The sequence below is a fragment of the Ciconia boyciana genome, chromosome 3 (genome assembly GCF_034638445.1).
Source record: "Ciconia boyciana chromosome 3, ASM3463844v1, whole genome shotgun sequence".
Classification (NCBI taxonomy): Eukaryota; Metazoa; Chordata; class Aves; order Ciconiiformes; family Ciconiidae; genus Ciconia; species Ciconia boyciana.
The window spans coordinates 124,968,263-125,040,351 of record NC_132936.1 but is presented as its reverse complement, the minus strand read 5'-3'; the positions used below and the strand labels follow the sequence as shown (position 1 = coordinate 125,040,351).

General features: G+C 42.7%; 4 long non-coding RNA genes across 5 annotated transcripts; all 4 read right to left on the bottom strand.

The window, feature by feature from the left end:
* Window positions 1-17,151: 17,151 nt before the first annotated feature.
* On the bottom strand, window positions 17,152-24,166 carry LOC140650382 (uncharacterized). 2 transcript variants are annotated; one of them, XR_012041961.1, is made up of 3 exons: window positions 24,049-24,166; window positions 19,608-19,745; window positions 17,152-17,371 (listed from the first exon to the last, which is right to left on the bottom strand). It is a non-coding gene; the product is annotated as an uncharacterized lncRNA (long non-coding RNA). The 2 variants fall into 2 exon arrangements; XR_012041960.1 differs by lacking the exon at window positions 24,049-24,166 and adding an exon at window positions 23,401-23,529.
* A 206-nt stretch (window positions 24,167-24,372) lies between these two features.
* On the bottom strand, window positions 24,373-29,162 carry LOC140649933 (uncharacterized). Its single transcript, XR_012041801.1, has 3 exons — window positions 29,103-29,162; window positions 28,718-28,772; window positions 24,373-24,508 (listed from the first exon to the last, which is right to left on the bottom strand). It is a non-coding gene; the product is annotated as an uncharacterized lncRNA (long non-coding RNA).
* Window positions 29,163-32,823: 3,661 nt separating this feature from the next.
* On the bottom strand, window positions 32,824-42,746 carry LOC140649552 (uncharacterized). The gene is made up of 3 exons (XR_012041650.1): window positions 42,645-42,746; window positions 34,765-34,943; window positions 32,824-32,896 (listed from the first exon to the last, which is right to left on the bottom strand). It is a non-coding gene; the product is annotated as an uncharacterized lncRNA (long non-coding RNA).
* A 23,763-nt stretch (window positions 42,747-66,509) lies between these two features.
* LOC140650381 (uncharacterized) lies at window positions 66,510-69,318 on the bottom strand. Its single transcript, XR_012041959.1, has 3 exons — window positions 69,186-69,318; window positions 68,038-68,163; window positions 66,510-66,598 (listed from the first exon to the last, which is right to left on the bottom strand). It is a non-coding gene; the product is annotated as an uncharacterized lncRNA (long non-coding RNA).
* Between the last annotated feature and the right edge of the window lie 2,771 nt (window positions 69,319-72,089).

Genomic DNA, 72,089 nt, shown 5'->3' with positions numbered 1-72,089 from the left:
TGATTTTAATAGAGCCTAGGGCTGAAGCATGGAATCAGCATGTGTCCCATTAAAAGAAAAATACAGTTATAGAGACAATAAATAGCATGTCCAGATAAACACATTTATCTATGTGTTAGTTTTATTTATTGAGCTAAGTAGCCTATATACAGACACTGGGGGGTTTTTTTAGACACTTTTCCAAAGCTGAAGTCTATATGCTGGGATTGTTACTGTTTTTGGCAGCAGCAATGTGAACTTGGTAAAAGACCCTGGCATGGAAAACCACTGAGTTCTGACATATTCCATTTGCTCCTAACTCTTTGATTTTTACTCACAGAATCTGACATGTGTTGGGCATTGACCTTGCTCTTTTAAATAAGCTTATTTTAGAAGACCTTTGCAGAATGCTGTCTGTTTGGCCTCGATGTAAGCTGTTAGGGAAATGTAGTACAAACACAGAAGTTGTATGTTTTGAATGCCAGAGATGTTAAGCTGAAGAGCAGTTGGTAAGATCTATACTTCTGACTGCTTTCTGTGCTCTTAAGGAAGTGTCCTTAAAGAAGGGAAAATTATTTATCCTGCATTTGGATGAGGATTTTTATTTATTTATTTTTAGCAAGAAGTTCAGGACCAGACTTCTTTTTCAGTCTGAAATATCCTGATTGGGCTCTCCACGCTCAGTGGAGTGAAAGCAAACATTTTGCAAAGTAAGAGATTGTTTGGGATGCCCCAGGCCAGAAACTCAGAGAGAGTCAGTGTTATACTGTAGAGTCAGCCCCCCGTAAAGTCTCTGGGTACAGGTATGCAAACGTGGGAGTAACTTCTCCAAAGCTTGGCCTCTTGCTTATGGAACAACACACTTCACTGAGTGCATGTCAAGAAGAGCTGTAACCTTCAGTATGGAGATTTGCTTTCCATTTGTCGTAGGGGAGCAGCTTGTATGAAAGTTCACAGTGAAAGTGCTACAATCTGGCAAATGCCAGCATGTATCACTACACAATAAAACAAATCGCTGGGTCCCAAATTAGAGAGAGGGGATGAAAGTGCCTTTATGAGATGGGTAGGAAAAAATGTCCTTCAGTAAGCCTGTACCTGCTGAAGTCAACAGAAAGCTCCTATCAACTCCAGTAACAGCAAAAGCTGAAAGAAACTTGGAAGCACATTTGGGATATGTTTGATGTTCTCCTATTGCTGATAGACAAACTCCTGCACCCTTTACTTGGGCTTTGAGGTTTGGAGCCTGGAAATTCAATCAGCTGGAGAATGTGTCCCTGGAAAGGGTTGCTGAGTTTAGCCATATCTGAGTAAGTGGCAATAAAATTCTACATATAGGAAAACACATATCAAATTGCCAAAATAAATGTAAATTTGAATTCATAGCCGTATGAAGCTCTTCAGGACAAAACCTGGCTCCATATGCAGCAAGGAGATGCATCTGAGCTCTGCCAGAACATTAATAATCATCTTCTATGGCCTGTGGACGGCTCTGTGCACTGGCTTCCTCTCAAAGAGTTTGGCTCAGTTGGCTTCACAAACACAGGAAGGGCACGAAGACCTGTCTTTGTTGACACTGGGTTAAGAGGCTGTGAGCATTTGACGTGGAACATTTCCTTGGCTGAAGGAGTACATTTTTATACCTCTCTTTGCAAACTGGTCTCCCTGATTCAGTGGCGGCACTGGGAAGCCCTCCCGTTACTGTGACTAACTCATCTCCAGCATGAATACAGGGTTCGTAGTCCGACCCATAAAGTTTTTGGGGGAAATATGTGAATGTCACGCTATCATTGCCCGTGCTGGTGGCTGCTCTATGTAGGATCAGCTGGACCTGTGCCGTCAGTCAGCGGGAAGGATGGCAGGGCTGCTGCCATCTCCTGTAAAGTGGGCCTGCCCGAAATTTCCTTAACCGTCACTCACAAGCTCTTTTTCTTTCAGGGAAATGGCTTTTATTTGTTGTGAATTCTTCATACAGCAAAGCTTCTTATAAAAACTAAATAATGTAACATATTCTGGGTTCTGGGCAGATAAAAATTGAAAGGGCTGTGGTGTTTGCGGAAGTGGAATGATAGCGACAAGCACCACATGAAGTCCCCAAAGATGGTGTCAGGGGACTCGATCCCCCATAAAATGATGAAAGACTCTGATGTAATGGTGTTTTGTGAAACAATTTGAGCATAAATGCCACATTCTTTCCCACTGACTTCCATTGTACCAGGATTTTTTATTTTTTTAATATGTATTTTGAGCACACTGAGAACAAAAATTTCCATTGTGATAGTGCTGCAGGAAGATTTAAAGGTTCTGGTGGACTAAGAATTGAAATGCAAATCACACTTACACGCAACCTCCTGCTGAGGCCCAAATTTTTATAGATCGGGTTCTGCAGCCCTGATGAAGAATCAGTGATCTGCCTTTCCGGGGATTCACAAATTAGTTGCGGTCTAAGGTATCATTTCCTACGATATAATTGTAACTTACCAGATGAAAGTTTGTCACTGAAGACAGTTCCCTGATCTTCCATTATTTTTCCAGCTGCAGGGCCACTAAGGATCCTTTCACAGACAATGCAAACACACACATCACAGCTCCCCACTCTGCAACGTGCTCTTGCTGAATATAAACATACTGTATATATTGATCCTCTCCCCCTTGCTTTTTTTCTCCCCCAGTGTGCAGGTGGTAAAACACTGGCTGCCATGAACTTCACATTAAAAAAAAAGAAACAAGAAAAAGCCCTGGTTTGGAGGCTGCTAGAGCTGGTAGATAGCAAACTGCAAGCTTGTAACGTTGCGGCTGCTGAAATCGCTACAAGGATAATAGGGCATACATGCATTTGTGGATAATTCTGTTTGCTAATTGCTCATGAAATTTCAGGTAAGGAACATCCAATTCAATTTATTATAATAGGTAATGGCCTGGGTTTTGCTTTTCAGGGTGGGTTTTTTTATTATTATTTTTATTGCTGTCATTAGAAATACATGGCTCTTCATGTTTGGAAGAACACTTTACAAAAAGGCTGGGGCGGTGCTACGTGGCAGCACGGGAAGTTTTTAGCCATGGACGTGGCAGGTGGTAACAGTACATATCTCCCTGCCGTGCTATACCCCAGGCCAGGATGTGTTCCTGACTGTAAGAGGACAGGTCCCTCTGAACGCTTCTCCATGCCTTCGGCTCTCTGAAACACAGCGTGCCAGCGGGAAAGGCTGTGCCGGGGCAGATACTTCAGGTTACCGAATCCTGCTTGTTGGAGCTGGGCTTTCTTCATGTTGGCAGAGACACTTCCCCTCCCAAGGTGCCGTGCCTGCTCTCGCCATCCCTGAAGCGCAGCATCCGTGACCAGCCCAGAGCAGGTACCTATTGCCAGACATAGAAAAGCTAGAGGAGATGGATCCTGCTCTCTTCTTCTAGAAAGGGAGTGCAAACCCATTTTTATAGGGCACTGAATCTGTCTGAATGATAGCAACACTCAGTCCTTAACAGTTTTGAGGCAGTATCTTAAACATAAAGAGATAGCTTTGCTTCTCAATGCCCTGAACCACTGAAGCCTCCCAGGAACCATTCTGGTAACTCCTTTCCCTTCCGGCTGTTTAGAGGTTCTTGACTATGTAAAAATATGCTGAAAATTATCACCAACAGCGATCATAAGCTCAGAGCTGAGTCCTCCGATCTGCATCTGCTTGCCATCCTGCAGCTTTAACTAGTTCTACTACTTATTACTAATTAGCTACCAGCTAATACTAATAGCTACCACTGTTGCAGCATTTTAAAGTTACATATACATTAATGAGGATTAGCATTTGTTGACAGCCATGGTGGGAGTTGCCCGTCTATAGCATTTCAGGGGTCCCCATTGCTGTAATGTTTGCTTGTCTCCTTCGGTAATTATAAATGACACTGAGCAAGTTTTTCATAGGTCTCCTTTGGCTGTGCAGAGCTGAAAGACATATTGAGCTCTGAGAGAAGAGGCCAATAATAACATATTGCCCAATAACAGTCCCTTCTTCTCTCTGCGCCCCTCACACGGGAGTCACACAATGCAAAGGGACGGAGTCGGGGGCTCTGCTGCTGCACGGGAAGGTGGCCGCAGGGTTTCGCCGGGACGGTGGCTGAAGGCTGCCCTTGCTCAGGACAGACTCTCGATTCACCCTCCCAGCAGAGCACTGGCCAGGCTGCTCAAAACATCACTTTTCCATGCTTCATTGTCCTACGTGAAATGCTCTTTCACTACTTTTTTAATATGTGGAGAACAATTTAGTCATTTTAACTTAAAGTCAATTGCCTTCTTCGTTTGGGAATATGAAGGTAGTTAAAATGCTACAGAAATTCAGCACACCAGCAGTAAATAACTCTAGTGGGCCTTTCAGTGCCTATTTAAAAAAGGGTGCATAATCAGAATTAAAGCAGTGGGTTTAAAAAGCGGGGAGAAATATAGGCCCCTTGTAACTCTTGAAGGGAATATGAGTACATGGCTGGCGCTTCTTTAGGAATACCAATTGCCTGTTTGGAAAAAGAGGTACTGGGGAATGCCCCGGCCTCCCTGGTCAGCTTCCTGAATCCGCTCTGCAGAGAGAGGCACGTGTTATACATCCAGCCTGCGGGCTCTGGCTCAGCTTTGCACTGAAAAGGGAGCTTTTTCCATTTGCTACCGTGGAAAGGAAGCTGCTTTTGCCCTTACCCTGAAGAAGATGAGCTATAGGAATATACAAGGGGCTTTTTTTATAGTTAGGGGGCCAGAAGGGGAAGCAGTGGTCATAAGCAGAGGTTGGAAGTTGGCTTGTTAAGTAAATCTCAGGCTGTAGCTGGTTTTAATTTATTTTTTGTTTTATGTGCAGGGGACTAGGCCTTGCAGGCCTGGCTAATATCAAAGCCTGGGGTTTTGTAGATTTTTAATCAAGGTCCACTTTGGGGGGTTCTGCTTTTGGTGGTTGTGAATGTGTAGGGTTTTTTTGTTGTGTTTTTCTTTTTTTCTTGTTGCAGTGTCTGGATTTCTTTAGTTAAACTTTTCCATTCTTCAGACTTGAGCCAAGTGAGTGATTTCAAATTACCCAGCACTTTCCAGAGAGGGCTTTTTTGTTGTTTGGTTTTTTGGTTTGGGATTTATTTTTTTTTTAAGCGAACTTGCAGTCCAGTTTCTCTGAAAATCACAGATGGCATCTGCAATCCTACCCTGTTGCCTCTCACTAATTTGGCATTCTTAGCACAGTCTAAATAGTTTATTGTTCATCAAATCTGTATGAAAGGAATTTTATATAATTTTTTGTTTGTTTGTTTTGTCCCTCTGCTGGCAGGAAAAGTAAATCCCAAAGTATTTCAGCAGGTGCTATTAATATGCAAATAATGGAGAGTACACTAGGTCTAATAGACCTCCCAACTACATGGGAGGTGTCGCTGTTGGAGCAAATTAGCTTTCCGTAATTTGCATGCTTTTCATAGCCTCCTGGGATTATATTTTAGATCAGAGACAATAAAAGCATATGCTGTTAGTTTAAAATGTAACTACTTTTAGACTTTGAAACCATTTTAACCTAACTTCTTAGTGGTGTTAAACTGTTATTTGCAAAGAAACTTTTTACACAGCTTGTAATTTTCATGGCCTTTCTCTTCCACCATTAACTGTTCCATCTCTCTTTCCAGCATGAAAGTGAAGAAGGGAATCTTCCAGGTGGCTGCATCTTGAAAAAAAGGTATTTCTCACAAAAACAAGTCCAGATTGTCCTAGCTTGGTTCTGAGTCTGCATTCAGGTCCTGATGGGGTCTAGATTGAGCTTTTTATGTCAAACTTCTTCCCTCCCCTTTGGCATCTCCATGAGATGTAAATCCATCCAAAAAGAACACTGTGGCCCCTGCTGACCACTCACACAGGGAAGAAGCTGCTGGTAGCATCACAAAATCTTCTTTGCCAACCCACCAAAGCAAAGAGACAGTGAGCTGATGTGGCACTTGCCTAGCCTGCACTTAGAGATAGAGTGTATTGGAAAAGTCTGTTTAAAACAAATGGAGAAAAAAGCAAGGATTTCAGTGCAGGTTCAGTCTGTAGAGTCAAACATTATTGAACTGTACTGGCACATTATCAATGGCACTTTCCAAATTGATATTGACAGCAAAAATCATACTGTTGACATCTGTGGTTTGTGACAACTTGAATGATGGGGCATCAGCTGTTGTGCCTGAGAATTTGTGTCTTTATTTCAGGTGCTGCAGTGATTGCTTCCTATCCGAACATGCCGCACTCACTCGAAGGGACTGGCCAGGTAGGGTCCATACAGGGCAGCCACCCGAAATCTGTCCCTTATCCCCCATGCCTGGCTCTGCCCCTCTGTCCTTGGGTATTTGTTGAGCTGGTAGGAAATGGTTCTCCTGGCTCGCAGCACCATCCCAACCTTGGCTGCCCCAGTTCCTCCTGCTTTGAAGGACTGCAGCAAGAGGTTCGTTAGAGAAACAGCAGGCTTAGCTGATGCAGATATGCTTCAGCAGGAGACTGTAGTGGTGTCAGCTGAGGGAGTCTGTGAAAGGTAGAGAGGCAGTCATTTTATTTTGTCTTTCTGCCAGTTGTCCCAATGCCCGGAGTATGTGATTTGTGAGTTTCCTTTGGCACAGTTGCTTCATTGCTCATATATCTCTGTGCAGTGTTTCCAGGTCAGTTGGTCCGCGGGGTGGTGGCCATCTTTTATTTCAAGAGGGATAGAGTTCAGGGGTAGGATCAGATCTGTGGAGGAGATGGCAGCCAGGTGGACATCAAGTTAGAGTTGTCAAATTTATTTCTAGCATGGGAGAGGTGAGTGTTAGCAAGAGAGAGTAAGGCTGAAAGATGTCCTTTGAGACAAGGCCAGGAAAAATCTCTTGGGATGCAACTTTGGCCATACAGCAATGTGTGGTAAGACTCTTCTGAATTTTTGGGGCCACAACTTTGCCATCGATGTTTTTCTAAGTATATTTCATACACACAATATATGGAAATACTTCATTTCCCAATTTAAAAAAAAAAAAAAAAAAAAAAGGTGGGGCTTGACTGATGCTTGACTTAATAATATTGTGAGTTGTGATCTTAAAGAACTGTGTTCAGACGTGACCAATGCACTGAACCCTGTGAAAGGGAAATCCCTTCCCAGCGTGAACCCATTGGAGTTAGTGGAATTGCAGCCGATTGTCGTAAAGACAGAGAATTAAACTATCGAGTTCATTCCCACTCCCAGAGGTGGCCTCACCACTAAACTGTCCATGACACAAATTATTTTCATTGTCAACAATAAGACCCAGAGATGAAATGAGTGCTCTTTAAATGCCGCTCCTACCACACCAGGCTGGATTTGCTGTGGCGTGTGATGCTGCTATGTCCCACGTGCTGTCCCTGGTGCCCCATAGGTCTTTCTGCCAGGGCAATCGAGCCTAGTGTCTTCACTGCGCAAACCTGAAGAAGGTTAAGTTTTAAAATCACCATTCCTGAGGCTGTAAAGTAAAGCAATGTGAAGGAAAAAAAGTGCTGGAAATGACTTGTGATAATCTCACTGAAAATGCTGGATGCTTTTTTTTGTCTCATCTCACCCTAAATGTTTTCTAACATTAATACCAGTGACCTCTCACTTCTACTGCTTTTCTTTAATGGGATGTGGCTTGCCTATTACAAGCCTATGCATTGGAGCTGGAAGCAGTTGCTTTATTTAAAAAAAAAAAAAAGAAGAAAAAAAAAGAAAAAAGGGCTCTGATTACTCAGGTGTCGACACAAAAAAATGAGATGTTGTGCCAGATGGCTGCATTTGTGAAGCAGAGTGTAGTCAGAAGGAAAGTGGAAGGAGACAAGGCAACTGTACATCAGAAGTGTGAAAACATGATCAAAATACCTTCAGCCTTGTTTCACCAACACTGGATTAGGAGGCAACTGTGGTGAGATGCAAGCAAAGAAAAGCATGAGAGGATACTGTTTGGAAAACAAAAAATGTCTTTCAATAATGAACTGCTTGACTTCCTCCAGTAAAAGCTTGGAATTTTACAAAAATCAAGAGACTTTGTTATTAAATGGGAGGACTATGAACGAGTAAGCCTCAGAGCACTGTATCTAGTGTCACTGCAAAATGCGACGTGCGATAGAGTAAAATATTGATAGCAGGCTGTGTCACGGGCTTAGTTAGCATTATAGCAGGATATGCTGCTGCCAATCATCTGTAAGTAACCACTCTCTCCAGTGACACAGACAGTCAACAGCTTCGTGCCATGGCTGCAGATGTCCAGGAAGAGTTTTCCAGTAATGTGCGGGAGCGGCGTTATATCTTACACAGGCACATTCACGTAGTTTGCTCATTGCTTTGCCCATGCCCACACAAGTGATATCTGGGAGCCCACGTGTCGGTGGTCTGGATTAGTGTCTGCTCTCAGAGTTAAAAGCGGTGGACTTGTAATAACAACACTGGCTGTTTTGTACCTCAAACTGTTTGGACCCATTGCTCATCTCGTTGAGAAGCTTTAGTCAAGTTTTGATGCCGGGGCAAAGTACTTGCTGAGCCTGTAAAAGCTGAGAACTTGGCAGGCCCGCAGGCAGGTGCTTCTTTACCTTTTTATATACTGAAACAGATCCTGGGTACTTTCAGCTTTGCTTCCACACCGCAGCTGTTGGCTGTCACATGGGGAAAAGTTTTTAATAATTTGTTTGATCTGAGATCAGAAATCCAATTTTTTTTTTCCCCATGTTTAAGCTGGCTCTGCTCAAACTGCTTCATAGCTCCAGACTCAGTCCTTCTCTGCGGTCCCTCAGGAGAAAAGCAGAACGCTGACATGGGCACACAGGAGGTCAGTCTGAAAGCTTGGCCTCTGGTTCCCTCAGTTATATCTTGGTTTACAAACTTTGTGGCACTTGCGTTTCATCACAAGAACTGAAATCTTAGTTTTCCTAGATTGCAGTTTGATTAGAACATCGCAAGGGAATCTGTGTTAATTTTCACCAAAACCACACACAGCTTTCTCACCCCCAGCCCCCAAAATGACTTCAACTTTGTGCAGGTACTTTCTAGCAATGAACTTCATCCAAATATATTGAAGGTAGGTTATGTTAATAACAGTAGGTATAGAGAATGTGGCAGGAGCACGTATCTTCCTCTGATTCTTGTTCTGTTACTACTAAAGCTTGAATGTGAACGTCTCATTCTTTTATTTTTATAAAATCTGAATTTCTTTAATAACTTTGGATCAAAAGTTTATTCTCCACACCAAGATGATTTTTTTTTGTTACAAAGTGCATTGTCTTATTTGGGGAATATGTTCACAATTGAGAAAGAATTGCCTTTATTAACAAATCAAAAGCTTATGCTGTCAAAACTGAAATCCTTCTACCTTTTTATGTGCAAATTAAAGCTTCTGTCAAACCTTCAGCCATGATGCATTTAATTTGTGGAAATATAAAAATATCTGGCTTAATATTAAAATATTCTACCTGAGGAAGGAGATATTTTTCAGTGATGCGTTGCATTCAAGATTCTCACAAAATCAGATTTGAAAGAAATAAAGTGTTGTTTTAACAGAATTTATTTTTCCCTACTTTTGCCAAAGTTCAGTGCAGTACTTAAAAGTGTGCTTGAGTTATACAGGTGTTTGAATATCTTGTTGGATCACGGCCTTTGGAAGTGAACCAAGCTAAACGTAAGTGTATCCCGGGCATGGGAGCTACAGCCCCTGTATTTTTCCTTATAAAAGGGTCACGAGATTTTTATTTTTTTAATTTGTGGCGAAGGTACTGAGAAACTTTTGACTCTGGATTCAGTAAAGTTAGGGTAAAATATAAAAGGCAACTATTTGTTTCACGATGATAACTTGTGTTTTGCAAGGTCTTTGTAGAGAAGATAAAATTCTGATTATCTAAAGCTGGGCACCAGTTCTATATTTAGGCTTCCAAAATAAAGAGCCGTCTGTGTACCCAGCAGCGCCCGGGAGCTCAGCGTTTCTGGAAACCCGGTAATGCGGTCCTTGATTCAGCAGCGCCCTTCAGCACGTGCTTTATTTCAAGCATGTGAATGAGGCCATTGATGAACCCTGACATTTTGAACTGGGTGTTTTGTTAGATGCTTAAATATACCTAAATCCTATTTTAAACAGCCAGATTTAGAAAGTATTTGGAGAGAAAACGGCCCTGAACCTGGCTATCTCTGTGGCATGTGGTCAAGCCACGAGGCTGATAGTCACGACCTGCATTAGTACAGCGAGTTAATATATACGAAAAGTGAACTCCTTTCAGCTGAAAGCAGATTGGGTTTGATGTTAAGACAGTCCACTCTCACCCGAAGCGTATGTCTGCCGGTTTCTTTCCCCTTTTTAATGGGGATAACAGCAAGTTGTCCTTCTACTCTGTGCCTGTTTTTGCTGGGAGAACGAGGAAAACCCTGGTCTCCGACTGCAGTCTTACAAACCACCTGCAGAACCTCCTTTTTCATTGCGGTCAGTGTCTTTAGCTGCGTTGTGGCTTATTTGCTTTTTTCTAGCATCTCTGCAGACTGCTTCATGTTTAATTCCCAGCTCTCCTTCTGTGACCAGGGAGCTTTCACCATGGCTCTGAGAGGAGGGGTCCTGTCAAGGCGGGCTGTGTTTGCCCGTCGTTTTTTTCCAATCAGATATTCTAATATCTAGTCCTGTCTTTGGGGAGGTTTTAATGGTGCTGAGTCCATTTTACCTCATTATTTCCAAGGCCTGAACCAGGGACATTTGCCCTTCTGCAGTGCTGAGAAGAGAATAAGTGGCTGTGTCTTGAGGAGCGGACTCATTCCCTGAAGTGGCCCGTTCCCGGCTCTCAGGGCAGTGCATGCAATTATCCTCCCGAAAAGGCTGTCTGAGCAGTGCATTAGTATGCGTGTGCCTAGGCTGGGATCTGCCCATGAAATCGCAGCACAGGTGTTGCGTTTCCAGCCACCTGGCCAGCTCTGCCGCAGCAACGCTCAAGCCGAATGCTCCTTCCAGCCGTACCAGTGCTGTCTTGACCACCCACTCCTCCTGTGCAGAGGGTACAAAAAATACCTTATGAATTTTGTCAACTGCCAGAAGTTCCTTCTGGATGGTAAATGATTGTCTCCAGGGATCCAGAGCACCCACTCCTCTGCTGCGTTTATTTAGCAATGCATAATTCTAGCATCCGAGTTTTTAAATCATTTAGTACTTCTGGGCCATCTCTGTAAAGGGAGTTTCTACAGGCTGAATGTGGAATGCATTAAATTTGAAGGTGTTTATTACTGGTATTAGGCCATTAGCCGTAATTAATGGCAAGACAGCTATTGAGTCTGTGGGCTGTCCTAGGTTTTGCCCACATTCTCTTTTCATATCCGCTCCCCAGCATGAATTATATGATCTTCATATTCTGCCTCTCACCATTAGAAACCAACAAAGTGGTTCGGGTTGGGATCTCCTATTTCAGGCCATAAACATATGATCCAGCCACCCCATAAAGTGCATTCCTCCAGCTTACTGCTTTCCATGAATTCTCAAGGATACCTATAGCACGTGGTGGCGGTTGGGTCTGGTCCCTCCAGCTAGTGAAAATCCTACCCAGCAAAGCTGTAAGGCACAACGCGAATTACCCAAGTGCTGAAGCTTCACCCAAACCGCTAAGTTGTGCCTCCGTGCTGCAGTCACGACTTCCTTGGCTTCTGCCAGGGGCCTGTAAAACTGTGGAGACTGTGCCGTCCCCGTGACCTGTTTCCGTGCAAGGATTCGGGGAAAAAGGTCTCCAGACCCCATGGTTTGCTGCCAGAAGGGCTGGTGGGAGGCAAAGGCACGGAGGTGAGTACGCTGCTGAGCCGGACACCTCCCTGCTGACTTTTCCCCAGTCAGAACTGCTTTAACCTCGTGCACTTGATACTTTAATTGGCCTGTGTGCAAGCTGGACATCTCTCTCTCTATTACTGTTATTATTATGCAATCAGACACTACTCACTTAATTAAAGAATGTGCTGGGGATGCACTATTTATACAGAAACTATGTACACTGAAATCCATTTTCTCCATGGTGATTGCAGATGATGTGGTAAGCTCTGCTTTGATTCATTAGTATAGCAAAAGAGATATTCAGAATTATTTGGTATAATTCACAGCACTTCAGAATGCATATATTTTCATAATACTCTACATCTACTGCCTGTGCTAGTAACTCAAGCATGTGACGACTGGTTTGCCATAGCACTGTCATCTTAATATTGTGGTAGTGCAATTTTTTCCACTGTGACTGGCCAACCTGGAAGTTCATTTAGCACAGTATTTGTAGTGAGTGACCACTGTGCAGGGATGTGGCTGTTTGCAAAACTGCTTCTGAGCTCACCGAGGATTGCCGACGCCTCCAGACCCCAGCCTCGCAGCACACCCCAACACCACGGGTGCCTGAGTGAAAGCCCTGGGGAACCCTCCAGAATGGAGGGACTTTCTTCTCTGCCCCCAAGCTGAGAACGTTTTCCAAAGTGACGCTCAGAAAAAAAAAACTTGAAGTAATTTTGTTTCTTGGGTTGAAAAAAAGAACCGCTATGTTAATTTTAATTAGTTCATTTTATTTAGGAAAAGATTATTTTTTAATATTTCTTTGGATAAAATTTTGTGCCGCTTCTACTCTGTTTTTTTTTTCTGGCAAGGTGAGCAAGCAGACTCTCAGGATTAGCAATGAATCACCGGTATCTCCCCTCCCATTTCACATTCATTCCTTTCTTGCCTTATCAGGACCATCCTTCTGGCTGCACTGACCTGGGCATGACTTCATCTAATCCAGTGCTGGATGGGCCTCGAGAGACTTGCTGCTTCCATTCGCGCAAACAGCCAGCACCATCCTGTAAAAAATCTCTGGTTTTAAACGCTGCTTTCAAAACAGAGTCTCAGAAACTCCTTCTAGCCAATGGTAACCTTTGGCAACAGGAAATCCTTATAATTTCAAAGTGCGGGTTCAATTTTTTTTTTTTTTAAATCCAGACTGCAATTTCTGATAGCCATTTAAAATTTTTTCACCCAACCATCATATAGATCTCACCACCACCACCACCCTTCCAGCAAAGCTTGTCCAAGGCACCTTTGGAGATTTAAAAATATCGCTACTTAAGTGATTAAACTTAGCCTTACACACCTGAGACCATCATGTGGGATTTTTTTTTTCTTCCCCGTTCCCCCCTCCCCGTGCTCTGAGCACTCCTCATCTCTCTCTGACTTTATTGGGCACTGCAGTGTATTTGCGCACCTCTGGAAATCAGTTGCATAATTTAAATGTCTAACTTTAGTTGCTTGGTGACCAGGGTTTTCCTTTTAGTATCACAGATTAAAATGTTCCAGTTGTTATCTGGAAATCTTTATTTAGCCCTGCTGGGTGTCTTTGGCCCGTACCTGGCAAATGGAAATGCGATCAGACGGCCTCTTCCCTCAGTTTTCAGCTGCTTCTGCCTCTAAACCTGAGGTTGCACATGTAACTGATTTACCCAATTTGATTCCCTCTCATCAGTTATATGGTTTTAAAATAATTGTCTGAAAAATTTTCACAGCAATTATCAGAGAGACTCATTTAATAATGCAAAGCTGTTTTCATTGCTGAGATTACCCTATGTATGTATTTGCTTCTCTGTCTAAACATCTGAAATGTTTGGGAAAAAATCTAAACATGGCCAACGACTGCATTGAATGCACAAGATGTCGCACCTCTGGGCTCTGTATTTATAGCTCTGTCATGTTCCTTTCTTGTACTGACCTGAAGAAGAGGATTTTTTTTCTTATCTGATGAAAAGGTTGTCTGTCATGGTGTGGTTATTGCAGCACAAAATATTGCCTAAAACTTGACCCTGAACAAATTTTGTACAAGGACAGTTTACTCCAGAATTCCAAAGGAGAGGATAAACCTCCTCATTCTAGCCAAAGGAGTAAGCTTGTTTGGGTATATAAAACTGGGGTGAGTCTAAAAAATCCCTCACAGAGCCTCACTTTTAAATGCACTCAGCCTCTGATCTCGGCTGAACGCATTTTTCTCCTAGTGTTACTCCACTGAACTCAATCATGTTAACATGGATTTTCATTGACGTGCGATTCAGAAATTTAAAAAATACGTGTATTAATCATTGTGCGGCTTGAAAAAAATTAAAGATACTTTCAGCCTTATCAAATGATGCTGTTCTAAAACCCTGTCCCTGACCTTGGCATTCAAAGAAGGGGCTTGTACTGATTTCAGTGGTCATCGCACTAGGTCCCTACCCAGCAGAGGCTTTTCCACTTCTATCCCATTATATGATGCCAATTCTTTCCATCCCACTCTTGCCGGCTGCAGAGCTGACCCACCTCCCGTGCGTTGGACAATAACACAGAAAACTTGGGACAGACGTTCAGCTTCAGTTTGAGGAGAGGAGGGGAACAGTCAGACACAGTCAGAGCTTTTAAATAGTATCCCTTCTTTTGCTCATCAGCCAATGAGTGCAAAAAGTAAATAAACATTTACAGTGCTCTTTTCACCGGTGTCGAATAGATCACAGCACGATCCGTGCCCCCTCTAGCTGTCCTTCCAAAAGTTTGACTGCCTTACTCTTTTCTGTCTAGTCTGACTCTTACTGCCCTTAATAGAATTATATTTGTGTTCAACGACTGGTGCCGAGCAAAACTGGGAGTAATTTATAATTAATTAGTACCTTCACAAATTTCACATCCCTTTCCGTTCACATTGTCCATGAACAGACTGTGACTTTTTTTTTTTTTTTTTCCCTCCATTAGACATAATTATTCCCAAATTCGTTTGTGGAGGGAGGATAATTTTTTCCTCCCTACATAGCTAGTTCAAAGGTAAAACGTAGTATTTGTGCTGTAGACAAAAGGCGTGCTGCCCACGTATGCTGGTTACGTGGCACTGTTTCTTTTCCCTGATTGAATGAATGTGATAAATGAAAGTTTATTCATTTAAGAAAAATTACCTGCTAGTTATCTGTGTTATTCATCAGAATTTTTTTCTGCATTTTTAAGTATTCTGGTTCACTCACCATATCAAGCATTGCGCTTATATCTTCATCTATTAAAATGGCTATTAGAATAGCTGGAGAAAGTGAATGCAACCCCTAGCCCCCTTAAATGTACAGGTAATATTTCATATGGAAGCTGCAGGATTTTTTTAAATGCAGAGTTCTCAATTAAGGGCTTAATTATAAAATATTTACTCATTCTGCAGAGTACTTAGTCAGCCAATGCTCTTGGGTCCTTTAGTAGTAGCTACCTGAGTAAATGTTCACCATTGGAAAGAGGAACCTTCGTTCTGGTACCTACCTAAGAGCTGTAATGAAAAACTGAGCCTAAATAAATCCTGTCCAGATCCCTTTAAAGTTGAGTGTATGAGGCAGCTATGCACAACTGGCCAAAAGAGATGACTGGCAAACCAGCCCCAGTGGTTTATTTTTCAGTGAGACACAAAGCCAAAAGAGGTGTTTTCTCACGCTAATGAAGGCCAAGGTGACAGCAATTTGGCAGAGCACGATCCCATACAGTTACAGGCCAGGATGGAGGAAGGCCGGGGCATTACGTTTAAGCATCACTGAACATGAACCTACAGCCTAGCCTGGTCCTCAAACTTAATCTAAAATTACTCCGGAGCCAAATGCCCTCTTCACGGTCCAGCTCTTGGTGACAAAGTGTTTTTCAGAGTAAGCTATAAATATTTTGCTAATTTAAAAATCCAGTGTCCAGACCCTGAATCATTTGCTTGCTTTCCAAAAATACTTTGGAGATGCTAAAAGGCTCCAAAATTCACAGTGAGCTTCCAGGCCGAGCCAGCAGTACAGGGTAGCGTTCATGTAGAGTAGATGGATTTTAGAGCATGTGCGCTGTACAACATTAATACAGTCTTCAAACTTTATCAATGCTAGAGTACAGTGCTTCAGTTAAAAAGGAAAAAGAAATAAAATCAGAACAAACTCTAAAGCAAACTATAAACAAAAGGCTTTCTTTGGCTCATTTACCCTGTTAGCTTTGCATTAACTTTCCCACAACAGGCTTTACATTAAATTTTTCATGCCAAGCACAAGCGTCCTCTGAATCCATCACGTTAGTTGATTCAACAGAAAGAAGAGGTGCCGCAAAATAATGTCAAGTCTATATTTGTACCAGGGCATCAGGAGGAAAAAGAAAAAGTCAATTTTAGTATTACCATGTCAGCAAAAAGTAACCATTTTTTCACACAGTCTTTTTAAAGTTCAGCTCTTGTGTTCCAACCTCAAACCCCCAAGGTGTAAATGCAACAAACAGCTTTCCCACATCTGAGTGTGTGCGGTTGCTCTGAATCACAGTTTGGGGATGCTCCGACCAGTCGGTTGTTACAGGTCGATGCCTCTGTTGGGTTGGCTTTGTCCCAGGTAATGCCGCCCTGCTGTACCGGGCATATGGAGTCAGGTAAGATGTGCGCACAAAAGCCTCCTCCAGAGTAAAACCAAATAGCAAACACAAACCCCTGCCTCTGCCAGACCAGTTCTTCAGCTGAAGAACTGCTGTTCTTCGCCACTTCTTCCTGAACAAGTATTCAGCTCTGCATTTTAACAAAAACTATTTGAAACACAAAATTTTCAGGTGAGGGGAGGGAGAAATTTGAAGTTCCTTACAGTTCCTATGAAATCAAGAAATAAAAAAACACTGGGTGTGGTACCTAGTTACCTCCCTTTCATTTTTTTCCCCCCAGAAAGCAGTTTCCAGATGGATTTTCCCCAAGATGTTAATATTGTGCTGGTTTTAACGCTGATTGAAGCAAGGTAGCAAGTGGTTATTACAGGCCTGACATGCCTGTTCTGCCAAGAAACAGCATGAGCTTTCAACTCAGAAAACAAGGTGAACTTTGCTGTTTAATCAATCTGCTTTTGCCTGCCTTGGCCAGGTACGCGTGTTCATGCTCACAACGGGGATGAGTGTTAATTTACGATCAGCTTATTTGTATTTTTCTTAGTCAAGGCTTGCTTTAGTAAGGGTAGAAACAACGTTCAACCCAAAGACTTTTTTTTTTCTGGGAAAAAAGTTCTTCTTTTCAAGAACTAGTCTGCTGGCACTGTCCCCACCAAGTCTTCCCTTTTTCCCCTTGAGTGCCTTGTGAAGATGGCCAAACAGCTCACGGCTCACTGCGGTCACTGCCCCACTACGCCATTAACTGGGAGCTCACTGCCTATGGACTCCTTACCTGAGGATCTGCTGCTGAAATAGGAGGAGAGGTCTGGGGACGTTTTGAGTGATTCTCAGGGTAGTAAAGTTGGTCGTCTGACTCTTGCCTCAGTGTCCTGGCTTAAACCCGAACTGAGTAGGAAATCATTCTTTCACCTACAGTCTTCTCTGTGTCATTTGCCTTTGGTTTCCAGCAGCATGACTAGGTATAACATGGCAGGGCAGCTCAGGGCTGTTTCCTTCTACCAGCCTGTAGCCATGCAGTGTGCTTTAAATTAATCTGTCCCTACAAGAGAAAAAAAAATCAGTGATAGCTTACCCTTTAACAGATGGTTTGCTCTTTTGAGAGCCTCTCTTGGATGTATGGAGTAGGCAGTTTGTCTATTCATAGAGCTGATGTTCCTGATCATGAAACAAGAAGCTGAAGCATTTTAGCTAGAGCCAAAGGCAATCTTCCATTTTCTGCTTCTCAAGAGTCCATCTGCAAACGAGAAGCAGTCTTCAAATGTTCCTCTTCAGCATGAATTCCTGTTCCACCTTCTTCATTACCTGACGGACTCAGACCTAGTCCATCAGATCAGAGGCAGGAATACAGGTCCATGTCGGTACCATGTGATGCAGAACCAGCACTGAAGATGGGATTTAAATGGTGGTAATAGGGTGTACGTTCATTCAGTTGGATTTTGCCTGAGAAATAACGTGTGAATTGAAGCATTACTCAGAAAGGTGTGCACAGTGCTTAAAAATAAACCTTTCATGCTCAGGGTCCAAACATTTCTGTATCCTATTTCAAATGCTTAATTAGTCTCATTTTCACTCGGTATTCTTTATTTAAAACCAAGGCCTGCTCAGTGACAGGGATGCCATTAGGATGCGTGTGCTTGTATTTGTGTGCATGTGCAGGCCCATGATTGTTTCTACCGCTAAAGCAGGCAATATAGCTATTGTTTTCAAAACTGAGTTACTATTTTGGCAAAGCAGTCATATTTAGGGATACGAAAACTGCTCAGCAGCGTTAAGGAAAATATTTCCGTAGGTTTTTGTTTCCGTATTTTCCAGTTTTACGCTCCTCAGTTACAGGCCCGTGTTGAAAAACGTCTTCCAGTGTCAGAACTTCTGAAAAGAAAACCCTAGAAACTGGTAGAAAGCTCACTCGCTCAGAGGAGATGCTTAGGACTATGTGCTAATGTGGGAATCAGTACAAACACTCGTAACACCAAAGTATGCCTACACTTCTGAATTGCTTTCTGTTTTCAAATTCTTCCATTTAAGCAGCATGGCAGCATCAGCTATCCTGCCATATTGAAGCCTGAGAAAACAGTTCTGAAGGGCCAAAAGAAGCAAATAAAATGTATTTGTTGTTATGACTGACCTTAGGCAGACAGTATGTGGAGCTGCGGGAATCATACGCTGACTCTCTGATGATAAGTATGGTGATAACTGGTAAGACTGTGCTGAACTACTGTGAAACAATTCAGGTAGTCAGCAAACAGGGCTAATTGCTAGTTTGGGGGATATTATGGGTAATTTACTGCCCACTGAGGGCTTCTACCTAAAAATAAGCTTTTTTTTTTTCCCTTTGGACAGGACTTGCATGTTAATGTAGAATTCCTGATGCAATTATATGTGAAGAGGACATTCAGATGCACTTCCATAAATGCCCTTCTGCTTCTCAATTACATTAACTGTCTTCATAGATCCTTTGACAGAAACCATATTCTTCACTTTTTTTCTAAAATAGACTTTGCTGTTATCCATGATGTCTTGATCAAAGGTCTGAGAGTAATACAATAAACACAAGACAAGAAACTACCGGTGCTTTCAATACAAACTAATGGGAAAGTGTCAAGTGAGCAGATACTGACAATTCAGCCCTGAAACCAAATGTTCCTGTGTGAAGCTCTGCCTTTGAGAAGGAAGAATAACTATCCACAGAGTGTTTTGGCTATAATTACTTCATTTAAGGGGCGGGGGGGAAAAGTGCTGAATTCAGTTTGCTAAAGTCGAGACATTAATATTTTTGGCATGTAAAGAAGATGTAAACCAAATGTTTAAATGAAATGTCATCCCCTGGGTTCACATTTGCCCATTGAACTACAGTACAAACCCTCCACAGACCTTCATACAATACACATTTTTCAGTTCATTGAAGAAGGCCCCTGCTGCTTCTCAAGGAAAACTAACTTGCAGAAGCAAAATAAATACTGGCGTCGCAGTGTAACAGCGGAGCCTCGCAAGCACAGATGTGTAGCATTGTCGGCTTTTAAATCAGATAAGGAGTATTCAGACATAATCACTCCAGTGTCTGGGACACGTTGCATGCTGCGGCGCTGCCCAAGTATGGCCTGACAGACACATACAGTGTATGTTCAGGCTAAACGGCAACAAGCTGACAGTATTTCATAACAGTCCTGTTATGTCTAGATAGGCAAATGTTTGTGTAGTTTAGCTGCGACTTTGAAATAGCTGAAGAAATCGGGACACAAACGGAGCTTTGTGATCAGTCGTCGATGATGTCGTACCTGCTGGATGACGATACTGGCCGAAGCGGCATCCTCGGGGTGCCGCAACCGTGCTGCGCTGCAAGAGGCAGCACCACAAAGCCTCCGTCTGTCCCTTCATCCGCCCAGCCGACGAGCGGGGCTGCTGTAGGGTTGCTCCTGTAAAAAAAAAAAAAAAATATATATATATATGGCCACACGTTTAGTCGTGGGCCCTGGCCTAGCTGAGGTATGGCGCGCAAGGGGTTACTAGTGGCTGCTTTTAGACAAGATACCTCTAAAAAAAGCAAAGAGAGTGCATTTAACCCTACAGAGCTATGGCTCACTGGTTCTGTGGTAGTCCTATTAAGACATACAAAGTGTCTCAGCAAGGGAAAATTTAACTTACATACAACACATGATTTTAAGTAAAGAAATATTGATGGGGCGGGGGGGAACAAGTATTTTTTTAGCTCTAATTTATGGCTGAGCAGCTTCATTTTAGTTACTTCATGAGAATATTTTAAACCAAGCCTGCATAACATTAAAATAAGTTAAAATGTATGTAAAATTTATGAGAGCATGTCAGGTGCAATGCTTGATAAAGTAAGTTTAATGCTTCAGAATTTTTTTCTTCAGGCAGAGAAAGCTGAATCCTGCAATTCTAGGTTACAGTATAATTTTAGAAACTCTTTTCCATTATACCATTCTTTTATTAATGAGATCCAACCCAATTTAACGAAAAGAGGTAAATTCCTAAAGAGTTTGTGGAAAGTCCTCAGCAGGTTGGAAGCCAGGAGCGTGTGATAAAAGAGGATATTTTTTCCTACTGTTCGTACGATATATCCAATTTTATAAAAACACAGAGGAAATCAGCTTACAACAAACTTTATAAGCGTGCCTCTCCAGTGTGGTTTTTCTTCTGGAAATGCTGCCTCAGTCTGTGAACAAACAAAAGCTTTGGCAGTTGACAGGGGCTGTACATCACTTTGAAAACTCTTCATTTACTGGGGGTGTGTCCCGTTGTTTCATTGTGTGACACTCCCAATTATCGTGACAGAGCTAAATGACAAAGTACTGTCACCCCACTGAAAATGCAGAGCAGCTTCTTTCCATTTTTCTGCCTGGGCACAGGAACACCGCTGAACTGGTATAAAGGAGCGGCGGGAGCAGCAAACGGGGAATATCTGCATACTGCTCTAGTGTATTAAAAATTCAGCTCCTCGGCAATATTAAATCTGAATTTACTTCCATCAAACAGAAACTTAGCATATCTCATTCTTCCATTATAAAATATTGACATCAGAAATAGCAAATCCTGAAATGAAGATTATAGATGAAAACTATGGGCTTGGTAATTATCATTTTTTTCTTTGTTATTATTCCTTTCCTCTGAGGATTGCACAGGCTGTTGCAAACAGTAATGAAGTTAGCATGCGATGCCAATGTAAAGTATGCTGCAAAGTTATTCTTTCCCTCATTATAGATGAGGGAAGCGAGACAGCGGGAGGAGGGTGATTTCCCCAGCCAAACTCGTCCGCAAGTGGGACAGCCCTCTGTCTCACGTCTTAATCATCATCCCTAGCGATGAGACCCTCAGTGCCATCTTGGTTCTCTCTTCTTTTGTTCTGCTATTTCCCTCGGTTTTTAGGTCTTTACTGGGGCTCAGAGCTATTAATATCAATGCCAATTTTTGTCACAAACTAAACAGCCAGTTCACAAATGCTTTCGCTCATGACAAATCCACTGCCCTGTCTTGTAACATTCTTGAATAACCACAGCACTAAAAAATACAGTTACAGGGGTGGAGACGTCTGACCGTTCAACAGCCGTCCGTTCCTCCAGCCCCTTCTTGAGGCTTGACACCAAAAATAGGAAGAGATCAATGGGCTGGGCAACCTGCACTAGAATAATCCTTGGGGTTCCTGCGTGTGGAGACAGCACATAGCTTGGGATGGCTTCCCAACAGAAAAGCCATCTCTTCACACCCCTGAAATTCAGACTTGGCCAATTAAGTTGTTCCTGGCTGGTGTCTCTCTTTGGTAATTACCCAGAGAGGTGTCACGCAGCAGGATGGCTTCGCTTGCGGGTGCTCGCTGACCGTTACCTCCGCGTACTCTTGAACCCTGCCTCGTCGCCTATGGATGTTTTCGAGGAGTGTAATATATACAGTGTGTGACACCTGATACCTTATCTGTCTCGTATGCTTCTTACAAAAATCAATCTAAATCAATAAATTGTCCACCCTCCTCATACAGTATTTGCAGAGGTTCAAAGACAGGACCAATTACTCTTAAGGTTGAATTGTCAGGTGTCAGATGAGAATATAGAAGTTGAAGCATTATATTTAGGAACAGATTTATTTAGAGGAGCTGAAGAATTTGCTTTGCTATCAACAGGTCTATAGACAGAGCTTTTATGGTACGTTCTGGTAGAGACTGATACCTTGCAAAATGATAAGGGTTGTGTTGTTTGGGGTTTTTTTTCTTTTCTCTTCTTTTTGCACGATTCAAATCATATAGCTGCCTGATAAAGTAGGTAAACAAACACCCAAGCTCACTGAGGCCATGGCAGTAAGGCTCCTGACCTTGAAGGGCTTTTGGTCCCAGCCCCTCTTGCCAAGCACTTTGCCTTTTTGTTACTTAATTTTCTAGGTACAGATGTAAATTCCCCATGCTTCATTTACGTATAGTATATACGTATCTTTATCATGCACTCAGTCTCTTGGGTTTGGTTCCAAAAATGAGACCCAGGCCAGTCTCACAGGTCTAAAGATTACATGTGAACAGTTTAGTCCCTACCAAAACCACAGCACGCAAATATCACGGCTTATTATAATCACACAAGATGTTCCCAAGTTTAACAGTTCTCATCCCAGAATACCAAACCCCCTCTCTTAGCACTCCCGACAAATCAATATGCATTATTATTACATGCTCAGATACTGCCATGATAGATATCAGATTTCTGCTCATGCCAAAATTCCAGCTAGCTGTTCCCTTGAGCATTTATGCTTGTGTACTGTACTTAACAACAGCCCATTCAAAATGCTCACAGCTCCTAGGCATGAAATGCACATAATTTAGGAATAGCTGCCTGGCTATTCAGGCATCATGCTGTTTCAAGGGAAAATTAAATCTCTGACTCCCCCCCTCTTTTAAAACAAACCTGTAGTTTGCATCATATTTTGGGGAGCTGCATGGAAGTTTCATAAAGAGAAAGTGAGCATGGCTCTTTTTTTCCTGTTTAATGGTAGTGCCTCCCCATTAATGTTCCAAAATGATACAGTAGTTTAAAAAAATGGTCTCAGCATGCATGCATTGTATCACATTAAGAAATCAGGATTTTCTAGGCACTGCACAGCATTAATTACACTGAGCATGCTGCAAATTTAAATTAAATGATATGCCATGTTCCGTTGTAAATATCAAAATGGATTGCAAGATACAGCCCCATATTTGCTTCTGATTGGCATTTGTGCACTGAGCAGGATCAGAAAATCTGCATGATATATCTTTTCTGTTTGTTTTAGGAGCACCTGATGGAAATCCACTTTTTGTTTTCAGGAGTACCTAACAGCACAGCTACAGGTCAGAATTCTGTGCCAAAAAAAAGTGCTCCCTCAAAAGTGATAATAATAAAAGAACCAAAAAAAGCCCTCTTTGCCTTCATTCCCCCTCCTAACAAAACAGAACAAAAATATGTTTCTCTCCCCCCACCAAATATTTATGATCTAGGGAATGGAGGGGTGCCAAGAGGAAAATGGGGGATATGTGGGACTGAAGCAGGTCAGCATGAAGGAAGCGGGCCTGATTTTGTCACGTGGGTCAAGTACCCAGTTTCCTATGCACACATCCTATGCAAATGGTGCGTGGGCTTCACATCATCTCAGCAGAGAAGGGCTGCTGCCACAGCCAGCATTTACAGCAGGAAGGGAGTGAGGGGTGAGCTGGGCTCGGGACCGTCTCGTCTCCGAGGGAAGCTTGATCTGGTGATTCGATGAGAAAAAGGCAACGGCTGAAAAGAGCATAAGCAATAAACAGCAGGTCTGTTAGTATGTGTATTCTTTTTCTTGGCATAGGTATTTTACATTCCCTTGTGATTTTATGATATCAGATTGAATTGTCAAGATCTCACCAGCCTCTGCCCTTAAACAACTGGATGAGGTGTATTTTAGCCTGTATTTCTATGTGATTAAATACTAAACAAATATTTTAAAACTGCACATCAGAGAAAGGATAGCATTTAGTTAATTGTATAGAGAAGGCATTTAAAAAAAAAAATCTGTATTTTTCAGGGCTTATTTAAGGTCTTTGTGAAATGATTAGCACTGAGCTGAGAAGGACAAGTGAGTGCCAGTCTGAATCGGCACAAAGGCAGCAGGCATAAAGGAGGCACAGCACAAAAGCGTGGGCAGGGACGTGCAGAGACACCAGCATGTCTTCAAACCCAGGATCACCATCTTCTTTCTAAATCATCTTACCTTTTCTGTGTCTTTTGCTTTTAGGACTTAACTCCGGTTTTCCTGGCCCATTACGCAGCAGTCCTCTGTGTATGAGAAGTACAACTATGAAAGAAACAAACAAACCAAATGAGGATGGCCTGATCCAGCCCAAACAATGAATGGACATTAAAACCAAGCTCAGGATACCTCAACCTTGTAAAACCTCTTTCTCGGATCTTCTGAAGAAGAAATCCTTCTAGAATCTTCCTCGGCTAGTCTTGAAGTACGCTTCTCTGGGTCAGGTTGTGAATAGTATTCTTATGAGATTGTCTCGTAAAGAAAGGCTGTCCAGCTGGGCCTGCTGCGGAGCAGTTAAAATAAAATAATATTGTCCCAAACCTTTTCACAAGCTTTTACTGGACCTCCTCAGTGTTTCATTTTGGTACGATGCTGGATGTTCCGGAAGTGGCTGGTGACAACAGTAAACCCTGATGTATGCCTGTAAGATGGTTGTTCATTCTTACATCTGACAGCAATGCCTCGCTGCCACCAAGGTGGCATATTCAGCTTTTAAAGACGTGCTTTTCCCTGGGAGCTGCAAGGCTACGCTGAAGGGTGTCTAACTTTCTCCTACGCCCAGAAGGAATTAGGTAATGGTCAGCCAGGTGAGGTGGCCACCATGAGACAAGCCCTTTCCATAAGGAGCATATGCCTGAGAGAAATAGGTGGGAGAGCAACTGGCCTTCAGCTCTCTCACCATCTTTTGGCACGTAAAAAAAAAAAAAAAACCAAGGCAAAAAAAAAAAAGGGCAAGCCAAAGATAGTTTATGTGCAGCTCAGGAAGCTCTCAGAAATGAATGTGTCTGTGATTTAATAACACATCTACACAAAACGACACTTCTCCTAATATTCACTGAGAGAAAGAAGGCAGAGCAGTATGGGGCCATAACCAGCACACAATGCATTACTATTGCAACAACAAACAGCTAAACTACCAGGTATTTATTTTTCAGTATGCACAATTGTCGGAGGGGAATGAAAATTATTCTTTGACACTCTGACGGAGATGTAGAAAGCCCTGTGCTTCCCCTAGCTCCCATGGTCCTGACATGAAACAACTCACAAATACTAATAAATAGAAAATAGGAATAAATACTTTAACTATGTGGCGTAGGGTTTGAATGGCTTTCTGAATCGGAAAGTGCTGCTCGTACATCTTCGTTATTTCTACACTCTGTAACGTTGGCTCTCCAAAAGTCAGAGACAAAGTGAGATAGATACTACGAGGATCACAGACACTACACTGGGAAAGCGAGTATCAATGGTACATCCAGATTTATGGTAGGTGATGGCAGTAAAGTGAAAGCAAAACTGTTTGCGCAGTCTGTATTGTTGCCCATTGCTGTGTGTTTGCCCTTTTTTCTTGCTTAGCTACAGCTGCAAGGATGGAAAATTGTACCTTATATACAGTATTAGGAGACACTTTTTGATCGTAAGGTCAATCAGACTAGTTTACCTGCTTGAGGTATTTATGGCACAATCACTCAGTGTCTTTAAGGAAAGGTTAGATACATTTATGGGAAGGGTATTTTGCAGAAGCCTTCCTGTTTCATAGAGGTCTTGGACAAAATGACCCAGGAGGCCCCTTCCAAGTCTATCAAATGTGGTTCCCTGATTGATGCTCTTTCCCCCCCCAAGTCTTCTCAAAACACAAAGCGCTGTTATAAAATTTAACATGATACACTATATAACTTTAACACAATGCCTTATAGGAAATGGTTAGCACAGGAGCCTCGCGCAAAAGGAAGAGAAGAAGCAAAAAGACATTGCAGTGCAGTTTCTCTACCAAGGGTTATCGACGGTAACATTTGCACTGTGTCTTAGTATGGACCCGCATCTGTGCAGGGGGACACCCGTCATGGAGGCATATAAGTAACCCAGACTGTAGCATATATTTTTCCGGAAAAACCCCACAAGGCCTGAGGTCATTTTCTATGCTGTGCAATAAGCATTCCCTCAGTGCTGGAAAGCAAGTGGACAGCCAGCTCTCCTTATAAATAACTGCCTGGTGCTGTGATCGGCTGGGCTTAATGTAGAGCTGCCTGGAGGCAAGAAAAAGGAGTGTCCCACCCCTCTCTGCACGCCCACGGGGCCATAATGCAGCATGTCCTCCACCTACGGTCTCAAACCCTTCTGTGCTTACAAATGGCAAGAATGAAAACAACACAAAAACGAGAAGAGGCTCAGAAAAGCCTCTTCTGTAATTAACGCCCCTCTCTAAGAGGGCTTTGTCCCAGCCTGCTACCATTCGTGCAGCCGTCGTGCAGCAGATGGAGCAAAACCCTGAAAACTACAAGCCCCAAAAGCTGTATTTCTACAACCCTCTGCGGAGTGCAGCAAAATCACTGGGTAACCTGTTTGTCTGTTGACTAAAGACTGTGCAACAGAGCTTTGGCCACGCTTTCCCTTACTTGAATATCAGATGCTGCTTAAGAACAAGTTCTCTTTCTTTAAGGAGTGGCCAGCTCGTATCACAGCATCGAGGCTTTCTTGAAGCTGGAGATCCAGCAAGCTGAACGTGGTTAGCAAAGAAGCATTCGGTGGTCCATCATTTAGGAACAAGTGGTGTGTGTGATTTGTTTTTCAGGCAGAATGCTCTCTGGGTCTTTCACGTGTTCAGGTCACCAAACCATTTAGTAAATTTACATAATATTTCTCACTACTATACTTTTTTTTTTTTTTTTAATTTGAGGAGAGGTGGATTTTGCTGAATGTTTCCTAAATTGACTATTTTTTTTTCAAACTGTTAGCATATTTCAAAGTTTAAGTGAACTTAATGAAATTTTTAAAAAACCAAACAACCAGATTCTCTGGGCCATTTGGTTGAAATGCTGTGGTTGGGCTCCATTGCTCTGTAGTAAGTGTTAATTTTAGGTTCTCACAGGAAAAAAATGAAAAAATACCCAGAACTTTATTGAACTGGGGTTCACTCTCAAAAACATTTTACACTAACCTTTTTATTTTCACTCCAACTAACTAAATAGTTAAAGGCCAACCTCCTCTTCCAAAAAACAGCCCCCTGCCCCCGTCTTCTGGGGACAGCTCTATGTCCCTCTATGGGGAGGTAACACCATCCATACACACACGCTCCAAAGGCTTTTCAAGTCTCACAAGTGTGAGCTGTTTCCTTTTGCAGGGCAGGCCAGGATTAACTCTTTTAGTAACCTTCTAACCCCACCCATGAGAAAGAAAAATAGCCTAGTCCCTTTTATTTTGGAGGCTTGCACCCTTCTTTACCTAAACGTGTGTGAGCTCAAACACCCTACAGATGAGACCAGTAATGGTGCTTTCCATGAAGAGCTCCCTGAAGCCCCTTTGGACCCTCCCAGTATGTTGTACTCCGTGTCAACAGCTATCCCTAAAAGCTTGTGTTTTCACTTGAAAATATTCTCCCGTTACCATGAGGCTCGGGTCTCTATTTGAATCATATTTGTGGGAGCAAATAATAACCTTTTGGTCCTTTTCTACGTGTCGCATCAATGTATTTTCCCAAATCCTATGTCAAAAAAGTGACTTTTAGCAAAACAAAAAATTTGACTTTAGTCCTGACAGTGCTACGATTGCTCATCCTTAGCTCTCACTTCATCCCTGCATCACAGCGCAGAGTAAGACACTCACGTCGGAATAGCTCTTCTCACTGGAGTCAAAATGGTAAAAATTAGCCTCAGTGAGTGACACGAGCAGAAATTTCAAAGGCAGGAAAATTTATCTCCCGCTCTTTGTCTTACAGTATGGTGCATTTCAGTGGTTGGAAGATTTAGCTTCCAAGCATCCCATATACATAAATCCTAGTGGACAACAGCTCTCCAGCTTCTTTTTTTAGGGCAGTTGAGCTCAGCAGCTGGAATCTGCCAGGGAATGAGGGTCGAGAAAAGGATGGAGAAAAACTTTCCTGTAGCCTTCAGGTGTTGGTCAAGGGTCAGGATTAGGAAACAGCCAAAGCAAAACAAAACTCTCTCAGCTACCTCTCCTCACCGTGTTACATGAGGTCATGGCTATTTGGCATAAGGACCATGATTTTGGGCCAGCCCTGTCTCCCCTCTGCCGTAGCTTAGCCCATTAACTGCTTTGATGATACAGTCCCTCTTGGGGTTTCTCCTTTTAAAAGATTTATACTTGGTTTAAATCTAATACGAATGCTCCACTTCAGCTTTTAGGAGGCCAAGACACTTAAAAATCTCAGATGGGCAGGATGAACGAGGAAGGCAAAATATCTCTCCTCAGGTCCCTTGTAAAGGCGTTCAAATACCACTTTGCCGAGAGCTTGCCAGCTGCTTTGCTGGGTAAACGGACACAGCGCGGCTCTAATGTGCAGGGATGCCCTTCATGCCAACAGGCAGAGAAAAAAAGGTGGTGGGAAGAGTAAAAGGCACCTAAATAAAAAAGGCAGGCAATGATGGATACAACTGAATTTTTTGCCTTCCTTGATCTTTGGAAATGGGAAAACCCATTCAGGCTCACGGATTTCCAGAGTGGGCTGTATGCGTCTTTAATTGTGCCACAAAACAGAGATGGTTTGCTATTGTTGCCACCTCCAAAAAAAGCTGTTACTATGAGTTCTCTGGGGCTCAGGCACTCCATTTCCCAGTTTTCAGTTAATACTTCAATGGTTATACATAAATAAAAGTAATAATAATCATAACAATACCTGGCTTGCCGTTATGTTGTAGTCAGTCTTTGTGATGCTTCTCTCATGATAAAATCTGTGTATTAAACACTTTAATTGAAACTCTTAATAAAACAGAGATATTTTCACTTGTGCAGTTATATTCACATAATGATCACAAAGCACTTTATAGAATCAAATAAAAGTAGCCAGCCTGATCCTTGTATAGAAGCAAACACCATTATTGTGTGTCTTAGCAGTATATAACAAAGCTGTCATATAGACAATTCAGTGTCAAACATACCATATTTTAGGGTTTCTGCTGGCTAAACAGCACCCAAAAAGCTTGCTTTTGTCCTTAAGCTTGTTCTAAAAATCTCTAATGGCATCGCAAGCGACATGGCAAGAGGGGACTGGATGGTCTCACCTACTAGACAAGAGGAGCGGGCTGCGGACAGGAGGGCTGGTGAACAGTCGGGCCTCATTATCAAGAGCCCTGGTTCAGAAGGAAAAAAGAAAAAAGGTTATAATATTCCTGATTTAGAAAAAAAGCCATGGAAGGCTTGACGTGCCATGGTGCTGAGTACCGAGCAGCCTCCATGGGGTCACTCAGAGAGGACAAGGCAAAACCTGGTAGTGCAAACGCTGATGTTACATGCTGCCTCCCGCGGTCTGGAAGGGGTCTCAAGCTTTGGGCCTTGTAATAGGTAGTTCTGGAGCTGAGAGACAGGCGGAGGGCTTTGTTCCCTCTTGTATAATTGATAAATTACCATTGTTAGTACTAAACAATACTACCAAGCACAGAATGGAAACACGCTAATGCTTTATCCATCTTAAGCAATTCTGCTCATGTGCTCATACTGTTCTTAAATGTGCTAGATATTTGTTTGACGAAACAATAAGTTTTAGAAAAGAGAAAAATAAGAACTTTAAAGATAATCAAAACCTTGACTACATACTTTACCACAGGCAGCTGTGAATAAGCTTCAGTCCTCTTTATTTTTAACATTCCAGATATGTAATTTAATGCAGGTCTAATGACAGTCTCGAACATACTGCTTTAATCGAAATTGTTCAAGCTCTGTTCTGTGACAAGGGCTCACAAGTTACCAGCAGGGTTGTCCATTTTCCCCGCTTCTGTAAGGAAAAGAAAAGGGAGGGGAGGGGGACACTCTTGAACTTATGTTGCTATTGATGTGTAATATACAATAAAAAAACAGTTAAATTTCAATTACCCACAGGTAATTATAATTTTATTGTTTGACTGTACTACGGGGATTTTTGTAATTCCCAAGACTAATAATTTTCTATAATTTTACAGGTTGTCAAATAAACTATTAAAGATTATCTTTGAAAAGGATTCTGCAATTGTAAGGACATATCATACTGTTCCTGTACATTATTAGTAATTAGAGATCCCTGGATAGTGAAATATCCGCACTATATGCTAGCTGCTGGATACCATATTTTCTCACAGCCTCCTGTAATCTTGAACCAAAGCTTTCAAACTTCTCATCCATTGTAGCCTGAGTCACGTCCAAACTTTTATTAATATTCACTGAGGACTCATTAAGCAATTCTGGTGCGTTCGATACGTTAAATCTATGCTTCCTGATGGGGAAAAGCAAAGGCTCACAGGTCCATGCCAGCGTAGTGGAAACAAACACAAAAGGACTAATTCTGAGCTCTGTCCCCCGATGAGGATATGGAGACGAAGCAACGTTTATACCAGCACAAAAGATCTGAATCTGTCCTGAATGCCTTTTGACAATGTGGCTTGCACAACAAGATAAAATTACGCTTCCTGATGTTATCCTAAAAATACGCATAGATGCAAATATGCTAGGGATCAGCATTGGCTGTCAACAAGGAGGGGGCATGGGATGGGCAGAGTATCCAGCCCACAAGAAGCAGAAATCTGGGGGCATTCCCTCATCCTCATTCACGAGTGCCCCCAGATTCACTGGGGTGTTGACGAGGAATTCCCCAGGCCACTTTCCCTCCCTCACTAGCACCCAACATCACATAGCTAAGGTGAGCAGACAGCAACTTTTTCCAGTTTAGCTGGCAAAAGCCAAAAGGCAACTAAACCAGCATTTACCAGGTGATAGCTTCCTTCATCTGTGCATGCAACGTTTGGCGAGATATTTATTCAGAGTCTTACAGGGGCGTAATCCTAAGGAGGACCAGAGGAGGGATGAGCTGAGAAGAAAAGCAGACCCCGAAACGTTGCACGTAGCGTCCGGGCACAGCCTGAGAAGGCAGCGAGTGTAAAACCACATGAGGGGATTAGCAGTTGTAGAGATTGTTGATATCTTGCCTGTAGAGCCATCAAAGGCACAATTTTTAGCTGGCGGCATTTTTTTTTTTTACTGCAGCTGCCCCAGGAGATAGTCATTATTTGTTTTATTGGCCTCTTGGATTGTTATGTGGTGAAGGCTCTGTGCGGAGGGAAACTTCAATGCATTAAGATTTCTTTATGGGCTGAAATCTCTCTGAGGAGAGCGGTTTCAGGACATGAAGATTTCCATGCAGAAAACTTTATGGGTATGATTTTTTTCCTGATGGATGCCTCCACCCTTACGGCTGGGGTTTTGCACATGCCCAGCCTGTTGGGACACCAAGCAAGAGCATCATCTGACGGCTCTGCCCTGCGCTGGACACATCTGCAGGGAGGGTTTTGCCTTCCTCCTGGTGCCAAGAAGCCTCTGTGGCAGCTGTGATGCTCAGTGAGGGATCTGGCGAGGGATTTCCCTCACACCAGGGAGCGCTGAGGGTGGATTATGTTGGTTTTACGGCGGGGTTGAGCTGGTGGAGCAGTATAAAGATACGGGAGCACAGGGAAGGATTAAGGCCAATGGACTGCAGCTCTCTGCCTTCCTCTAGAGACAACTTCGATCCAATCAAATGTATTAAACAAATCTGAGTAGTCGGTATAGATATACACCCTGAGCTCTCTTTCCAAGGTCTGCTTGTCTTGCTGTCCTGTGCTCATCCTGCACCTATGGGAAGGTGCGGGAGGAAGGACATTTGATAATTTGGAGAGCTCCTCAATAAGTGGCGTTTTCTGCTTCTGACTGCCTCTCTACCTACTAACCCATCTCAACTGAGACTGAAGCCATTACTCCAGATGATTGGCATTTATAATAAATAGACAGATAGGAGAAAACGCAAAGCCCACAGACAAGGCTAAATATGTTTCTGGAGAACAGACGATACCATGTACAAACACACGTCTCTCTTTCCCCTTAATTTTGGTCTGCGTTTCCTGCTTAACACATTCCTTGTTGCAAGTGGAACACATTCTGACAATTGAATAGTGAAAGCAATTAGAAAGAGAATTAATTGATAAAATTAAAGCCCTGCTTTCCTTGTGTTTATCATATGACTACAAATATTGTCACTGCCATTAATATTAATTAATATAATTATCAATGTTTCTAATCCCTACACATTTTGTCAAAAAGTTACTCTTAGCTCAAGAATATAATTGTTAAGTCATGGAAATGTTAAGCAGCAGCTAAGCAAGTCCAAGGAATTAATAGCAAACTGTAGTTTATCCAAGGATTAGACTTTTAGCAATACATAATCACCTCTTCATGTGTTCATCCACATAAAATACCTTCCATCCCTCACCACACTTCTGCCTACTTGTCCTTGCAGTGCACAGTTTTCAAGAATTTTAAAAAAAAAAGCGAAGATAGTAAGTAAATATTCTTTGCAGTTGCACGCTTTTCTTCAAGATAAGTCACTGCGATAAGAGTTATGTGCCCTTAGCTGAAAGCAATGTCAAGGTCAATTATCTCACACTGAAAGCCCTAATGCAAGACACTTTTGTGATCAGAATAATATGTGTAACATTGCAAAGCCTTTGTTTCAGTGTGGAGGAAAGCAAATCTACTCTCTCTAGACTTCCCAACGCATTGCCTCTCAGTTTTGAATGTCATGGATTATTCCAATAATATAAAAGACTGACTTGCCGTGCTGTTGCCATTTGAGCAGGTTTTCCTGGCGTGGTCCGACTGGCACTGCCGAGCGCAGAGGGACGCCGAGCAGAGCCTTCCCTGCCACCTGCCCAGTTCCTCGACGGACAGTTAGCAATTCCTGCCTGGCAATAGCACGTCTGCTTCACAGAAGTAGTGCTAGGTGGAGTATTAATTAGCTATTTTGGAAAACAGCCAAAGTGCTTTAAAGGCCTTTCTTGTAAGGTGGAGGCTTTTTCTGCTAGAAGAGAATAATGTAATCATTTCACTATTAATTTTTAATTGTATGTTGCTATGCATTATTACCAGGCTATACTGATTATCCTTAGAGAAATGATGATACTGTGCAAGCGATATCTGTTAGGAAGACTATTGGGCCACACTGTAAAAGAAGTAACAGAAAAAAGCTAAAGTTGTTGCAGTCATCTGCTGCTGTCTAGTCCTACAAGCTATCGCATTAAATAATTATAAAATGTAGGAGTTTAAGAAGATTCATGGAGAAGTGCCACAGCTTTCCCTCTTGTCAGGTGTTTTTCTTTGCTTGTTTTTGTGGGGTTTTGTTTCTTTTCTTTTTTTTTACCGGCCACCCTTTGTAATGAAAAGTTACTTCCGAGAAATTTTTTGCAAGCAAACTAAACTCACTGACGTGGATGAAATGGGCAGCAACGCACTCGCTGCTGGGGAGAACGCACACGCTCCCCTGCAGGTTTGAGGGCTGAGGTTCAAAAGGGTCGGGGTGCTATGATGCAGCATCAGCACAAGTTTAAATCTCTGCGTGATGACCAGGTTCACTACTCAAGTGCATCATTTGTGCAAAGTGCAGTCTGTCAGGGGGTTTTTAACAATGTTAAAAAAACTGTGTTTCCCATTCATCTACCTGCCGTTCATATCTGAGGCCACCTTTGCACTGCGAGATTACAGCTGACGGTGCCGCCCCCTTTCAGAGAGCACCCTGATTCGAAAATACAAGTGCACCCCACCAAAAAAAAAAGTCTGAGCGAATTATTATACTTCGACTCAGCAGGGCTGGACCATAATCCACAGTCCATTGCTAAGGAAACAGCATGTATGCACCAGAGTAAGAAATATGTATATGCGAATTCTTCTCCCAAGGAAATCATTATCAAAAGATGCTAAGATTCAGACCACTGATACAGTTAGCTTACTGGTAGAGGAATGATTATATCACCTGCTTGTGTCTGCTCACAAATTCTTCATCTCATCTAAGAGAAAGCTAGCCATGAGGGGACAGGAAATCTTTAATCGACTTTTCTCCATTTCTTCAAATATCTGGTTCTTATCAACTTGCATTGGACGTGAGCAACACAAAAACTTAATGACTTATCCTCCACTTAATAAAATAAATGGAAACAAAACACAGACATTTCTCTAGTGTGGGACGGATTAACCACAACAAAATATTACATGAGGGCAAGTCCGCAAAGCAGTTCTAAAAGGGCAGCGTGGCTGCAAATTCAGGAAGAAGAACGCAACTAGCCAAAAAAAAGTATGGAGAAAAGTCTACCGTTTAGTAACAGAGAATTCATGAGCCAATTTCTGAGCTGCACTTTGCCACTGACTTAAGCGGCAGGAGGAGGGGTTAGAAGGGGCCTTTGTCTGTTCACCCAATATTGAATATTGTCCATTGCAAAGAAAAATCATGACATGTTTTTCTCCTGAATCCCTAATACTAATTATATATTTCTAGATAATTATATAATACTATTTGTATTATATAATAATGTCACAGCATCACCCTATAACAAGTAATTTATACAACTATTTATTAATAAATTTTATCAATGGTTTATTATATAAATTATATATGCAATAAACATGTATGAATATATATATATAAGGTAGTTTACATAATTATATAATACTATATATTAAAAATTATTATCTTTTTGGACAGATACTCAAGACTGCCATAATTTTTCAGACAGCTGAGAAGTTCCAGTGGACGATTGAGAAGTTTGCACCCAATTCTCATGGTTTTCAGCTGAATAAGTTTCAAAATAGATAGATGCTTTTCATGAAAAAGAATTAGACATAATTAATTTTCAATTTTAAAAAAACCCAAGAACGAAACCAGAAAATTTTTACCTGATCACTTCCAAACTGCAATCTTAGTCCTGGCATAAGCCCATGATCATCAGGGAAAAATCTGCCTTTGTCTTCTACATATCCAGCCCTGCAGTATCTCCAGGACTGGTTCAGGAAAGCACTGAAACATTCACGTTAAGTCCAGTAAGCGCTTTTCCAAATAGCGATTCTTTCCTGAACTGGGGCCAGCATAGGTCATGTAAAGGGAAAAACAAAAATGCAGACAATGAAGCAACTTGCCCGTAATTCCCCAGCAAATTAGAGATTTAACCTCTTGTACAGTAGCCAGTCCTATTTCTCAGTTAACTGTTTGTAGTCTTGTCCCTTTTTAGTTCAGGGAAAGAGAAAGACCCCCTCTCACCACCCTCTTTGAGGGCTTCCCAGACCATGAAGCAGCAGTAGTTTGCAGAATGAAAAGTCACTTTGCTGCTTTGGTGAAAACATGAATGCGGTGTCTGACCAAGATAAAGAAAAGTGGCAGTGGATTAACTTAAACAGAGCCCGTGCGCCCCAGCAGCCATTACCTACTGCTCAGCTGCATTTTCCCTAACTAGACCCTCTGTAGCCTTTATTGCTCTATGAATTACAGTCAAATGCCAACTAGTAATCTAACACGCATTGCAACTTTTCCTGAGCAAACACACTGTTGGGCATGACAGTGAAAAATCCGAGTTTTTAGCCACAGCAGTTATGCCTTGCTTTCATTAACGCAAACGGGCCTATTCTTTTTTTATACCATCACCTAATTGAACTTGCCAAGCTTCACTGAGCCGATGTAGGTTCAGCAAATGCCAGCCTGTCTATACCTGCCAAGGACATCGAGATATTTATCTGCAAGGCCTGTACCAGGTAAAAAACCCAAATTGGTGGGGATTGGCCCCTTTTTTTCAAACCGGGCGCTGAAGGTGCAGTGATCCTTTGCAGAAAGACTTAGCAGTCACTGCTGCGGCCACGCACCGTGTTCCTCGCTCGCACCTCTTCTACTGCACAGGGCGCAACTGCAGCGAGGCAGGATTGTGCTCCCTGATGTTAGGAAGTGCATGGAAGGTGCCAAAATGAACCGTATTTTTGTCACTTCCAAGAAGTTCTTTTTGAGCATATTTAACAATATCTGATGAGGCAAATCTACTTCTGATGTTGCGAGCACAGATACAGGACAGTCTTTCTCCTTTGCTAGGGAGACTGTATTTATCATTCCAGGAATTAGTTTAATCGAAGAAAAATAATAGATGGAGAAGAGGAAGAGCCCAAATCAGCATCAGAAATCAGCCTTAATAATGGTCCATCTATTTGTGCATCTTGGCAAGAAGTCCTGTCACCTGCTGCAGAGGTCCTCAAGTCCTGTTGAAATACAGGTTGAAGAAACCCAATTTTTCTCACGCTAATTGCAGTAATGCTAATGCATTCTTGGAACAGGGCCAGGATAAGTGGAATGTAGTCTGACAGCAGATAAATATAAATTATAGATAAGAAAAACACTCTGTACCTTTAACTCCTAATTCATTGCAAGTCAGCCATCAATCTTTAATTTCTACACATGTCACCCACATGGTCAATAAGCTGCGCTGTATCCTGTCGGAGAAATGATTTCCAGGGCACCAAGACACCAGCAGGGCTTTGGCTAGCGGGCCCCAAAACAGTACCTTCCTGTTGCCAGGGCACTATATACGTATTTTCTTTTGAAGTTGTTGGAAACAGCAGGTGCTCAGCACTTCTGAAAATCTGACCACAGGGCACATCGGTGTTTTGTGCAATTACTTCTTCACGCTATCCCTCTATTTTTTTAGCGTGCATCACAGAGAAAATTTAATTCAGTCAGAGGGTGGGGGCAAGGGAAGGTGTTCACAACACTAATAACGTGTAAGTAGCCCAAGTTTCATTTTCACAATGCTGCATATATCGGGTCCTCTCAAGAGAATCGGAGTCTACTAGTGGCTACATGCCCATGCTTTACCTGTGAGCAATGGTAAAAAGTAATAATACTAATCTGCTCCAGGTTTCATTGGCAGGGAAGTCTGAAAAGGCCTCCTAGTTGGTCTTGTTTCAGTTCTTATTAATAAAAAATCCCTCTCATGCACATTAAGAAAAAAACCCCCAACATACCACTTCCTGCTTAGGCACACAGCAATCTTTTCCTTTCCGTTACAGTATACTATTAATTTGGATTATCCTGTTGCTTCACAACTTTGAAAAAAAAAACACCCAAGAAAAAGCTATTGAATTTGCAGTCACCTTTGGTAGGGAGATTCTGTTCCTCTGCTTATTTGAGATATTTCTTTCCATCTATTGCACCATCGTGTTTCAGTTCCTGAGAGCTATAGATATTTATTCAGTGCCCTTCTATCTTGGCCATCATAAATAGCTCTCTGATAACAAATTGTGCTCTCCGAACACCATTTGCTACCGGAAAGGCTCTTCAAGAAGCACATGCACTGTGAGAGAGGATAGCCCCTGCTTTGTTATGAATGCAATAAAGAGTTTTACAAAATCAGCTTCCTTCAATTTAGAGGATAAGTATATATCGTTTTACTAGTTTTACCACTTCTTACTGCCTGTCTGTTTCTGCTTCCTACTTAGAGAGTGACTGCTCCCTTGCTCTTCAAATGTATACTACTACTTAAATATAGAGAGCGATATGTGCTTATTGAAAGATTCAAGGATTTCAGCTGTCAATACAGGCTTAATTATCTGCTGGTGGATGCTCAGATACTATAACGATGGCTGTTGTACAAAGCCAGCATAGAAAAGACCACTCACAGCTCATCATACACTCTGATTCTACAATTTAGAAAAAAAAAATGTAATGCATAATATTAACTTGCATCTGGCTTCCCTATGTCATAACCCATCATGTAATGTTATGTTATTTCGTGTCACGTCATGCGTAACATGATGCAATGCAATGTCACACTTCAGAAAATATTACTAAGCGAGAACTGATTCTTGTTATCAGTTTGGAATATGAGTCTCTGATCTAAACATATTGTGGCTTCGGCTGATGGGAAGGGATCAAACTGAGAGCTACGTCGGGCAAATGCTTTTCTGCTCTGCCTTGGCCAGCAGATGTCCATTTGTCAGTTTTAGGTTGAAATTGGAATTTCTTCATCACGAGCGCTTTCTCTTGTAAAAGAAATAGCAATTTTATGGCAAGCCAAATACTGAAAAAAAAAAAAGCCCTTAGAAATACATAATAAATGTATATTAGCGAGACAGAAAATTGGAAAATGGCCGCCTGCCAGCAGCCACATAAATTTTGGAGGCAATGCATTTTTCTGCCATTATGCGTTATCACAGGAATTGCAAATATTTATTAAAAGTATTAAAATGGTGAGAATGTTAAATGTTTCCTTCAGTAGTGGAAATTCGCATTGCCACACAGAAGATAGGATATTCTGATACAATGTTTATTAAAATGACTTCATTTTATTAGGCTGTCATACACAATAAATGTGCAGGTACAGTTAACAAAAGATCTATTGTGGATATGGGAGATTTGTGAGTAACACTTCAAAAAAATAATCTCTTCTGAACTCTATTCATATAAAAAGCATACTACAAACTTTCATTAACTTCCTTAGAACCAATTATTTTCTGAGCTTATTTTCTTTTTCTGCCATCCTGCTGTATTTTGTTAGTCAATTTGTTTGCTTACGTTTTAATGCTTAATGGGATTAAATGCAGTTTATCTTTAATTTATAAACTAGTAAGCTGACTGTATACTTTACATGTAGCAGGCAACAAAATATTACGATTATTTTTGGGTTCATTTACAGGTCTAAACATGAATGGCTGTAATATATTGGGACCCTAGTATCTTTTCATCCATGAATAAAACATTATTAAAAGATTGGTGGGAGCTCCATCACATTGATTGAGAAGAAAATCACATTCCAGTTTTGCCCACATTTTCTGCTAGGATTAATCACAGTGATTTTGTTCATAAGGGTCTTGTTACAGTCAGATACAGACACAGTGAACACCACTGATGTCCCGAAGCCTCATGGGGCAACTCTTCTGGTTGGCTTCGCTGGGCACAGAGCCCCTTCCAGGAGGGTCTGAGCACGGATGGGCAGAGTCCTGTGGGGAGACACCAACCCCTACCTGAACGGGTGCTTTGAGCAAGTGAAGGGTTTAGGTCTGTGAAAAGCAGCTGAATAATCATCTCTCAGGACAGACTTAGAAAACAGCTGGATTAGAAGGGGATATCTTGAGATAAACAAGATGATCTTAGACCGTCGCAAGATTTGTGATGAGATTGTTGATGCTGGATGGGAAACAACGCTACTTCTGTTCTCAGCGGTTTCCTGAATCAGCAACGAAAAGAAGGAGGCTAGCCATTGCCTTCACAACTGAAAGTGTCATCTAAGTAGCTTTTAAAGCTCTTTTTTTTTTTCCAAGAAATGAGCAGAGAAATAAGAAACCAGTACTGTTGTTTTTCTTACGCAAGGGTTCCTCAATTCCTTATAGTCCATTAAGTAAGAAGTGTGACTGGAGTATATGTTGTAGACAGAGGGTGAATAGATCAAAGTTACAAGATCCCAGATTTACGGAGAGCCTTATGCAAGAAAAAGCCTGACTCTGGAAGATAAAATTTCAGAAATACAGGATTTTTCTCTCTGCTCTTGTATGGTGTCATTTTATTCCTTTCTGATAAACACGAAGCAGGAGAGGGAGTAACTTTCATGAAAAATAACGCTTTGTTTCGATCCAGACACTTTATATGAATTTGTGAGATATCAAAAGTAATACATGGGATTTCACACAAAATGTGTATGTTGGAGAGAGACCTTGGCTACCTCACAGGCAGAGGCAAAACCTTTGTTGACTTTGGTGGGGGCAGGTGTAACAGTCCCCCACTGCTGCAGCTGCTCAACCAGAAGTCAGAAACCAGAGCTGAGATTTGCTCTGCCCAAAGCACTCGTGTAATTCAGGCAGCGCAAAAAGTGCAGTCAGCGTTTCAAGCAATGCAAAACCATTTGCTTGGCCAACCTTATTTAATATGAAGCATGTTTTATCTTGATTTAGGTTGTTGTTGTTCTTTAATTAAAGAAATTATGGGAGGTCATTCTCATTAGTTTAGAAGAGTCCTCACAGAAGGGGTTTGCACTGCTTTAACCTCAGGGTAAGCTGGCACAACTTTTGCATGTAAATAGGATTTAACACTGGACACTTTGTGAATAATCCAGCTCTTCACTTGTGACATTCAAGGAATACTTGGAACACTGACTGGAATAAAAAGATAATGTTGATAAGCTGGGGTCTTACGGTGAAATTCATCAAATGATCTGCAGTGGCAGCCTGGAGCCACTGCACCAGCGGGGAAGGGACACCACGGGGCTTTCTGCTAGGGGCAGTCCAGGCAATAATCCCCATCCCTGCATGATGACAGCAAGAGATATTGTACCCAAATCCCATTGCTCATGTCTGCCCAGATGGAGGGCTAACTAAGGGGTGCAGAAATTGGGCAGTAAGAGTGGAAAGCAAGGTGTTTCCCCACTACCCAAGGAAGTGATGCCTTGGGGCTGGAGCATGGCACAGGTGCACGGCGGTAGAGGGGCCACCACTGCCATGGAAAAGATTTGCTGCGTAAAGAAAAAAGAAAAAGAAAAAAAAAAACCAGCGGCATGAGAAGTGCCAACACTGAATGACGCTCTCTTTAATTGGTACCACCAAGGGCTTTGTGCGGTCAGCACGCTTTTTGTGTTTATAATAGAATCCCCAAATTCGACTGATCTGAAGGGCATCTGACTGTTTTACATTAATCACAAGCTATACAGCAGAAGCTGAGAGCAAGTGGGCAGATACCCTGGTGTAGTAGCACTAAGGAGCTCTCATTATAATCATCCTGCCAAATCAAAAGAAAAACCCTAAGGCTTCTAATAAAGGAGACCACTGGACTAAACAAATTGAACAAGCAGCTAGACATGCATGAGCTTAAAACTACTGGTGTCAATCAGATTTTTCTGAGCCACTTATTCTGCTCGGTACTCCAAAGCACATGCAGACAAAACACAGGCACAGGCTCCATGTACAGGCACCTACCCTAGCAAGGAGAAGGAGGCTGGAGAAAAGGAGGCTGAGGGGAGACCTTATCGCTCTCTACAACTACCTGAAAGGAGGTTGTAGAGAGGTGGGGGTCAGTCTCTTCTCCCAGGTAACAAGTGATAGGATGAGAGGAAATGGCCTCAAGTTGTGCCAGGGGAGGTTTAGACTGGATATTAGGAAATTTTACTTCACTGAAAGAGTTATCAAGCATTGGAACAGGCTGCCCAGGGAAGTGGTTGAGTCGCCATCCCTGGAGGTATTTAAAAGACGTTTGGATGAGGTGCTTAGGGACATGGTGTAGTGGTGGTCTTGGTAGTGTTAGATGTACGGTTGGACTCGATGATCTTAAAGGTCTTTTCCAACCTATACGATTCTGTGATTCTGTGATTCTGAGGTGCATGCTGACATATGGGTGCTAGCACATACACCTAGTGTTGGGGAAACAGGTACAGACGCAGCTTACAAAGGCATCTTCAGGAAGTCATGATTATACCGCTATCAAGACTGCTATAGCAATAAGTGAAACAGGCAGTGGGTATGGGGATGCTAGCATGCACAAGCAGGAGGCTATCTGAGCAGGATTTTTGGTCTCAGTATGGTCAGATGTCTACTTCCCTCAGTTCCAGTTCAGAAAATATAAAAGAAAGACTTTGGACCTCACAAATTTGAGTGTCTGTAGGTGAGGAAAAAGGTGTAGTACCCTGAAAGCCCTGCACACTTCTCACCTTCCTGCACCTACTGATGGAAGTTATTATATTCCCTACTGGAAGGAAAAAAAATTAGTAAAAAGGTGGGTCATTGATCTCTGAAAAAATGCGGTTGGCTCTAAGGAAAGATCTCCAGAAATGGGAAGGGAAAGAAAATTTTATATTTAGAAGCAATATATTACCTGTTGGTGTTTTTAAGACAAATGATAGCCAGATTCCATTAGCTATCACCCCTTCTCAAAAGCAATCAGGCAGAAAACCAAGATTTTGAGGTACTTCCTCAAAACTGGCTGCATCAAAAGAAGCGTGACCAGCGGGTCGAGGGAGGTGATTCTCCCCCTCTACTCTGCTCTGGTGAGACCCCACCTGGAGTACTGCGTCCAGCTGTGGGGCCCCCAACATAAGAAAGGCATGGACCTGTTGGAGTGAGTCCAGAGGAGGGCCATGAAGATGATCCGAGGGCTGGAGCACCTCTCCTATGAAGACAGGCTGAGAGAGTTGGGGTTGTTCAGCCTGGAGAAGAGAAGGCTCCAGGGAGATCTTATAGCAGCCTTCCAGTACCTAAAAGGAGCCTACAAGTAAGCTGGAGAGGGACTTTTTACAAGGGCATGTAGTGACAGGACATGGGGTAATGGCTTTAAAGTGAAAGAGGGCAGATTTAGATTAGCTATAAGGAAGAACTTCTCACTGTGAGGGTGGTGAGGCACCGGAACAGGTTGCCCAGAGAAGTTGTGGATGCCCCATCCCTGGAAGCGTTCAAGGCCGGGTTGGATGGGGCTTTGAGCAACCTGGTCTAGTGGAAGGTGTCCCTGCCCATGGCAAGGGGGTTGGAACTAGACGACCTTTAAGGTCCCTTCCAACCCAAACCATTCTGTGATTCTATGAATCTGTGCACAAGAGTAAGTACCCAGGGAAAAAAAAGAAACAAAAATTTTTAGGGTCAGTATTTAGAGATGGAATCAGGGGAGATGGAAAAAAGGAACAGATGGACAAGGGACAATGCACCTGAGGAATTAGGTGAAGGCATCAAAGGAGTGGTTTTATGGAAAGAAAATTCACTTTGAACCATTAGTGCATTTGTCATTGTGGGAACTGTCAGCTTTTTAAGTATTGGGAAATTTTACCTACCAGCATCATCACCGTTGTCATGCTGCTAATTGTTGTGAAGGCCACTGGTTGCTGTCGCCCTGTCATCACCTGAGTGGCTGCACCTCTGTACGGACATTGCAGTGGCTGTGGAGGAGGCAGAACTGGGACTCCCCTTACCAGCTTCCTGGTGCCTTTCGAAAGCAGAAGGTAATGTTTTGAGAGATTATTGTCTTTAAATGTAATTCTTACTTTTTTAGTTCATCCCTCTTCTTCCTTTTTTTTCCCTATTGCTTCTATTTTTTTTTTTTTTACTCCACACTGTAATAAATCAACATATAAAGGTACTGGATTATTTCCACCTGGAATGTTGGAAGACAAATAGTACAAAAGATCAGTTTGGTCATTTACCATATTGGTTTAGCATGGTAATACTGTTGGGTTTTTTTCATTTCTCATTTCAAAACTGTAAACAAATGTTTCAAGAACAGATCAAATGCTCCCTAGCTAAGACAGTGCCCTGTGCAATGAAAACACCAAATCCGCTTTTTGAAGACCAAACTGTGCCTCCTTTACTTTTTCATAGGAAAAGAACAGAATTTTGAATTAGCCTGAAATTTGAAACTACATTTTTGCCAAACAGCAAAACCAGATGTACCCTTAGCCACATTAAATCACAAACATATACACACACAGAGATGAGGAAAATGCACATTAAATATGAAAAAGCATTCCTTTCAGGCAGAAGATAAACAGCCTTACTACAAATTAGCTCTCGGCCCCGTCAGGTGTGAATCTCTCTTGTCAATACGTACCAAATTCCCTGAGATAGAACCACATGGTCATGAATTTTATTTCTCTCCTGCTTAATTCCTAGTACCACTCTCCCTTGTGGATTTACTCAGGGATGATTTACAGTGGGAAAGGTGACATTAAACACGTCATTGAGCATGCAAAGATGCTGCACTCAAAGCAGCATATGCTTGACTTTGTTAAAAGATGAATGCTGTCAACTCCACAGTGCCCACCAAGATCTGGCCTCCTTTTTCTTCCCAACAAACTTTGAGGAAGATGCAGACACAAGCCTTGACACTGAGAGAAATAAAAGTTAATGTATTCATGACATGATTTCACTTGCAGCCTGATTTAGCAATGTCTTGTCTAGTTTGGATCTGCTGTTGCTTTTCCTAATTTACTCATTGCACAAAGAAAATAAATAAATAAATGTACTATAGTCTTATTTATCCTTCTTTGGACATTTCTTTACCAGGCAGATGGTCAATTAAGAGCACTAAACAATGACACTGTTTTCTCTGTAAACATTTTTTTCTAATAGCCTAACAAATGAGAATCTGTGCTGCCATACTGCTGAATACCATCTTGACTTTCTAATTACAAAGAACTGTGTCTTGATAGTAACAATTACAGCTGTAACAATGATGCTGGTACTTGAACAATATAGTTGGAGGCAAAGTGCTTATCGGAATATTCACAAATAAAGGCTTACATTTATGCCAGAGCTGGAGATGGGAGGTTAAACAGTTGGGGGTGGGGAAGTGTAGAAGAAAGGTTGCAAACATTGGTTTAGTAGCTACAGATGTGAATTTGAATCCAATTACATGAAAGGCGGGGGGGGAAGCATGAAAAGATGCTGTTTCCTTCTGTTTGGCTAATCAATAGGTTAAAGGGTTAGTAAAATTAACATGTTAATAACATTCATTTTGCTATTTATGTACCGGTCATAGTATTTTCAAAGAATTATGTCTTGTGAATAACACACATACTGTTATCCCTGCTTTTTTCCTTTTTTGTCTGAAATGGTGAAATGGTCAGTATTTTTTTTTTTCCCAGTGTGATGGAAATTGGCTTCTCAAGTCTCAAATTTACCCTACCTTTCTTATTTAACTTCTTAAATCTGACCCTTCCAAGCTTTGGGTGGTTTTTTCCTTCTTTTTTTAATTGAAAAGTTCCCTCTACCCCGAAGAAAAGGGGTAACGTAGTCCCTGAGCTCACCACTCATCCCCACCACTGCTGTCCCAGGGGAGAATGTTGGCAAATTGCTGTACAGCGGGTGGTGTGTCGCCATCTCCTTCCCGGAGGGAGCGGGATCCTTGGAGGAGGCTCAGCTCCCTCCTCCTGCCCCCTCATCGATCGTCCTTCGTCCTTCTCTGCACCCCCCGTGCCACAGGACCCCCAGCCCTTGGCACTGCCCTATCCCCGCAGGCAGGATGGCTTTCGCCTCCTCTGCTCCTTCCCTCGCTCCTGTTCCCAGAGCACTCCACCCGTTCTCTGAGCCGTAATTTAGCCCACACTTATTAATCAGTGCACATAATTTGTCTCTAATGCTGTCAATTTAAGATGGCAACCTGACTTTTTTTTGGAGGGGGCAGGGTCAACAATTTAATGAATCTCGTCTGCATTTTAATTCAGACCTAATAATCTGCCTCTGGCAGTTTTCTTAGACAAGTGCAACGTTTTCCAGGATTTTCTTTCATCAAATCCAGCACAATGGGATGTTTACCTTCCTGCCTTGGATACGTTCAGCACAGGGTAAGTCACATACAGACCTACCTTAATCAAACTGGGACACAGACTAAATCTACTGATTTAGCCTTTGAAGGGGTTTCCTGGAGACATGCACAGCACAAGGCAAGAGAAACTTGGGGCTGCGCAGTCCCTTTTCTGCATAGATTGGCGCACAGTTGTAAGCACAAAACTACAGAATTCTGTGACTCGCTGCCCCTCATGAAATAACCCTTTACTCAGTAATGGCTGGAGCATCCAAGGCACAGCTCCAAAAGAGCTTTCTTTCTTTACTCCTGCACTTTTCTTTTTGTCCTTTCTACAGTAAAGTCCAGCAGGAGGGAAAAAAGTTACTGGAAGGAAAGAGAGGTGCAGAAAATTCAGTCCTACTGATGAAACAGCGTGGATGAGTTTGTCTAATTGCTGTGGCAGGAGGCTGGAGCCTGATCGAGCAGCTCAGTGGACTTCCCTGGGTCAAAAGAAATAAAATTCCCCAAACGAGAGCCTCTCGATCACCATGTCAGATGTAAACGGAATAGACTTTGTTATTAGGAGCGATGTGACTTTGCCCGGGCGAGTGCCGCGCTAACGGTAGCTCCTTTCTGGATTTCAGTCAGCCGCTGTCACTTGCCTTGACAACACGGGAAGTTAATGTATTCACGGCTTTACTGCACACGCATCTGCAATTCGCAGCATATTGTATTGTTTACCCCTGCTCTTTTGTAGTAGTGCGTGTAGTAATTTGCCTTCTAGCAGCAGAAAATTCCTCAACTTAAAATTTTACCCTCTTTTTGTTTGCCATTAATAGAAAAACAACCCTTCCACAGCCCTGCCACCACCACAGCTACTGCACTCTGCGGCATCACGAATAAAAAAATGTCACTTTTCACATTTTGATCAGAAGTGTTTTCAATATATTTTTACGCATATCCTTCATCTTTCTCTGCCACGTTATTTTTTCCCCTTTAACAGCTGCTTAGCATATTTTATGCCTTCTGGATAGTTTCTAAGCAGTATTGGAAGGGGCATTCCTGCAATGCACCCGAGTACTGACAGTAACAGCAGAGGGTTTTTATGTCCTAAATTATCTTCTAGTGCTGGTACTCGCGTCTGCCAGCACAACAGGGTGCTTCTGGGGCAGCTACTCTTTCACAGGCCTATGGCAGCTCCAACCCAGTGACTCTTTGACATTTTGGTGAGCAGGTGAATTATCTGTCATTTAACTGATTTACCACTCATATTCATTCTCGTCCCCTATTGCAAAACTGCCAGATTCAGGTGTCTGTCCTTACCACATATTACAAGGCAGCCCCATCTGCCATACCATTAATACCACTAAGTGCATACCATTTTCAAACCTAAGCTCCAAGTCTGGTAATGAAATGAGACAGAAGACCAAATTTCCATATCCCAAGGTGCCTCAGGTAAAGCATATTGTTTCCCGATAGATAAATATGTTTCTCCAGGAACTTTAAAAAAAAAAAAAAAGATAAAAGATTGCTCTTAGTCCAGGCATCCCTCAAACACAGGGGTAAGGTCATTAGAAAGATGCAATGGGAAATTCCGTAAAACACTCCCATCTCAGTTGCAGGTCTACATTCAATAGGCTACTATTAATGCCCTTTGCTTTAGCTGGTATAGTATCAGAGTGATATAATCCAAGCAGAGTCATCTGTAGTGGGCCCTTGTTTTAAAAATAAAAAATAATACTTTTGTTGCAACTTTTTTTTTTTTGTTTAAGAGTTGGGAAATTTGTATGCTAAAACACAGAGTACATTAAAAATGTGATTGCCTGGTTCAACTGCTGCCCCTCGCAGAGTCAACACGTGTATTTCTCAGCACAAACAATTTTTATTCCAACTACATAGCTGTCTGAATGAGCTTATCAATTCAGAGCAAGTGTTGCTAACCTTCACTTTGGGTACCTTGGCACAGCCTCCATTCTTTTGGCTTCCAACTTTCTTCCAGATACTGTTTCTCAAAATTAGAGTCCAGGCTGGTCAATGTAACATGCTACTCCAACAGCTGAAGCTCCATCTGAACCTCCATGTCACGGGCTTCATCTCACATGGCTTGAGCTGTGTAAAACGGATGCATCCAGTCCAAGCCCACCATTAACAGAGTGGGCTGGGCAAACCCAGAGGGAGACTCATCCTGTCCAAAAATGCCTAAGATAGGTGAGATGGATAGATTTCACCTTTGGTAGATCCCCCTTTGGCAATGTCAAAGTGATTACAGAAGCAGCTAAGTTTTTAGATGGCTAAAGTGGCATGAGATGAGCCTCACCCTTAGGTTCATGTTGATGGTCAGGAGCATTTGGCATCAGCACAGCCCCTGCTGAATCCTGGAGCCTGACAAGTCCATAACATGCTACTTAGTTTAAATTCCTCTGTCTGGTCGCAAATGTCCAGTTCTAGCTAAAAGCTTGAAAGTGAGACCAACTGTACAATAGACACTTCGAAATAAGAAAATCACAAAGTGCCCAGGTAGCACTGTGGAGAAGGGAGCTTCAATTCAGAGGGCTTTCCAGATGAAACAGACAATTAAACCCTTATTGAAGAGAGATTTTTCCCCCCTTTTTTTTTTCTTTAAAGCAAGGGGAAAATAATACTGGGAATTTAGAAAACATGAATTTTTAAAACCTAATAAGCTACACTAACAATCTACACAATTCCCTTCCCTTAAAATATTCATTAGGAAATACAAGATTTGTGATGAGGGCAGGCTGGGTAAACACGTCTGAATACTGTTTGTGCAGGGCTCTCAGCAGTACCCCCAAGTCCAGTGCTGTCCTCAGCCATCCTTGGCTTAGCCCTGTCACGCTTCTCTACCTTGTCTCTACATGTTGGAAAATAACAGGCAATGAATTGCACAGTGCATTTATGAGGCAGGGGCTGTAAAGTACCATTTTATATCTGTGGGGACTGTTGGGCAGAGAGAGAGAAGGAGCTGTGCAAGCAGTCTGGAGGACTGGAGTGACCTGGAAATGGGAAGTCCCAAGCCTGAAGCACTTTTCATGGCCCTGCCAAGCCCCCAAGTGCTTCTCTAGAAACATTCCTGGGAGGAATGAATTTTCCTGAGCCCAACTTGCATCTGACAAAACATTTAGATTTTGATAAAGAGGCATATTCCTTGGATTTGTTTTTCTAGGCACCTCCAGCCGCACCTTCTGCATTGCTCACCATAGGACCACAATGTCTGCTTTACCATTAGTACAAAGAGACACTTAGAAACTCTTGGGAAAAAAGGGCATTCACACATTTTAATGAAACCTCCAAGAAAAGGGAAGAAAAGCAACTCTTCAGTAGCTAGGTAAATAGTCTTAGGCTCAATTTCCTTTTCTTCCCCTTCACGCCTCACTCTTGCCCCAATATATGCAAACTGAACAAACACTTTTCTCTAGCCTGCTTTATGCTTCACGCTTTTGTCTTGTCTTTTTTTTCTTTACTGCATTTTTTCACAATCTTTTTGACCTAGCCCAATTTTCTTCTCCCTCTGCCTCCCTTTCCCTTATATTTTGGTTCCACGTGACTAGACTTCAGACTTCTCCCTCTCGCTCTCACACACAATGCTATTAAAATTAAATCCTTTTGTGTAACTCTCTATTTCATTATAGGTCTTCATTATAGATCTTCAAGCCACTCCTGAAATCCCAAGCCAGTCTTTGTAAAGTCATAGTTCACCTGAAGGCAAACTTCAGCACATGGTTTGGTTCGGGTAAGACTCCTTATCCCACCAGTTCAGCTCAAAAGATTTCCACATGAAGCTGTAGACTACCCACAAAATGACCACACAAAAGAAAGGTGCACATTCTTTTCTTGTAACACAAAATACATATAATACATACACTGCCATGAGAAATTTAGGCCTGGCTACCTAACTAACAGGTAGTCAATGACACAAGTAGCTTGTGGTAAATGGGGGCTCTGAAGAATGTTTTAATAGGGGACACCATTCCATTAAAGACAGAGCTTGGAGGGGCAGGAGCCAAACAGACCTGGGAAAGACACTGGAAGCAAGGAGACAAGGAAGCGATAAAACACAGGTCTCTTGGACAAGGTACATAATTCCCTGGTCTCCACTGCTACCAATGTATATTTGGCCATCCTGAAGATGTCAAATGCTCCCATGGACCTAAAAAGCACCTGTCTGATTGAGGAGAATCAGGCTTGAAGGTACCTGGTGAAGAAACCAGTGACAAACTGTCTCTCTGCACCAGAAATCCTGCTTCACATTTACCAAGGACGAAAAATGCTGAGACCTTCCTGAAAACATCATTGGCTCCCAAGTATCACCCAAATGATGCCTTCCAGTTTTGAGGGAGAGGGAGGCGGCAGTTTAACAACTAGGTACACTACCACATACTCTTCACACCTGGGCAAAGTTGCCATAACTCACTGTATGCACTAGAGGGGATGAAGCTTAGCTTGTGTGGAGTAGACCTTCTAACTAGTTAGCAGGAGTGAAAACAAGCATTTCTCACTAGTCTTCCAAACCATCTCTAAGGCCCATTTATTTTCAGCACTAAGTCAATGCTGTGATCTTTAAGTCCTCAGCAGGCTGGAAAGTGGTGACAGAAGTCTCAGCTGATATGTACATGACTAACAGATTCAAGGATATTCCTTTGGGACAACAAAGATAACAGTGCCCAGGGCAAAACTGTCAAGAGAAAGGGGGAAGGTTTGAATGAGCTTCAAGAAAAAAAACTCTATACTGAACTCAGCAGTCACCAAGTATTCATAGAGTACCATGCAAGAATTACTTTTCTTCTTTTTTTCTGGAAAAAAACCCAAACCACCTTTTCTTGGAATGCCTGAAGGTGACATCATCACCATTGGTCTTACTACTATTAATAATAAGCACAGGTAAACATACAGGACAGGAGGAAGCTGTCAGGGGAGAAGACAAAGATGAGGCCATTGACTCATATAGTAAAAGTGGAGTAAACAGGACAGGAAAAGTAGACAAGAACCATGGCACTTGGATGTTCCCCACCTTCCTATTTACAGTGCCCAGGTATCAGATGATGAAAGCATGAGCAGTAAGATACGTACCAAAGATGAGGATAATAGCTGTGATTAGTCATAGGATATAGGACTTCCTCAGTATGTTGAAAAATTGAAAGCCAGCTGGAAAATACATTGAGCACATTGGTAGAGCTGTCGGCTGTTAAAAAAAAAGAGAAAGAAACACATAAGAAAAAGTTCTGTTTTGGAGACAAAGAGCAAAATTACACAACACGCTTAAGGAGATCTACTGGCATGGCTGCTTTCCCTTATCATCCTCATCTTCATCCTCATCAGCACCTCCTGGCCCTTGGTCCTGCTTCCTCCCTCGTGCCAGCTCAGGCACCTCTTTAACCATACGGGGAGCCAACGCAACTCATTAACCCAGCAAAAATGTAACATGGAAAAGAATACGGGTCTCTGTTTCTGCTGGACTAGTGAGTTGTATGAGCTTACTGTATGGTTGGACAAGGAGCATAGTGGGTACACAGCGCTGGGGGGAAAGGGGAGACCGTGAGCTTAACTTTGCTGTGAGCTGCAACAGTGCTCCCCTTTGCCTGGAGTTAGAGATGCTGCCAGGACACGGAACAGAAGAAGAGATTTGGAGGAAGTCAGCAGTGCAAAGCTCAGTGGAGGACCGCAAGGGGTAACGATACCGATTCAGGAATAATCAGCACAGAGGAGCAAGCTACAGCCCTCGGTGCAGAAAGGACCACTGACATACAGTCCCCTGGGGGACCAAGGAGCTGAATTTAGGGAGCTGCTAACAAAAAGCCTGCAGTACACGGGAGTGGCGGGAATGTCCAGGTGAAACACTTGTCTGCAGCATGGCCCACAGGCAGAGCAGGAGGGAAACCCAACAGGGAGCAAGCAGCTGAGAAGGAGGCTTCTTAGAAAAGGGATGGACAAATGCATACCCCACCACTGAGTGTGAAAGACCACTTCTGATTCAAGCTGTGTTTGATGAAGTGGGGAGGGAAGAAGATTTCAAAGACACATTTTACAACAAAAAGTCACGACTACTGCCCTGAAAATAACAATTTTGAGGTGTGGGCTAAAAGCACTAGAAGAAAGAGTGGCCAAATGTAGAGGTGTCTTTCCCACACCATGAATTTGTCAGGGATGCCTTGACTTCCTTCACCACATGTGCTGCAATGCAGCGAAGGCCAGGCGCTTTGTAAAATGAAAATGTTGCAGAAGCTCTAGGTGCAAATGCAACACATGCAAAAGCCCTTTTGTTCAAACTGTGCTACTTAACGAAGGGGTTTGTGAAACTGTTTTTGACCCTTCAGCAATTTTCCCTGCTTGAAGCAGGGAAATTTTTTTTTTTCAGCATTTTAGCATCTTCTATATGGGTTGCTCATGGACTTTAAGCCTCAGAGTTCACCCCATGGCGTCACCTGAAAGGGCACTGCAGGCTGTGGATCACAAGTGCAGCAGAACTGGAAAGTTCATTTCACATATTGTTTTAGCCCCGGTACTTAATTCTGGGAGGAGGTGATTTTGCATCAGAATGAGATATACTAGGTACAAACCACAGATTACTTTTCAGAGGAGTTAGTCTTCCTATCCATTATCTAGAGTAATGCAAAAAGCACAAAAAATGGAACTGTTCTTGAAGAAAGAATTCATGTTCAGGTAATTACAAATAACAGACACATCTGGTTATCTTAATTGTTTGGGAATGTCTCAATTATCTAAGGATGTTTTCATAAGGACTCAGAGACAGTAAAACTTTCTCACAGCAGATTGCATTCACTGATGAGAGGAAATTCAGTCGATCTAACACACTGAAGCGTGCTTAGACCCAGAGAGCCCTTTCAGTCCCATTGCCAATGGGGCTTATTTGCCTCTAAAGAATGACAGACTATGAAGTGAGAAATGGGAAAGTCCCACGTAGGCAGCAGCAGACCCTTTCCCTGCTAGCTGCCGTTTTTCCAGTACTCCTGTGAAAATGAAGTCTTTTTGTGTGCTGATGGTTCAGCCAGAAAAATGACAGCAGTGATTTTTTTAGACATCTGCCCCAAAGAGAGGTGAGTCAAGTAAAGGCTCTTGTCCTGCCGGAGGGCAGCGCAGGCATTTGGCGGTTGGTGAGCGGCACCCCTTCCCTTGCAAAAAATCTGAAGTGTCTCTTGCCCGAGGGGGGGTTCATTGCAGGGGAGCTCAGAAGCTTCTGCAAAGCTGAATTCACCTGCACAGGGCGGTGGCTGCTCACTGGGGACCCAGAGCCAAACCCCGGAGAAGGGGACCATTCAAGCACCTAAGGCAGACCCTTGCCCCAATGGTGCACGTAGCCTCCTCGAGTAGACTACAAAAATCAGCAATTAGCCATCGGGAATTACCTCCCCCAGCTCTTAAGCCTCCAAACTACATGTGCGCAGAGGGGTCGCAGGGAAGGGAGAGGGGAGAGTTGCGCACTTATGCCAGGGTGTCTGCACCCCCCCAGATGGAGGGTGGGAGGGTTTCTTACACATGTCTTTCCTGTAATTCATCCAGCTCCTCCACCAGGCCCACAGCCACCTGGCTCTGATCTTTTCTGGTAAGGGCTGAAGAACCTCTCAGCTCCCAGCTTGCTTCTGCTTGTAGCCTAACCAGCACCTTTGTGTGTCAGACATGATTGGGGTGAAATCCTGTAACTGTAGTGAATGTACCCCCGTGGCTAATCAAACCAGCAAGGGGGGGTGTTGCCGGGGCTCTACACAAATCCCAATCAATATTATTTATCTGGCTGAACATGCAAGCTGGCCGCGTCCCCTCCACCTAATGCCCACTCCCATCCCCTCCACCCTGTGGGTATCAGCAGGAGGGAACCTGATGTATGCTGGTAATTATCTGCTGCTGAAAAGAAGTGCTATTTCTCTTATTTTTGTAATGCAGATCAATGCACATGTCACTAATGAAAAGCTATGCCATTTAGGATGGAGCATTAACTGTTAGGAATGGATTTTGAAGCTCCCCACTTGTGGGTGGAATATTTTCTGGAGGAGTTGAGCCTTTCGAATGTTGAATTTCATTTATCCCACTGCCTCTTTAAGAGTAGTCGGTGGAGGAGAGGGTGTTTGAGAAAGTGACAGTTTGTCATCTCCTTCCCCAGCGAGCTGGAGCTGGGGACCATGCGGTAGCAGGGAAAGAAGCAAACTGGCATGGGCAGGTTAGCGGGGGACACGGCAGGCTTTGCTGGAGGAAAGCAACAGCCCTGCAGTAGGTTGCAAGAAAGCAAACTCAGAAGACAGAGGGCAATTCACGGGGGAGAGAAGGAAGGGGGTGCCTGTGAGCGGAAACACGGTAAGGCACCAAGGGAAAGAAAAGAAGGAGGGCTTGAAAAAGGGCAGAAGCTGGATGCTTCACTAAGGGGAGGGTTGCAAATCTGGAAATCAAGACACACTGAGACACTCACCCCACCCCTCCCACCTTCCTGCTAAAATTGCTACCTAGGAGCCGTGCTAGCATGGATTATCCAAAAAGGAGCCATCTGATTTGCAGGGAGAGGGAAGAGTTTTCCAAGTTTCTTTCTATTCTGCACAGGAATGAAACAGAAACTTCTCCAGATACTTGCTAAGAAAGAGAGAGCAAACCCTCCTCGTGGCCATCACACCCAGGTAAAGAGGAACACATAATGGTCACAGCTGGGGTTCACTACGTGTACCAAGAAAAACCTCAAAATCTGTAAAAAGGGAAACTGTCAGTTTACAGGCATGTAAAGTATGAACTCCACTCTTCCAACTGGGAATTTTTATTAGCTCTCCCTTACACCTCCAGGATAATCTGGTCACCATCGAACTAGAAAGCCATACAGTCCCCCTAAAGTAAAGATTTGGGCAAAGCAATTACACTACTGCTGCTACAGTACTGCTGTTCTGCACCCAAAATAATTAATTGTTGCTTTGACAAATGTGCATCTACCCACACGCTGCACACTTCACTCAGACATGCAGATGTACGCAGCCCACATTTAGGATGTTGACAAAAGCAGCTAACCCGAGACACACTAAGCATTAATAAAATGTGATCCATACCTTTACGTACTTGCTATTTGCCATTGTTAAAACAGGCATTTGCTTTACTTTACCGCTATGATTTTTAGAGCATATGTTCACTATGCATGGCTCCTCTTTGAAAGTTCTGTTACTCTTTGGAATTGCTCAAAAATTTCAATATTCTTTTGAGTACTTGATATTTACAGTTTGATATTTAAAGTGTGCAATTTGTTATCTAAATTGCATAGCACACATTCAGTTTCCCGACTGAATGACCTAACTTTTCTGAACCTTTCCAGCTTCCACAGGAAAAGGTTTTGTTTAGACACGAAACACCTTTCCATGATTAGACAAATATCAGCTACCTCCAAAAACGGTTGCAGGAAGGGTTATGAACAAAGAGAAACAGAAATTATATTTAGAACTCCACGGACATGCAAATAGTTATTCCTTCATTCACCTACACCCCACATGTAGTGCCCAGATTGTTTTTCTTTTTTACTGATGTTGATTTTTTTTTCATACTTAGTCAGAAGAGAAGACACATGGCTACTTTGAAAGCTGATCAGATCCCTCGTTCATTTGAAAAGCTTATTTCTAAATAGTACTTGCAAATATGTGATGAGCATAAATTTGGAAACTGCTGAAAAACTAGTTCTATGTGTCATAACACAGGGTGTTGGGTTTTTGATGTGGTACTGAAGTATGACAAAAAGCCAAAGTCCTACCAAAAATCCACTCAGTGATGACCGACCAAAGGAGGACTGGAGAAGTGGCATTATTTCTGGACACGTTCCATGTCCCTTTTCACTCGAGCAGACAAGTACATATGACCTCTTTGCAACGATTTAGGGTTTCAAAACTGTCTCCTTAAGCCTCTCGATCACCACTTGTCCCTCCCCATTGACAAGCTGAGCACTTACAAGTTTTGAAGCCTCCTTGGCTTAGTTTTAAATTTTCCTTTCCACATCTTATGCCAGCAGTTACCCAGAGGGAGAAAAAAACCCACCATATCCATCCTTCAAAAAGTCTAACTTTCACTCTGCTAGTTCTAATCCATTATCTAGGCCCACTAATGTGTACTACATCATCAGAGGAGCAATGCCCTGATGATGTAGTACAGCCCGTGTACATGTACATCATCAGAGTTATATCCTTCTGATCTGCCTGTGGGTTTAATAAGCATTCCAGATGGCTTGCTATGCCTGAAGCAAGAATGGATAATCACACAGCTCTACCCTCAAAACAATAATAAAATAAGGACACAATAGCATAGGGGCTCATGCCTGCCAAAAACATTCAATAGACTGTATAATACAATAGTCCAATGTGATTGGTGAGGCACATTTATACCCTAGCTATTTACAGGTGAAAGGGACCTGGTTTTAAATAAAACAGAGGTTACAAACATGTAGTGTTATTGTTATTATATATTGCGGTGCAGCTGCAGTGCCTGAGCCAGGCGGAGCGCTGGGCTGCGGCGGGCCCACCGGCGGGCCCACAGCTGTACCCTCATATCTCACGTATGCAAAGACACGGCTTCGGATTGGCAGGAGGAGGACGGCCTGATCTGAATAATGGCGCAGCGGCATTTCTCCAGAGCCATACAGTACATGCATATCTAATCCGTTATCTATTGGATTTGCAGGGTATCCATCAGCCCAGCTTCCAGCCATCAAGTACAGTAGCAATAAGTGTCACGAAGCCTTTCCTACCCAAGTAAAATTATTCCTCGGTGGCGTTGCTCACAGCGAGTAACCTGAGCAGTGCACACCCAGCTGCCAACGTGTCCAGCGCTGCGACAGCCAGTGCTGTGACAGCAGAGTTGCTCCAAAAATGGCATTTTCCAATCAGAGATTATTACCCCTTTCCTTCCATGTTGCTGGGCCACGACCAGGCAAGACATGGAGTCCTATCCCTTAGGTCCCAGTGATTTGCAGAATAAGTATCTTTGTGTTATTTAAATACCTATAACTTGAAAGTGTGTGTGAGGGGGTGGTTGTTGTTTGGGGGCGGGGGGGAGGTCTGAGAAGAAAAAAGTGTGCATGGAGAAAAAAGAAAGAAGTTAAGAGATGGAGGCTCCGTTCTCTTATTCCTTTGCATGAGTGAGAACTGGAGGGAGAAGGAAGAGGCAAAGCAGCACTTTGATTCAGTCCCCGGGAGTGCCCTCTCCAGCAATCGGATACGTGGGACAAGATAGGGGCACAGTGGCATGCACCCCCTCCCCAAGAGGGGAGCAAACCCTCAGAGCTGCTGGGAGATGAGCGCAGGGGTACCTTGAAATCAAGAGAAATTTTGACATGAACTTTAGCAGGGATAGGATTTCCATCTAGGGTTGCAGAGAAAGACCAGATACCCAGATAGGCACAAGTATATCTGTGTCTGCAGGAGGAAAAGGTAAATCATCCCAACTCTCAGCAGATTTAACTCGGAGAAGAGTAGCTCGTCGACATCAACTATTTAGTGCGCTGATGGATATTTTTTTCCCTGGCCAAACAAGTGGGTTCTACTTTAGTTTTAACATTAAACGCTATTAAATGAAATGAATACAGCATGTTTCCATCGTACGTGTTGCTGAAGCTGCTGTGACAGCTAAGAAGCTGCTAGGCATGATGTGTCGAGAAAATGTACCAGAAGAAAAGTACATGGAGCTACTGTCAAAAATACAAGCAGGATTGCAAACGGCATATCGGCTTCATATGCCGTTGAAATTAGTTTTTAATTGCATCTGTATACCCAGGCAGATCTTTAAGGGTTAACTGCACACAATGTAATGAATTCAATAATGATGAGTTAAAAAAGGTCTAATTAGCAAGTAACCACTTTATTATGAAAGGAAATGGTAATGAATTTAATAGCTCAAAATCATTAACAATATTTAGTTTGCTGGTACTTGTTCTCTATTATCCTCATTAATATGAACATTTAATATGTTTTAAAATGGATTTGTAATACTTTCTGTACCATGAGGTTACACTGACAAAAAGAGTGTAATTATTCTGTTAATTGTAATCTCTGTCTGTTTGTGCTCCAAATAGTAGCATATTTAGATGTTAATAAAAAAAATAAAAGTTATTAAGAGAGGGAAGTTTAAAAATGTAATTAAACAAAAACTCTTAAATTACAGGCTGAACCGCTCTGAGGAAAAAGTTTTGGAAGTGAGATCCCTGAAAAACAAGTTTCTCCGACTGAGATCTTTTCTCTTGTCTCATTTAAAAAAAAAAAAAAAAAAAAGAAAAAGAAAGGAAAAGGAAATAGAAGCATTATTATTCTTTATCGACAACGAATACTGAAGCAGACATTTTCTGAGTTGGAAGCAAGGCTCAGGACTGTATCTTCTGGGACATCTGCTCGTGGGCAGAGTGTCTGGCAAGCGAAGGTGCTCTCTGACACAGCTCCACAAATCACAATCCCTGTGTGAGATCCTGTGGGAGCCCAGTGAACTGGTTGCCCGTAAGACACCCAAGAAATATAATTTCTTCTCACAGAATATCATGTCATTCCCCACTGACCATCTAACCTTCTCCAGATCTCCTGTCCCTCTTCTTCACATTGTAAACATCTTCCTCCATTGCCCCAAACCTGCTCTTGTTACTGGCAACATCTCCGGTGCCATGGAGGCACCGAATCTACTGCTGGCTCTCTCACCCAGGAAGCTCCAGTCCCCTTTCCCTCCAAGATCCTTCCCAACAAAAATAAAAATTAAAAGCCAGACCCCAATCTGCTCCTGCTGCACCTTCCTTATGCCTGTCACACCCACAGTGGCCGCAGTGCTGTGGAGCGCAGTGGTCCCAGAGACACGGACCAATGCAAGGTGCTGCTCCTACAGCAAGCAGTGGAGGCAAGGGGTCAGTGCCAACATTACAGACCTGCCACCTCCAGGCTGTGCCCAAAGTGCCAGCGATGGCCAGTGGGGAGTGGGGCAGGCTGGACAGCCCTGGGGTGCAGAGCAGGCTCAGCTGGTGCTGGGCTCAGGTGCAAATGAAAAGGTTCACAAGTGACAAGCGTGAGTAGGAAGAGCAGGTAAGAGCAGTCAGACATTCGTGGCTCCAAGGAAATACCGGGGAGTACCAAGAGCTCCTGTGCTGACTTTCCTTCTCCCTCTGGAACACGCTGTCAGAGATGGTGACACAAGAAGGTATGTATGACAGAGCAAGGCACAGCACGGCATGAAAAGGCAAGGCAGCATTCGCCTTATGTGGTGCAGCCCTTTCACTCAGCCATAAAGAAGAAACTCCTGCGCCTGTTTTCATTTGCTAGACCTGTCTCTGGTGAGCTGTATTCCTGTTTATAAAGCCTGCATTAGCCAAAGCAAATCCTGACAAATTTTCTTTTGTGCTGTATTGGATGTTGGTTTCTCCTTAATCCACGTGGAATTATGGCACCCCCGTTACCCTTTCCTTTATCCACCTCTGCCCTACCGCATCAGTTTTTAGTGCCTGATTATTACCAATCAGGACCCTCTTCAAAATCCTTCCCATAAAAGTGAAATCAGCGCTCAACCTTCCTTAATACCAGAAACTTTCAGAGCTGTTTGCTCTGTTTACAGCACTGTCTCCTCATTGAAAACAGCTGTTCCCATGACTTATCTACACGTTGATGGGCAGAGCACCAGGAAGGATGTGAAGGACAGATGCCCCACAGACCTGTGATCCACCACCTCCCCAGGGCGCGGTGGGTCTCCCCACACAGCTCGTCACAGCACTAGCACCTTCCCATCCCTGGCAATTGACTTAATAGGCTAATTTAAGAAACGGTGCTGAGGATAATGCCGGTGATCACGGGAGATTTCAGCATTATTCCGCTGAAATATTCCGGCTCATTCACTTTGTTTAATTTTGCACAACTTGTGGTGCTTGGTGGAGGTGGGAGCAAAGTCCATAGACTCTCAGGCACACGGTTACCCGTGTGCGCGGTGGATCAGCCGACTACGGGAACGTTTGGTTGTGCCTGTGTCTCTGTCACTATTCATGCTCCAGGACAGGTCTCCTGACCAAGAACCCCCATCCAGTCCATATGGGCAGCCAGCCCCCAATAGACCATTCTCTGTTTAATTTTTTTCTAAGAAAAGGAACTAAAAAAATTGGTTGAAATTAAAGTGAAGCATGTCATTTGCCCACAAATGACATATTTCAACTTTCCATTTTATAGAAAAAAGTTGTGAAGGATTCTTTTTTTTTAAACTTATTACAATTTCCAATTTTTTTTTTGAATTGCCAGTGAAGAGAAAAATACGTGATTTGCAGAGCTCTAAAAATAACGAGTTAAAATAGTTTCTGCCTCTCAAAGGAGGCCTCTTAGTCCTATAATTTCTGCAGATTTTGCCTTTCAGGATGGGTATTTTAAAGAATGATATAATGTCATTTCTATAAGTATCATCTCATAATCTGCTGCCACTGTTGGAAATATAAGTTTAGAGACAGCTTGAGCAGAAGAAATACCAGCTCACGCAGCTATATTAAAAAAATAAAATAAAATATTTTAAGAAGAGGAACAGGATGTATATTCCAAAGGTGAGCAAACAGTGCCAAACATTTTTGAGAATATTTCTTTTGATTTCTATCTTTGGCTGCATTTGCAACCCTTTTGTGTTTGTCTACTGCAAACAGTTTAGCAATGACTATTATGGGGATGTTTACTCCTAGAAAGAAAATTTTAGAAAGAACACTCACATTTGGGCTGGAAGAGTGTGTACAGTTTCATTCCAGAAATAAACAATACCAAGTGTCCAGTTGGAACAAAGCAGTATTGCTCAAATTGCAGATATTTACCTTCAGCCAGCTAAGATAAAAACAAAAAACCAACAAAGCTATTACAAACTCAAGGTACTCGAGTAAAAAATAAGAATAATCTATCTATCTATCTTCTGTCTAATCCACCCCATCTATCACATTTTTCATTTTTAACTTAATCTAATCACCGTTGCACAGAGGGGACGTCTCTGGCCCCCATGCCCAGGACTCACCCCAGGTGCCGGGATGAAGCAGGAGGGGTGTAAGGGGAAGACGGGGAGTGGGGCCTTGCTGCCAGAGGAGACCTCGCCGCAGTGCTTGAGTGGGAAACCGCCACTTCCTGCTGCGTGGCCAGCAGAGCAGACGTGCTTCTTCAAGATTAGCCGCTGTTTATCAAACAGTGTCCAGGGCCCAAGACAGCGGCTGAGAGAGCGGCAAACATTTGTGGGCTGCAAGGAAAGAGGAAGGAGGCAAATGCCAGATGGAGGGGAAAACGAGGCTAAAAACATGCTATTATGCTGGGAAATAGAAGAAAAAGGATAGGAAGAAAATGGGGTGAAAGAGCACATTATATTTCAGGTACCATTTGCAATGTTTCAGACTTGGCCACATGCACGCTGGTTGTGCATTCCCATGACCCAGGGCTGAAGCTGCACAAGTGAGCAATGGGATTATTATTTTCGTTTGCAAGCTCCCACCAGGCTTACTCTTAACACAGAGTCTTCCAGGCTTCAAGAGCAGGGCAGCATGTAACAGACCAGTCATCTAGTCATTTGAGAGCACAAGCACATTGCACACTAATCACGTTTTCCCTGCTTTTGTAATTCAACCTTGTAATAAATAGAAAGCTTGCCCCAAATCTGTGAGAATTTCAGGAAAGAGCCTAAAGATTTTGCTTTGGGCAGCTGTGCTGCCCTTCCTGGCTTCCTTCTCATGCTCATCACGAGAAGAGCTGATCACGTGAGAAAGATTCAGGAGATATTGAAGGAAACTGAGCTGGCCCTTGGACCTTAAGTTCACTTGGAAAATGGAAGTTTTGTTCTCAGTAATAGTGAAAACAGATGCAACTAGAGTGAGAATGTCTCCCCCCTTCCACAGGGGAAAACTGGCAGTGAAAGCCAAAAGAAGAAAGGTTTCTCTTGGTGCCTCTCTTCTCTTCTGCAAACCAAACAAGAAAAGACATAATATTTCTTCTCTGTGTTCAGGTTTTATTGACTAAGATATAGGTATATATTATGCTCAACATTTGCCTTGCAAGTGCACAGTGAAACGTGTGGTTTGTACGAGGAGAACAGAGTTTCTCCCTGACAGGCAGTGCTGGTTTCCAGAGATGGCTGATAGCCTGTTTCCTTCATGAGAGCTGTTACTCTTTAATCCTTGCAATTGCTTTCCTTATCCTACCTAAAAGAAGAATCGCATAGACAGATGAATCTTTCCCCGTGGAGACTTATGACTATCTCCTCATGAAACGGTAAGAAAACTCTTATTGCAGAATGGGTGACCCTAACAAAATCTCTCTGCTTTGGGAACATCAGTGAAGAATTTGTCATTTACAGTAGTTTTCCTAATGGAGGGCTCATTCTTTTAGGTCTATTCCTTCAACAAGAGCTAATTGGAAAACAGACATCTCCCCAGCTTGGGATGCCTCTCAAGCATGCAGATCCTGACAGCTTTCCGGAAGAAGAGGTGCCCCAAATGGCTGCTCTTCAGGGATACCAGAGCATGTTCATCCTTTACACAGGGACTGACACAATGAGACAGGTTGGTTTAGTATAGCAAAGTCTCTCTATACATATTTCCAAGCAAACAGTTATTGTTGTGACCTGTGATGACCTGTGATTTATTTTACTAAAAAAGAAACAACAAAAAACTTTAGGAAGGAAAACAAAGTCATAAAGTTGTCTAAAGACATCAAGCCAATTCCACTACTAACTTGGTCCCTTTCTGGGCATCCAACAGCCTTTTCAGCTTTGTTGTCCTCTTACGTATAAGCCAGGAGAAGGTGGGAACACCCAAAGAACATTATCCTCTTGCAAAACCTGTAACATCAGTGTAATAGCGCTACTCGTGGCAAAGCAGACCTTACTTTCCAGATGCATCCTTGGGCAACCGCACTACCAAAGGAATCTCTCATATCCCTGCCTTTTTGTTGGGCTGATACAAGAACTGTTGCCTCAAGCAATATACCGTTTTGGGCCTTGCCCATGAGGTAACGCGAGCAAGGGCTGTGCCTCCCTGAGATAACACGAGGATGGTGGGTCCCCAGACTCACTGGTAACGAGGCTTAAGTTTGTCTCATGTATTAAAAACACCTTTTAAAACCTCCTCTTTACAAGAGAATACCATTAAAACCCTGATGCATATCAAGAGGAGCGCTAGTCCAGAGGGAAATTCAGTGCTTCTAGGCTCTCTGGGAGCAGCTGCCTTTACATCCCTGTCTCACTGCAAGTAAAATGTACCCCAAAGGAAGAACAATGTGCATGCCCTTCTGCTGCTAGCTAGTGAAAACACATGGAAATGCCATGGTCCCACCCACTCACCACCAAAGCATGTCCTATCGAATTTAATAGACCATCACCATCTTCCTACTGGCTCCTTCAGTTCCCAGGGGAACCTACCAGTGACTCACAGGGCATTTCCAGAAAGTCTATGGAAAGTCTCTCTCACTGTCTTTACAATTCCAGAGGCTTTTAAAGCAATTTCTCCAAAACCCTAATACATTCCTTTACCATCCACTGCTTTGATCATGAGTACATTGTGTAGGTCTTCTCCACAAAGCCTAAGAGGCAGGGGTTGTGCTCCTAGCACCTCCACCAGCAATACTGATTGTATCCTCCATCAAAGTTTTAAACTCTTTGTGTAAACTTGTTATTTGCAGGGTCTGATGTGAATGGACCTGGCTGGTGGCAACAGCTAGCATTTTTCTTCGACAAGGTCTGTATTAACAGATCAAAATATTGGTTTTAAACATCTGAAAATATGTATTTTTATAGTAAATATGGGGCACTGGTCCAAGCCTTCCATAGCCAATGAAATGAGGCACTTTTGAAAGATGAATTTGGTGCCACGACCTTGAATTACTCTCTATACACAGAGGAGAAATTGTGAATCTGTCACTTATCGTCTTTTAACAACTTTCTGTCTCGTATTAGTTTTGTATGGTATTGCCATATACGTCTATATAAAAGTAATACAATACCATATATATATATATATGGAATCCACAAAGGCATCCCAAACACTCTTGAGTCATTTCCACATTCCTATATGTAGAGCAGGAATTTGAGTGTACTCTCAGCGCAATCCACAACAGCCTATACCATAATCTGTTTTTTTTGTTGGTAGCCTTCTAAAATCTCAATCTGCATTTATAAAAGCAAGCAACTACAGGTTGCTTATGCCTTGTACTGGAAGGAAAACCTAGACTGGTCACAAGCAACAATTACCTGGCATTTGCATGGTCTCAGGCCAAGGGTATATAGAAAAGGCTACAGAAAAGCATTCCGTTTAATCACATCAGCAGCGTTTTTCTTGAATCATAGGTAAGAAACAGTGGAAATTTTGTCTCTGATTACCAGCAATCTCAGCTGAACACATACCAAAGAAGACTGAGGAACGTATTTTGTTGGGGAGACTACAACACCAGGGAAGACATTTGCCCATTCACAATTTTTACTTTTTAGGACACCTCTGACAAAGTTTGACTGTTTGCTTTTCCTCTAGAAAGCATGGGAAAGTGGAGAGAGACCTCACGTGATTTGAACACATCCTGTGTTTCAGTTTTCTCCTTTTTCTCTACTCTGCTCTCTGCATCTCTTGGGATTTTGATCCACAGAAATCTTCAGGAAGGATTATTTTTTCTACCTACAGAAGCTTACCTATTGATGAAGGACTCATTTAGTGAGTTGACGTTGTCATGTGTTCATAACCTACTATACCCTGAATCATCCTGGTCCTCAGCAGAGATTTTCTTAGCTTGATAGAGCTAGTACTTAGATGAATATGCTACCTGTGATAATAAATTAGTTCCTATTTAAGGTTTCTGATTAAGCTTTGGATAAGCATCAGAATAGGTTTTATAACTGTTACTTTCAAACGCAGAGCAAGAATAACATTCAAAGAGGTGGAAGCATAAAAAGACACTGTTGTGCTCTTCACCTGTACATCTACACCAGATGTATACATCTATACATCTAACACCACCCCTGCAAGGGGCAATGCCTACAGACACCTTAACTTAGATGACTGGAAACAGTCTCTACTAGGGTATATTTTATAAATCTTCCAGGACAATATCTGTTCTAATGAAGATTAGCAAGAATGTTTTATTTCCACGTAAGGTGTGCTATTTAAACAGTTTCAGCGTATTGGGTCCTCTCTGTCCACACACTCACAATCCCGGCAACCCTGGCCAAGAAACACTCTGTTTCCCAGAAATGGAGGTTTACAGCTAGCAGCAAAGAGCCATGTAAAAAAAAAAAAACCTGTGCAAGAGCACAACTCCTAAGTGCCCTGCTGCTTTCAACCATCAAAAAATTCTGTTAAAAAGCGCAGGGATAGCGCAAACACACATATCTTAATTCTCTCATTCACCTCTCATTTTAAACCCAGCCAGAATTAGCACACTGCCAGTATCCAAAGGTGCAGACCTTGTTGCTCTAAACCTCCTAAAGTTGTATTGCCCTGGGAAAGGACAGGAACCATAAAAAGCCTTAGCTGGGAGGCAGCTTTTATACTCGTGTTCAGGCCTCTAGTAAGTTGTCCCACCAAATGTAATGAGACCTCCTGCTTAGCCAGGGCTCTTATTTCCATAGCTTGTGCCTGCAGCACTCTTGTATTTTATAAGCCATATTAACTCACCTCTTGCACCAGGAGGTTGGGGCAGTGGCACACTGTCTAATAATGGAACATATTTGTTAATACTAATAGACATTTGTAAAACTACCACATGCCTTTAGCCTTCAAGTCAAAGCACAGGATGCTTGCTAGGGTTGTGAAATGTATGATGTAAAACTCGGGATGTTTTGGTTACAACATATCTCATTTATTTTTACTGTCATCACCCTCCCTGGTATATAATACCTGCTGCATGCAGAGTGAAATATTGCAGATGTTTTCAAAATAATTCTGGCCTGGTGGAGAAACCAAAAGGTCTCCTGTGCTTAAGGTCTGGTTATTTTCATTTCAAAACAACTAGGCAACAAAGTTTCTGTGTGCTGGTATTTTAAAAGGCCTGGATTCCTCTGCGCTGACTCATACTTGCACTGCCCACCCAAAAACTTACCTCTGAGAACTTTGAGAGAGACTCCAGCCATTTTAATACCCTCAGGATTCAAAAATGAAGAGTAAAAAGATAAAACTAGTTTTAGGAATTCATTAGTTTTTGGTACTTCAGATAATTTGTGCAATGGCTTCAGGGGTTTAATTGAATCACTTTTCCCACCTTGTCTTAATTTTAATTATGCAGCAATCATTTTTACCAACCTGTGCAAAGGAGCCATATGAAAATGTGACATATGACAATATACATTTACCTAAGCTCTAGGACTACTCTGACCTACAGGCAATTAGCTACTGCCTCCAGCACTCAAACGACCAATTAAAGAGTTAACAAAATGCCCTCCAAATCACCTACATGTTCAGGTTTTTGGACTGCCATGAACATTATACTTCAGCTGATATAATTTTTGACTGACTGATTTACTAAGTCTGCATCGGCTAAAATTCTAGAGCCATGCCTGTAAAACTGAAGAATCAGATTTTATGAGGTGCTTTCATTGTCATTAAAGACGATCCCACCTTAGCCCTTTCCCTAACAAGACAATCTTGCAGCAGTCATTACAAGATGTGATCCCAGCTTGTCATCAGGGAAAAAATGGCTTGCTAGGTCAATGAGGACTGCACTAAGTTCATCTCAAGGATGTAAGACATCCATCTGAATGGCTAGCAGCCAAGAGCAAAAAAATTAAAGAGCCACAAAGGATTGGTTTTTTTCAAGATGTGGCTCCCAAAGTTTTACAGGTAGCCAATTTCAGAAATCCAGAGAGATTAAATCAGTAGTCACAAAAGGACGCCTTTACATCTGTTCATGATTTACAGTGTACTAGTGAGCATTTCACTGCAGACAACAGATCATTAACAGCCAGAAGTGCACAACAGAAATGACCCCAAGACAGACAATTTCAAAGAAAAATGTATTCAAATGTGTTCGTGCATGGGCATAAGAGGGATCCAGGACACTACTAATTATACCAACTGAGGGAGAAGTGAAGGGTGGTAATCTGTCCAGGAAATCCCGAGTTCCAGTCCTGCCTCCAACAATAACTCAAGTTGCGGTTTTGTAATCTACTTTCCTCCCTTCCTCAGCTGGCAATGGGGCATAACAATATCCCCTGACATATATTATACATGGTGCCACGAGGACTGACATTCTTAAAGTGCTTTGAAAATGAATGAATTGTCTGGGTGACCCATCAGAGTCTTACATATTGGGTATTCTATCATAATTTAGAAAAGTTCTGCCTTCTATGAGCAATGTGGTTTCATGAAGGTATCTCGCAGGTAGAGGTTGATTTGCAAATCCACCATCACTCTTGTGCAAGAAAAGCGTGACTCTACAACAAAAAGTGCTGATTTGTAAGATTGGTACAGACCTGAGACTTGTATGCAGATTCTCAGCTAAGCTGATGCTGTTTCTCTGAAGCTGATTGACATCATCTGTCCTACAGGCTTAATGCTTGGAAGAAACTTTTCTGGGTCTGAACAGAAAGAGAAGAGTATTACTGGCTTTCCTTCTCTGGCCACAAAGACCCCAATTCTGCCCAGATTTACACAGGTGAAGTCCTGCTGGCTTTGCAGGCCCCAGCAGATCTGGTCTTCTGAATCTGAAAGCACAGTGAAATGCCATCAGAAACTGAAGCTAGAACTAAACAATCCAGAATGGAATTTCTTTTCCACCCTCTGCACTTTCATTACTAAGACAAGGCCCATAGGGCATGTTGGCCAAACAGCTTCACTACACAAACATGCGGTAAGGTGAAGTGAATGGCATCACAGAGATAAATGAATCAGACAGTCCAGTGACTTAAGGCTACTTGTCTTCTTGCCTACCATGTGGGAAACCAATGTCTGGCCGCAGCAACCTTAGCTCTTCTGTTTTAAAAGTCAGTGGCTGCAGGGAGCATCATGGAGGTGACGCTCTTGGCCTTCAAGGGCTTGGGGAAATCAATATTGGCAACATGAAGGACACTTAATGACGGAGTCAAAAAAATGGTGGTTTATCAGTGGAGGAGACAAGAGGGAAAATAGGTAGTTATAAATGGCCAGGTAGGAAAAAGAAAAAAAAGAAACAAAACCCCAAACAAAAAAACCCCCCAAAACCCAAACCAACCCACAAAACCCCCAATGCTTTATTCTGTTGGCTGTATTTGCTGTACAGCCCAGTGACAGAGAGTGAAAAAAGCAACTGTTTGACACCCAGAGCTGCTTTGCTTTGAAAAATATGGAGACAAACTTAACAATAAAGAGTCGGGATTCCATAGGGTTGTTTATGTATGGCATACATGCAAATGCATAGGATTATGTAGAAGTGTGTCTGTGTGTAATGTAGCATTTACACCAATTCTTACAGCCTTATGAAATGATATATTAAAAAGAAAGAGAGAAAGAAAGGAAAAGCAAGCTAGATTTTTTTTCCTCTTTTACAAATATGATGCAGTTTACAGCAGCATGGTCCTTTTTTAGGAAGAATTCTAAATGCATCATTCAAATATTGTTTGAGCTGAATACATGATATACATATCATGAATACATATAATCACAGCACAGTCTTTTGTGGAAGTTCTGAAAATAGCATTGGAAAAAGCTGACCATGAGTTTCCATCTAAGGATTTGCATTTGGTTAACATGTGTGAACCGACTCCATTCATCTCATCCTCAATGGGAACTATCCTGCCGCTCCAAATGGCCAAGCTGAAAAGTTTGGCCTGAATGACAGGAATCGTTTATGTGGGTCTGATGTCAAGGACAGCATCTACAGCTACCAGATGAAATTGTGGGAATGAATTGGGGAACCCCATTCAGCTGAAAAATCCCTTTAGGTTATGTACCATAACAGCTACTATATTGCAAACTGCAGTCAAAAGATGAGGAACCCTGTGGCAAGTTAGGTATTAAGTTATCTGCTGATTTTCCTAACCTTTTTCCACCAGTTCCCCTTTGTCAGGAAAGGTTAGGATTGCTGGGAGTGCTCAAACTTCCTTCTCTCCAGCTCCAGTCTTGCATGATGTAGTCCAGTTTCTCTCACCTCTCCCATTGAAGAGTGCTGGGGGGAAGAAAAAAAGAGAGGAGAGAAAGGGATAAATCACAGAAAAAAGGGCAATTAGGTGGGTGAGCCTCAAAATCTCCGCAACCACTCTCCACTCAGCTGGGTGCGCAGGGCTGCTGGGAAGCATTGCACTGGAGCCGGGGATCTGCGCTGAGGGTATCTGGGGGTCAGAGGGGACATCACTGCCCTCTGCAAAACCTGTGGGAACGGGTGAAACTGTAGGATGCGGGAAGGGTGGCAGGGAGGGCCGAGCGCTCTAAGTAGCATGTTTCCTAGGAAACCTTCGACAGCAAATATCACATTAGTCCCGCCTTGTGGCCCAGCTCATGTGATGTCAAGAACAATTTCTCACAACTCAGCTCAGAAGGTTAGCAAGACTTGGTGAAATGTTCAGTGATTTTGGCCTGACTTTCCAGCTGGGAATGAAACAAGAAACTGAGGGTGTTTGCATTGTTTCAGAGTTTTGTGACAAATTCCTAACCAAACCTTTTATTATTTTTTTTTTAAACGTTATGGTGGATTTCCCTCATAGCCTCAGGTTTGCAGAGACTAACCCAATTGCTGTGGTCACTTTTAAGGCACTCCATTTAACAAAAGGGATATTCCAGAAGTGAAAATATGGAGGAAAAATGGAAAACCAAGCAATCTCATGGAAAGTCTTAGAACAGTTGGATCACCGTTTAGCTCGTGCACTGATTAAAAAAGCTCCATCAGAGACTTCTGGCATTACAAAACTTCGTTTACAACTATCCTTTCTAATTTCTGTCAGCTGCAGCCTGAAAATATCCATAGCCTAGCAGATTTAACAAAAAAAGACGTAAGCTCTGGCAGCACAACTCAGACACGAGATGCACTTCAGCCTCCAAGAGGGCTCCCACCAGCTCCTTGGGCTGGGGCTCAAACGTCTTGGGCTGAGTCTGAGCGCATGAACACAGCGTTTTGCTTCCCAAGGCTGCACAACATTCTGCGGCTGAGTATTTGGGGGGCTATGTGGTACCACAGACCTACCCACAACGTACCCGTTGTGCACGGCTTACGTTTTTCTTCCCTGAATTCTTGTAAACTGGCCCCACTGGAAGGCGACCGTGCTGTATTGTAGAGGAAAAGTCCCACTCCGCTGCCATTTCTGCTGGCTTCACATTTGTGACTTCAGTGGAGTTTCTTTGACTTCTAATTGTTTAAGAGAAAAGAGACTAAAACTGAAAAATCTTCCTCTGGTGACACACTTCATCTCATACTTAGTGAAATATAAAGACCTTTTTAATGGAAAGTAATATATTTAAACAAATTAAAAATAGCCCCACTAATTTCTTTTTAATCATAAGCTAACTTAGGTGTGTGACCTCTTTATTTCCGTTTGCTGTTTCTCATCTTTAGTGATTTGAGCCCTCACATCTAGGGGCTTTTTTCCTTTCTTTTTTATTTTTTTCCCCCCTTCCCAGGGAAATGAGAGATGAATACAAAAAGAACAAGGCTGCTTAAGGTACCTGAGAAACACCGGCGTGGAAATAGGTCCACCGCTTCCTTTCATCCCATTTTAGATACAGGAGGCCTGATGGATCAGCTTTTCCTTCAGGAAAGCCAGGATTAAAGGGGTCAGGTCAGCAGTGTGAGAATGCCTTTAAGAACAGTGTGGGAACACAAGACTTCCTTATTAGCACGTTAATGTACTGAACCTGAAGCTCATTTAAACAAGATGGGGACAGTTGACTTCTTCCCCCTTCAGCCCAAGTCTGCTGCGTCCTTAGAGCTGTTTGATCCGCCAAGTGACAAATCTCCGAAGCCGTGTGTTACTGGAAATCTCATAAAACAGAACAAGTAACAACATTAGGATTTACTGACCACTGTAAAGATTTCTTTTAAGATTCAAAAGCGGGGGTTTTACAGAGGGAAAGCATGACAGCAAAGGCTCCAGCTGAGATTACAGAAGGTGAAGATATACCGGACCGTTTAGCAGAAATGCGAGTCCCCTTGACCCGCGAGCGCCTGTGCAGGCAAACAGCCGTTACTCACGCACACGGCGCCCAGCCCGCACCACCAGCCCCTCCGCCCCCTTCCCACAGCCCTGCCCAGCGCCGTCCAGCCGCGACGCGCCCCAGGCTCTGTCCCCAGCTCGCCTGCGCTCTCCCCTCAGCCCCGCTGCCATTGCCTGTCCTAATGTTTCCACCATCTCCTCAAGCCGGAGGCAGCTTTGTGGAGAGCTCGGTGCTGTGAGGAGAGGCAGGGGCTGGTTCCAGCCGGTTCCAGCCGGTTTCGGCGGCTCCGCCCCAGAGCACAGCCCAGCCCCTCAAGGGAAGCGGGTCGAAGAATGGACCCTTAGTAAATACATTTTTAACAATAACAACAACATTATTAGTAGTAACAATAATACTAATAATAATGGCTTTTCTAATCACACGGAAAACATTTCTCTGCTCTAGCTGTAAAATCAGGTACTCTAATCTTTCCCTGTTGACAAAAACGTGCTGCTTTTTTCTGAATTCTCTTTTCAAGCCGAGGCTACCCGCCCTCACACACGTGTACTGTACATATGTCATATCTCTGAGACATGTAAATGTTCTATAGCCTTGACTGTGGGGATGAAAGGGCTGAGCGCACCCACCTGACATGCGAGCGCCTCCGGAGCAGTCAAAGGCAGAAGGCTCTTCTTACATCAAAGTTGTCAGGTGGGGTTGTTTTCTTCATAGAGGCATCCTCTTTTTTTTTTTTTTTTTTTTTTAGTTAATTATATCCCAGAGCAGTAAACAGATCTTGTAACACTTACAGCGATTGCTTCTCGTACATTAAGGACCTGAAGAAATGAAGATTTAAACTCTGGTAGTGCATAAATAGCCGTGTCACATTTACCTGAGACACTAGGATAAACATGCCCTCTGTCTTCTCAACTCCCTAAAATAAAATCTAATTCCTCGTCCACGGGAGCTGCAGATGAAATCTTTAGGGTCCCTACCAGCATGTTTTCACCTGCTGGGGGACTGGGATGGAAACGCAAAGAGCCAGATTAATACCAATGCGGACCTAAATAATATCTCAGTATCTTATAGATAAATGATTTGGAAAGAAATATCTGTTTTTATCATGAGGAAAGATCTATAACTCACTCTTAGCCTTTCATCACTAGGAGGAAATATACTGTGACTTACACCAATCCGTTATCTGTTCTTATTTTCCTGCGTACATGTATTTATCTCCCTGGCTCACTCTCTATCAATCCAGGCACCCGTGATCACCCAAGCACAAAGTTCATGTGGGGCCCAAGCCAGCCCTCCCATTTGGGTGGGAGTCTCTGCTCTTCCCCGACCCACAAGAATAAGACGTGCACAGCTTGTTTTCGTTTTCATACTCTAAGCGACATTCTTCCCTGCCCACAGCTGAAATCCCATCCTCACGTGATGTCATTTTGTCGTGACGGGACACTGTGTGGTTAAAATGTGCACGGCATCGGTCGCAGCACTCTGAATCTCAACAGGAGGGGCTGGAGCTGAGCTTTCCCCCAAGCCCGTCCACGTCGCAGCCTGGGGTTTTAGGTCAGGCATGTTTTGAATTCCAGCTTGTTAAAGTTACCGGCTTATGCACCCGTCTCCCCTCCAGCTCCCAGAGAGGATCTAGGGCTGCTTCCAGCCCTTGCCTCAATGGTTTCCAATCTAATATTGGGATTAAGATTCGCAGGTACATTTCTCGCTTCCCAATCCACGAGGGCAGTAACCCTATCGCTATGCATTTCTTCCGCAGTGCACCGCACTTCTTTCCCAGAAGTGCCGAGATCCCTCTTGTATACATATGTGTGCCTGGTGAAGCCCGAATCGCTAGGATTTTGCGGTAAGATCAAATTTCAGCATTGATAGTCATTCATTCACTCATTCATTCATGGAAAAAGATACATGGACTTCATCCTGCCCAAGTATGAAAGCTATTTTTTTCTG